Below are 71,159 nucleotides of genomic sequence, written 5' to 3'. Positions count from 1 at the left end.
GAGATACAGAGAGAGGCAGACACACAGGCAGAGGAAGAAGCAGGCTCCCTGCGGAAGTCTGTTGCAGGACTCGATCCCAGGATCCCGGGATCACGACCTGAGCTGAAGGCAGATGCTCAACCACTGAGCTACCCAGGTGTCCCTGATGGATGCTTTTAAGACAGGATGCTTAGAAACATTTACTTTTTTTAGTTTGGAGATGGAGGAGGGAGGTTGTTGTGCTTATTTCTGAAGAGGTGACAAGAGATTTGGATGAAGTTGAGAGAAGCCATGTGACTATCTGGTAGAACATTCCAATCTTAGTCTATAGAAAAGAGGTAATCAAGATGAGGCTAGAGAGGGATCCCTGGGTGGCGCAGTGGTTTGGCGCCTGCCTTTGGCACAGGGCGCGATCCTGGAGACCTGGGATCGAATCCTATGTCGGGCTCCCGGTGCATGGAGCCTGCTTCTCCCTCTGCCTGTGTCTCTGCCTCTCTCTCTGTGACTATCATAAATAAATAAAAATTAAAAAAAAAGTTAAAAAAAAAAAGATGAGGCTAGAGAACCTCACTAGGAAGTGCAGTGGATGGTACAATCTAAGGCAGAGTTTCTGAACCTTGTTACTACTGATACTTGGGGACTGAGGATTCTTTCTTGTGTGGGATTGGACTATGCTTTGGGAGATGTTAAGCATCATCCTTGGCTTCTAACCCACTAGATGGCAGTTGAATCCCCTGCTCCCTAGTTGTCACAACCAAACCTGTCTCCAGACATCACCAAAGGTCTACCTATCCAAGGACAAAATTTACCCTAGTCAAGAGCTTCTGGTCTAGGCAGCAGACAGTGTGATCTAATGGCATGTGTTTCAAATTCGCTGGCTCGTTTTTTTGTTTTTAAATATTTATTTATTTATTTATTTATTTATTTATTTATTTATTTATTTATTTATTTATTCATGAGAGGCACAGAGAGAGAGAGAGGCAGAGACACAGGCAGAGGGAGAAGTAGGCTCCATGCAGGGATCCCTGGGACTTGATCCCGGGTCTCCAGGATCACGCCCTTGGCTGAAGGCGGCGCTAAACCGCTGGGCCACCAGGGCTGCCCGCTGGCTCTGTTTAAGGATACAGGATGAACAATAGGCAGATTTCAGCACTGAAGAGCAGTGAATATATATCCCATCCACCAATGGGATGTGGATGGATAAATACCCTCCACTCACTTTGGAGGGAAAACAAAATCTTTGGAATTTTAGAGCAAAAGTGTGAAACATTAGTCAGAGAAGAGGGTTGAAAATGCCAATGGTGGTAGTTGAAGTCAAACCATTGATTCCAGCAGGCATGGGAAATGGTTTACAGGGAAAAATGGGCAGGGGATTCCCTCAGATTATAAAAGATTTGAGAGCAGTGATAAGATTAGAAACTGACCCAGGCACAGGTAAGAGATTAAGGCCCCTGATTTGGGGGAGTAGTGGCTAGCCTCCTTTCCTGGGACTGGTCCTCTAGGTAAGCAGTGAGTGTTAGCTGGAGGGCAATGCTGTTACAGGTTGTCTCAAGAACTCTGTGGCATACCTTGATTCCCCAGGCTTCAAGGTGAACTCCTGTGGACACCAGCTTAATCCTTCTAGAGATGTGACTGAACTGGCAATTTCCAACCCAACCTGAGCTCTAGAATCACTTGAGGACTCCATGCAAATCTTTATACTCAGGCCCCACCTGCAGAGATTTGAGTTGATTGACCTTGGGGTGGAGCCCCAGGCATTTTTCTAAAACTCTGCAGAGAATGACAATCTACAGCCACGGGTGAAAAACACCACTAACTCAATTTCACTGTCTTCCTATCTCTCCCTGAAGCTGCAGGTTTATTCTCAAGGTGTGCTTTTTTAGACTCAAGTAGAATTTCTGAAATCATTAAATTTTAAAATTTTAGGCCCTCTGCTCCTCCCACTCAACAGGCAGCCAAATCTTCTTGCGTGGTGCCAGTGGCATCTCTTGATATGTCTGACTCTCACAATGGTGAAGGTCAGAGTAAATGGATTGACTATATTGGGCGTTTGGTTACCAGGACTGTTTTTAACTATGGCAAGGTGGATATTGTCATCAATGACCCCCTCATTAGCCTCAGCTACCTACCTGTTGCAATAGGATTCCACCCATGCCAAATTCAATGGCACAGTCAAGATTTGCCATCAATGTAAAGCCCACTGCCATCTTCCAGGATCAAGAGCATCATATGGGGTGAATCTGGTGCCAAACTGTGGAGTCTGCCAGAGTCCTCACTGCCCTGGAGAAGGCTGAGGCTCACCTGAAGGGTGAAGCCAAGAGGATCATCATCTCTGCCCCATCTGCTGATGCTACAAGTTTGTGATGGGTGTGAACCATGAGAAGGAGGACAGCTCCCTGAAGATTGTCAGCAATGCCTCCTGAACCACCAACTGCTTGCTCCTCCAGGGCAAGGTCATCCACGACAACTCTGGCATCACGTAGGGACTCATGACCACAGTCTATGCCATCACTGCCACCCAAAAGACCATGGATGGCCCCTCTGGGAAGCTGTGGTGTATGAGTAAAGGGCTTCCCAGAATGTCATCTCTGCTTCTACCAGCACCGTCAAGATGTTGGCAAGGTCATCCCTGATCTGAATGGGAAGCTGGCTCATGGCCTTCCTGTGTCCCCACAGTCAACATGGGTCCTGGATCTGACCTGCCATCTGAAGGAAGTTGTTCAATATGGAGATATCAAGAAGGTGGTGGAGTCAGCATCAGAGAGCCCCCGCAGGGGCATTCTGGGTTTACATGGAGGGCCAGCTTGTCTCTTGGGTCTTTAACAGGGACACCCACTCTTCCACCTCTGCTATTGGTCTGGCTCCCATTAAACTCATTTCCTGGTATGACAATGAAATTGACTATCGGGTGGCCCCCAAGGCATAAGAGCCCCAGACGACTAGCCATATTTATAAAATAAATTAAATAAAAACAAAATATAGAATAATATAAAATATGAAGTGCAGTGAAATACAATAATATAAAAAATACAATAATATAAAACAAAGTGCAGTGAAACCTCTGAAGAGTGAAAATTGAATTAAACTAATTTTTTTAATAAAATAAAATCAGTGTGTTATGAAATTCTGAAATCTGTGTTCTGGCAAAATCTGACTACAAAAAGTGGGATAATTATCTGGAACTTTGTGAGTATTCAAAGAATCTTTATTCAAAATGGATGTTCCAGTTCCTAAATCTACTGAAATTTGGGAATGGAAAAGGAGTTCTTCTTGAAATAAATGTCTTAATCACTTTGTAAAAATCAATGAATTTTTTTAATTTTAAAAAAGAGTGAGCTACCTCAAGAAAGACTTGAATTATGAAGATGATCTTTTATCTTTAAGTTCACTTTTTTAAATAATCTTTACAGCCAACATGAGGCTCAAATTCACAACCCTGAGATCAAGAGCTGCACGGTCTTCTGACTGAGCCAGTCAGGTGCCCCTTTGCTTTTTTTTTTTTTTTTTTAAAGCAAGTATTCTACATTTAGCATTTAGGTTTTCCTGAGGTCAACCTACTACACCTGGTCTTTTCCTGAGAAAGAGGGAAAAGTGTATCAATAGAAACAGGCTATGGCATTAGCCCCTTTGACTGCATTAGGATGGGAGCAGCTTGGAAATCAGGCCTTTGTACCTTCCAGAACTGGACTTTATGTGACACATTTTTAGTGGTCTTTTTTATTGGGGTGAAGTGCATTTAATGTAAAATTAACCATTTTATTAATTTTTTTAAAAGATTTTATTTGTTTATTCATAAGAGACACACACAGAGAGGCAGACACAGGCAGAGGGAGAAGCAGGCTCCATGCAAGGAGCCTGATGTGGGACTCCATCCCTGGACCCCAGGATCACGCCCCAAGCCAAAGACAGACGCTCAACTGCTGAGCCACCCAGGCGTACCAAGCATTTTATTTTTAAATAATTTTTTAAAGATTTTATTTACTTGAGAGAGGGAAATCAAGCAGGGGAGCAGCAGGCAGAGGGGGAGGAAGAAGCAGACTCTGCTGAGCAGGGAGCCTGACATGGGGCTCGATCCCAGTACCTGAGATCATAATTTGAAGGCAGACACTTGACTAAGCCACCCAGGTACCCGCAGCTTAATCATTTTAAAGCCCATGATTCGGGCATCTGGGTGGCTTAGTGGTCGAGCATCTGCCTTCAGCTCAGGTCATGATCCCGGGGTCCTGGGATCAAGTCCCGCATTGAGCTGCCCACAGGGAGCCTGCTTCTCCCTCTACTTATGTCTCCGCCTCTCTCTGTGTTTCTCATGAATAAATAAAATCTTAAAAAAATAAAATAAAAATAGCTCGGAGAGCCTGGGCAGCTCAGTAGTTGAGTGTCCGCCTTCAGCTCGGCTCGAGGCGTGATCCTGGGGTCCAGGGATGGAGTCCCACATCAGGCTCCATGCAGAGAGCCTGCTTCTCCCTCTGCCTATGTCTCTGCCTCTCATTAATAAATAAATAAAACCTTTAAAAATAATAAAAATAAAATTGGTTTGACACCACCAGAAGATGTAATTATGGCTTATAAATCTTTGCTTGATGTGTCCGGTTCACTACTAAAGATGTATTTATTGCCTCCCAGACACATTATTTGTTAAGCTGGTTAGCAGATGAGGCTGATTATCTGATGACGATGATGTCATTTCTCACTGATTATCAGGTCTCCTTATGCAATTATTTTTTACTGACTTGAGATGATACTTGAATTGGCTGGATGCTTTCTGGCCCAAAACTCAAAACCTAAGACAAAGGGTAGGCAGACATCTAGTTATAAGTAGACTTATATGTGCTATTTCTAAAGACTCTTTAGCCCCTTTATTTGAGCATGTTTGTTTCTTCCTATGCAGTTATCCATGTTAAATCAGTTCTTTGCTTATCTGTGGATCCCCCAGCTCCCCCAACTCGATTTAGGGGCAATAGCACTTCTCTGGTTAAAGCAGAGCAAGCTCTGGTAACCAGAGCAAAATGGCCTGGTAAAAACACTGTCCCTGCCACTTACTCATTGTGGGACATTGGCCCAGTCAACTAAACTTCATTTTTTATCAGTTTCCTCATCTGTAGAATGAGATTACATGGGCTAAATAAATTAGTACACGTAGGTGCTTAGAACAATGTCAGGCATATACTAAGCACTCCACATGCTACCAGAGTGACTGTTATTGACAGTGACCTAACCATCACCTAATCATCACCTGGAAGCTCCCCTTATTTTTATTTATTTATTTATTTATTTATTTATTTATTTATTTATTTATTTATTTAGAGAGACTAAGAGGCAGAGACAGGAGCAGCCTCCCTGCACAGAGCCTGATGCAGGACTCAATCCCAGGGCCCCAGGATCATGCCCTGAGCTCCCCAAGTCCCCCCACCTGGGAGCTCCTTACGTAGGCTAATCCTCAGGCCCCAGCCCAGGCTTGCTATTTCAGAAACACTGGGGCTGGTACCAGCGCTTGTGTTCCAGCAAGCCCCCCAGGTGATCCTGAACTCCCTTCTGCTCAGAGGCACTGATCTGAGGCATGCCGATGCTCTCTCTACCACGCACTCGAATCACCTGGGGCTCTTGTGAAATAGACTCAGCAGTTCTGCAGAATCTCCATTTGTTTCTAGTTTCACTGAGATGTGATCTAACATGTGTAGGTTCCAAGTGAACAAGTTGCAACATGACTGTGGCCATAGTAGTAGCTAAGCCCTCCATCCCGTCACATACTTACCATTTGTTTTTTTGTGGTGGGAACATTTAAGATCTACTAAGTCAGCAACTATCAAGTCTCTAATATGTATTAGTAGCTCTAGTCACCATGCTGTATGTTAGATTACTAGAATGTGTTAATCTTAAAACTGAAGTTCACACCGTTTGAGCAATATGTGAAGATTTTGCATTTAGCAAGCTCCCAGGTGATGCTGATCGTGCTGGTGCGTGGACTTCACATCAAATGGCAGATAACCAGGGGCTGGAGGATCAAGGGATTAGATTAATGGCTGGGAGGAAAAAAGGAGGAGGGGTGGGACTGGGGTGTGGCTGCCAAGGGATGTATTTAAGTCGCGATGCCACTTTAACCAGCTCTTGATACAAGAGCTCCAGACAGAGCATGGGAACACGTCTAGATCTCGGGACATCAGGCACAGACCTTTCTAAAGGTAAGCCAGAAGTATGGGAACTGAAGGACATCATGTGAAGGAATCCTGAGCAGCTGACAAGGGTAGTGGAGACAAGGCTGTCCTCCCCTGGCAAACCCAACTAGAGGGAAACCCAATTCTTTCTTTGAATTCTAAATCTCCCCTTTGTTAGCTGTGTCAAAATTCCTCTGATCCTTTGGAAACGGGGCCATCTGATCCCTATTGGGATGATTAAGTCCTAGAAATGGAAGCTTAACCAAGAAATCTGGAAATCTACAAATCTCATCATTTCGCCAAGTATTTACTTGATTCCACGGCTTGTGCTAAACCACTTTCAGGCACAATCAACCATTAAATCTCTTAAAGTGGTTACAACAAGGGGCGCCAGGTTGGCTCAGTCCGTGGAGCATGCAACTCTTGATCTCAGGGTCATGAGTTCCAGTCCCACATTGGGTGTAGAGATGACTTACAAATAACATATTTTTAAAAATAACAAACCCAGTTACAGCCGGAAGTCTCAATTGTACAAGGAATGTGAGGGTGATATGCTTGCTCCAAACCCACAGGGCAGGTAAACAGGAATGCTAGGACTCTGTCATGAACACTGGAGCCCAGTTCAATAAACTACACTATTAAGTATGTGTTGGCTGCTGGTTCTCCAGAGGTGGAGCATAGCCTAGCCTCAAACCCATCATTTAATCTCCCGGTGACTGTTTACTCACCTGTACCAACCACATGGGGAATGAGAATTGAATCAGTTAATATTCACAAAGCACTTAGAAAAGTGCCTGGCATGCAGTGAGGCTTTAGATATGTTCTTGAGGACTAATGGACATACAACATTGTGAAAGTTTAAGGTGTGCAATGCATTGACTTGATACCTTTATATATTTGATAGGAATACCACCACCTACCGCTAGTTAACACCTCTATCACAACACATAATTACCCTACTTTGCTGTGGATGAGAACATTTAAGATCTAGTCACTTAGCAATTTTAAAGTTTATACTACAGTATTGTTGACTATAATCACTGTACTGGGCGTTCCAATCCCTAGGTCTTACCCATCTACTAATTGAATGTTTATAAGTTTGTATCCTATAACAAAATCTCCCCAACCCACCCACCACCCCCTGTGCCTGGCAGCCACCATTCTGTCTTTGCAAGCTTAGCTTTTTTAGACTCTACATATAAGTAAGATCATACAGTATTTGTCTTTCTCTGATTTGTTCCACTTAGCATAATTCTCAACATTCATCCATGTTGTTGCAAATGGTGGGATTTCCTTCTTTCTCTTGGATGAAAACTCCATTCCATTGATACATGTCTATAAATACTTATATTTATATACCTTCTGTATCCATTTATCTGCCAACAGATGCTTGGGTTGTTTCATGTCTTGGCCATTGTGAATAATGGCTGCAGTGTTCAGAGAGGGGTGCAGACATCTCTTTGACAGTATTTGTTTCCCTCAGATATATCCACAGAAGTGCAATAGCTGGGTCATATGGCAGCTTTTTGGTTTTTTTGAGGATCCTCCTGCCTTTTTAAAAGATTTTATTTATTCATTCATGAGAGATAGAGAGGCAGAGAAGCAGGCTCCATGCAGGGAGGCTGACATGGGACTCGATCCCAGGTCTCAAGGATCACACCCTGGGCTGAAGGCAGCGCTAAACCGCCGAGCCACCCGGGCTGCCCTCCTCCTGCCTTTCTGTCACCGATTCTTGTGGTTTTACTCACAAGACCAGAGCTAAGATAGCTTTGCTTGTTCTGCTTCTTACAAATACCTTCTTCCATTTTGTCTCACTCCCTTAAGGAAACTGAACAGCATTAGTTAATTAGGCCGTCAAATGAATCCTTTTTCCTTTCATGGTTTGCTCATGTGTCTAATTTCAAAATTTCCCTAGTGTCAGAGGTCATAAAGACATTCTCTTAAAAAAAAAAAAAAAAAAAGTCCTCAAATGGCTTTAAGTTGTGACTTTCTCACTGAAGCCCCTTCCAGGTCTTAAGTCCTCTTGGTTAATCTCATTTGTTTGTAGGTATCTTGGAGTTTGGGGTTGCTTTTGCAGTTAGATGTCTTCTTGTGCTTTACTTTTATTTCTAGTTGAATATGGCTTGAACAGAGAAATGTTATAGGTCTTCTAACTACCAAAACTGCTTAACTCACAGTAGTTCTAAAAGCCCATCTATTGATTCTGGTGGATTGTCTAGTAATTAATCATGTTATCTACAAAGAATCCATTTTATCCTCTTCCCTTTTGATCTTAACACATTTTTTTTTTCTTAGTGGAACTAAATTACCCTGCCTGTGTGCTTGTAAATATCCCTTTCATGCTCCTTACTCTAAAAGAAACGCACTTAATTTTTTTCCATTAAATATGTTTGCTATAATATGATGTTTGGTATATAACTTTCACAAAGTTGTGGTAAGATGGTTTACTCCTTGATTAGCTAAGATTTTGTCAGATTAAAAAAAAATCAACCCTGTTGATGTGCAACTTATAATAGTCTATTCATTTTAAGTGTACCCTTTAGTATGTTTTGACAAATGTATATGCCTAGGAATCGCCACCCCAATGGAAACCCAGAACATCTCGATCACCCTAAAAAAAGGTCACATCCCAAGTGTGGTCATCATCCCCCACCCCCATTCCAACACACAAAACAAGGTCTCTACCACTAGCCCCAGGCACCATCTGATCTGCTTTCTCACCCTACAGATTACTTTTGCCTGCCTGGGATTGCTTGTAAATCTTTGTGTCTGCCTTTTGTTCAGCATGTTTTGGGGATACATTTGTGTTATATGTACAGTGGCTCATTCTTAATAGGTGAGTGCTACTCCACTGTATGAATACAACATAATTTGGCTATCCATTCCTTGCTGATGAATATTGGGATTTTTTTCTCCCCAAACTTTTGGCTACTATGAATAAAACTGGTAGGAACATTCACATATAAGCCTTTGTATGGACATTTTTACTTCTCTCACCTACCTAGGCAGATATCTGAGAGTAGAATTGTAAGAACATTGGATTATTTGTATATTCTGGACACGAATTCGTCTGACACAGGTGTTATGATATTTTCTTTCATCCTGTGCTTGCCTTTTGAAGAACAAACATCTTAATTTTGAAAAACCCAGTTCATCAATTTTTGCTTTTATACTTTCTGGTCTTGACACCTTTGCCAACCCAAGGTCTCAAAGATTTTCTCTGTTTTCTTCCAGAAGCATTAGACTTTGTTTATGCCTGAAGTCTACCTGTAGTTCATTTTTGCATCTGATTCAAGATGAAGGTTGAGGTTCATTTTTGTTTCCCATATGGATATCCAGTTGATCCAACACCGTTGGATTTCTTCTTTGTCTCATGTTTGATTCAGAAATGTGTTTAATCTCCAGACACTGGGGGAGAAATGTTAATCATGGTGTTACCAACTTCTATCTTAACTCCACTATTTATGTTCAGATAAATATTTTGTATGATTTAAGTTATTTAAAAATTTTTGAGCCTTGGTCTGTGGCACAGCATACACTATCTGGATGAATGTTCCATATACAATGGAAATAATGTAACTTCTGCCATTGCTGGGCATAGTGTACTCTAATATAAATCAACCTGCTCGTAGTATTTTCATAAAATTTCCCTTATCTCAAGGATCACAGCCCCGCACATCTGAAAAGTTTCCTACATTTTGTCCAATTCTGTTCTTTAAAATCATAAATAGGTGGTGGATTTTCATAGAAAAAAATTTTGCATTGACCATGATATTTTTATGCCTTAATTTATTAGTGTGGTAAATTATTTTTTCTGATATAAATATCTTTTCCCTTCTGAGATAAAACTTACTTGCTCTTGTATATGTATTTTAAAAACAATCTTGGGTCAATTAACATATTTTAATGACTTTTGAAACTATTTTCATAAGTGAAATTGGCCTATATTCATCTGTTCCCTTTTTTTTCTGTTCTTTATTTTTTTACCTTTCCTTATTGTCCTTAACTGGTATGGAGTTAAGGCCACGTTGAACCTGGGAATCTGGTGGGTGACTTTGAAACGGATCAGAGGAACCTGGGGATAGATGGATATATGCATTGTCTTGAATGTGGATAGGACTTCATGGGGGTGTCAATATACATATAAAATGTATTGAGATTGCACACTTTAAAGGTCCTTGCCAAGAGGGCCTTGCCATAGGGGATGCTCAGTATGAGTTCCCCTGGAACAAGTGATCCAAAAGACCATGTCCAAGACAGAAAGCACAGAGACTTTTATAAACTCAGAAGTGGCATCCCATGGCATTTTCTGTACTTTACTGGCCATAAAGACCCGAGTTGGGTATCCTGTTGGATGGAAGTTTACAAAGGTGTTAACACCGAGAGGTGAGGATCGAGGGGTGCCATGGTGAAAGTACTGTGTGCCTGGGAGAATGATATACTGTGTGTGAGAGATTCAGTGCCTTCCTTGAAGACTATTTATGATAGACAACATACGCATTAGTGGAGAGTAGAGACAGGGAGAAGCAGGCTTCCCACTGAGAAGGAAGCCTGATGCAGGCTTGATCCCAGGACCCTGGGATCATGAACTGAGCCAAAGGCAGACACATCACCCACTGAGCCACCCAGGTGGCCCTACACTTGAAACTTCTGAATAGCCTGCTTCTCCCTCTATAGCTCCCCCTGCTTGTGCACTTGTGTCTCTCTCTGTCAAATAAAAACTTAAAATTTTGAGAGAAAGAGAACAGCCCCAGTGGCTCAGCGGTTTAGCGTCACCTTCGGCTCAGGACGTGATCCTAGGGACCGGGGATCCAGTCTCATGTCAGGCTCCCTGCCTGGAGCCTGCTTCTCCCTCTGCCTCTCTCTCTCTCTCTCTCTCTCTCTCTCTCTGTCTCTCATGAATAAATAAATAAATAAAAATTTTTTGAGAGAAAGAGTGAGAGTGATCACAAGCAGGAGGGAAGGGCGAGGGAGAAACAGACTCCTTGCTGAACAGGGAGCCTGCTTCTCCCTCTGCCTGCTGCTCCCCTGCTTTACTCCATCAAATAAAATCTTTAAAAATTAATTAAAAAATAAAAACTTTTCTAAAATTAAATACATGCATACATTAACTCTTTTCTATGCTGAATATATGGAAGAGCAACTATGACAAAATGAGGCTAAGGACACATGACAGAAGTTATCCAGGCCATGCCTAAGTATTGGGAATCTTAGTCACTCAATGGCCAAGCTTGACCTCGGTGGAGAGGGAGGGGAGGTCAGGTGTGGAGGATAAAATTGTCTTAGCTCCTCATCTGTGCCTTTTTCTCCTTCCCAGGAAAGCACCAGAAGCATTCACAAAGGAAACGAACAATGTTCACTGAAAAACAATTGGCAGATTTGGAATGCTTGTTCAGTAAGAACCCATATCCCAATCCCAGCCTTCAGAGAGAAATGGCCTCAAAACTGGAGATCCATCCCACAGTCCTGCAGGTTGGAAAATAAAGCCCCACCTTGCCAAGCCTCCTCCCTGGAAGACCCTTCACTCAGAGGCCCTAGGACAGTATCACTCCAGTCCCCGAGACTCCACCCAACTCCTCCCCTGAAACCCTCTCTCCCAATCCCTGGAGCAAAGATCAGGACACTTTCTGTAAAGGATCAGGCAGTAAATATTTTCAGCTTTGTGGCCCATATGGTCTCTGCCAAAATTATTCAACAGCATGAAAGCAGCCATCAACAATATGTAGACACATGGATGTGCCTTCTACATTCCTATAAAATTTTGTGGACACACATTTGAAGTTCTTATAATTTTCACATGTCAACAAATACTCTTATTGTGGGTTTTTGTTTATCTCTCAACCATTTAAAAATGTAAAGCCTGTTGTTTGGGGTACCTGGCTGGCTCAGTGGAAAGAGCACATGACTTAATCCTAGGGTCATGAGTTTGAGCCTTATATCAGGTGGGTGTAGAGATAACTTTAATATATAAAAACTTTAGGGGGAAAAAAATCTGTTCTTAGTTCATGGGCCATACAAAATCACAGCTGCAGGTCAGATTTGGCTATAAGCCTAAGTGTGTTGACCTGAGTCTCCTGTTCTGGGTGTTCTGATCCCTGCCTAACTTCTATCCCCACCACTTCTCATTTCTGTTCCCTCCTGGGCCCAGGCTGGGAGAGTTTCCAGCAACCGGATCTAATATGGAACTAGCTGTTCTCACCTAACAGTACCCATGGTATCAGGTAAAATGAAAACCTCTAGAATTTCATTTGGATTCATCAACCCATTGGTCCTCTCTTTGCTCCCTAGGTTTGGTTCAAGAACCACAGAGCAAAACTCAAGAAAGCAAAACAGCAATTATCTGCGATGGAGGTCAAGACCAGCTATTCCAAGAGAAATACAGATGCACCTACAGGATCCCCTCATGGTGTCTGCCCTGCTTCCCTGGTTTACACGGATCATCCGATACCTTCCTTCCAACTCAGCATATGCTCCAATTTTAAGGCTCTCGCAGACCATTCTGTTGGCCACAATATAGTCCATTTTGGCTGCTGCCAAGATCCTAACATCTACTCCCTTTGTCCCATTATGGAATCTCCTATTCTTTCCACAGGCTTCACTACTGATTCTTTTGGTTCTTCATCTCCACAAAGAAACTAATGAAAAAGTCCTATACTGTAATGATTTGCAATAATTCCCACACAAGAGACAAATACAAGATCTAGAGCATGGATGCATTTCAAAAACCTGCTCCGTGAAAGAAACAACACAAAAGTGGAATTGAGTGGAAGAGGTGCTAAACAAATTTGTTGAGATGGGGATGTTTTGTCGTAATTACGATGGCAGTCACCTGGATGTGTACATTTATCCAAAGACATGGAACCGTAATACACCACAAAAAACCAATGATGTGACAGGATGGAGGCGTCAGCCAATGCCATGACGGTAATTCGGCAATATATAATATATCAAAACAACACACTGTATACCTCACACTTGCACAATGTTGTCTGACAAATGTATCTCAGAAAAGCCAGAGAAAGATTTTAATCATATTTTTTAATTCAGTTATATCTATAAAAAGGGACTACTAAGGATATTTTTCCCCTGCTTCTTTGTCTTCATGTTTTCTCTTCATTGTTCAGCTAAAAAGACATAGTCAATGTCAGTAAGTGGCAGTTGGCTTATTTTTCAACTTTTTGTCACCTCCAACCATCATTTTATGTCTTGCTCACTCAAATATCTCCATTCCCCCAATCCTCCAATTTTTCTTTCCTTTTTTTTCCAGCTCCCTCTCTATTAATGACAATGGAAATACCCCAAGCCCTTCCAAAGAAGCCCTTCTGCTTCCTTCCAAACCCCCGTCTCCTTGTGCTGGTAGCATCTGAATGAGTCAAAGGTCATCAGTTAACCATGGGCTTTGTCAGGAACGTGGGACTGAGGCTGCCGGGCTATGTACTTGTTATACATCAGAGCTGGCCTTGGTGCTTACATGCAGGGAGATGCCCGGGAGGTGGCATACTCGTCCCACACAGGTATCCTGTGTATCCCCCAGCTGCCTGGCTGCAGTGCTGAGTTCCTGGCATCTCTAGTCCACCCTGAGCTTCAGAACCTGTGTGCCCTATGGTGAGCCAGAATTCAACCACTCCCCACTTCCCAACCTTTTTCTCAGTGTGTGCTCCCCACCAACTCGCCCCTGAAGAAACAACTGGCATGCTCCCAGGGTATAGCTTTAGGAGGATTAGTTTCTCTCCCTCTCCTCTTCCCCGCCAGAGACAACCATTCCGGCATGTGCCATGTGTCTCATCCTGTGGCATGTTTTTACACCGTATGCTCTCCTAAGACATCTAGGACACCCCCGCCCCGCAGCCTAGAAGGAACCACTGCTGCTTTGACTTTGATTCAATCATGTGAAATTTCTGAATGGCCATTCTGCAGGAACCCTTCTGTGTGGCTTCCATCACTTACATGTTCTAAATGAAATTCATGCATATTGTAAGCAGTCCGCTGTTAACATAAGGAGTACTGGTGTAACAGTGGTTCTCAAGCAGGGGTGGGTTTTGCACATCTGGTGACATCTGGCAGCACCAGGAGGCATTTTTGGTTGTGGCACTGGGGAGAGGAGGGTGCTGCTGGCATGTATCCAAATGGATGCTGAGCATCTCATAATTCTCAGGTCAGTCCCCCCACTACAAAGAGTTATCCAGCCCAAAGCATCAATGGTGCCAAGTTGAGAAACTCTAGTATAGCCTGACAGACTGGACATGCAAATGGACAGGAGCCAGAACATAGGTGAGAACTCTGACCCATAACCTCTGTAGCAGTCAGTTCAAAACAGCCCCAACTCTCCAGGACCACGTCAACGATGGAGAACTTCCCTAATGTTTGCCCCATCCTCACTTTCACCTAGAATGAACCAGAAAAAGCCAAATGTGTCCCCACAGCCAATCACATAGGGTGCCCGTAATTAATTAGGTGATTAGGGTGTTATTGCCTAAGTCTGCTACTCCCACCATCAGCAAAGAGTTACTTCTGCTTGGGGGACCTCAGCAATCATCAAATAAAATGACAGCTGATGGAGAGTTGGATCCATACAGAACCACAGGTTAAAAACTAATTCTTGGTCAGAGTGAAGAACTCTAGAGCACCTGGGTGGCTCAGTGGTTGAGCATCTGCCTTTGGCTCAGGGTATGGTCCTGGGGTCAAGTCCCACATCAGGCTCCCCACAAGGAGCCTGCTTTTCCCTCTACCTATGTCTCTGCCTTTCTCTCATGAATTAATAAAATCTTTTTTTAAAAAAAAGCATGAAGTCTACATTCTTGTTTATTCCAATAATGAAAAATGAGTTCAATTATTCTTTTTGGGGTTAATTTTTTTCTCAGTTTCACATGGAATCCATGGATTTTTATGCCTTCTTAGAGGGCAGGTATCCACTGATTTCCTGGGACCAGAGGGCAAGCTGAACATGAGTTTCTTCCTGCTTCCCACCCCACCCCAGGTGCCACCAAGTAGGTTTTCAAAATGTATTTGGAGGAAAGAAAACAGGAGAGAGAGATTGGTCAGGTCAACCAGAGGCTTTCTAGTGCCTTAGGATAAGAGCCCTGCCCTGCATCTAAGCCCCTCCTACCAGACCCTCGAGGCCAAAACCTGCAGATTCCATAGAGAACACCTGGGGAGCTTTCGAAGCCCAGGTTGCAGGAATGGAAGACAAGTGGTCCCAGAAGCAGCTGTGAATTAACCCAGGATTGTAGGTAAACGAGAGTCCAAGCTCCAGAGACACACCACAGCCTGAATGCTCCAGAGATGCACCTCTTGAGAAGACTCCAAGACATCCCCAGACGGAGGAAGTCCCTACGGTGAGGCGAAGGGGAGGGCTAGGGCGCAGGGTGGTGGAGGTTGAGGGCCGGCGCCCACCAGGCAGGTGTGACGGTGGGACCCCCCAGGCTGGGAGGGCTCGGTGCCCAACACCTTCTGCACCCCTAAGGGTGGGAACACTTGGAGACTCTGAAGCTGGGCTTGCATCCTGCCTTCTGACCCCTGGCAATGAGTGGAAGAGACCCATCTCCACAGTGGGGACTTGGTTCTCCTGTTGTGGGTGTTCACATAGAATGTGTGCTCAGATGGCCTCTCCATCACCCCAAATGGGGCCAATGTTCATCTCCACTTACTACTTAGCCTGTGGCTGAACTTCCAAAAAACCCAAACCACAGCATATGAACTCATGTGTGTCTGTGTGTGCATGGCTTCTTTCACTCACCATCTCACTGGTGAGACTAATTCATGTTAAAGGGAGTACAGCATTTAAAATTTTTTGAGGGGCACCGGGGTGACTCAGTCGGTTGTCTGACTTTGGCTCAGGTCATGATCCTAAGGTTCTGAGATCAAGCCCCCAGTTGGGATTCCAGCTCAGCAAGGGGTCAGCTTCTCCCTCTCTTCTGCCTTCCCCTTGCTTGTGCACAGTCTCTCTCAAATCAATAAATAAAATCTTTTTTAAAGATTTATTTGTTTGTGTGTTTATGATAGACACACACAGAGAGAGAGAGGCAGAGCCACAGCAGGAGAGAGAAGCAGGCTTCATGCCGGGAGCCCAACGTAGGACTCCAGGATCGCGCCCTGGGCCAAAGGCTAAACCGCTGAGCCACCCAGGGATCCCCTAAAATGTTTTTTTAAAATGAAATCAATTTAACAAAATTTTTAAATAATAAAATTAAAAAAAAATTTAAAAGACCCTTGGTAGGGGCTCCTGGCTGGCTCTGTCAGTAGAACATGGGATTCTTGATCTTGGAGTCATGAGTTTGAGCCCCCTGGGGTACAGAGTTTACTTTAAACATTTTTAAATCTTTAAAAAATAAAAAAAAATAAAAGAGAGCTCTTGGTAAACCTAATACTAGGTGATATTCAAATTTCCCTGATGGTCCCCAAAGCACCTTCTTAAAATTGATGTGGGGTTTGTGAAGTTTTTTGGGGGGATGTTTTTTTGGTGCAGAAAGGTGGTTTTATTAAAGAACAGGGATAGGGGGCACCTGGTGTCTCAGAGGTTGAGCACCTGCCTTCGGCTCAGGTCGTGATCTCAGAGTTCCGGATCAAGTCCTGCATCAGGCTCCCCACAGGAATCCTGCTTCTCCCTCTGCTTATGTCTCTGCCTCTCTGTGTATGTCTCATGAATAAATAAATAAAATCTTAAAGAAAAAAAAAAAGCACAGTGATAGGGCTCGTGGTCTGAAGAGCAGCCAAAGCCGATTGGTTTTTTGGTTTGGGCTTTTAAGATTTCATTTACTTACTGAGAGACAGCACGAGCAGGGCGAGGGGCAGAGGGAGAAGCAGACTCCCCACCAAGCAGAAAACCCGACTTGGGGTTCGATCCCAGGACCCCGGGATCATGACCTGAGCCAAAGGCAGGTGCCCCCAAAGCTAGTTGCTTAAATCAACATGCAAGTAATATTGTGTCAGGGCTTACAAATGCATGGAAACAACTTCCACCATTACTAGCTGGATAGCTTCCACTTGTACGAATGTTTCCTAGCCAAATGATCACTAATAGAATAGTAAAAATTGACAAGGCAATAGAATCTGTACAGGAAATATAATAATGGCTGTCACAAAGTAAGCTTTCAAGGAATATTCTAGAAAGGAAAGAATGGTTTCCTAGCATCTTCAGAATGAGAGCCTTTTTTTACATCAAATCCTGCTCCATCCCTTTCTACCACTTTCTAATTCTGTCTTTCCCCAAACTGTCTGATGATGAGAGCTGCTGCGGGAGAGCTTCTGCAACCAGACTCTAGGACGACTCCCCTGAGGAGGCTCTGAGTGTGTTACAGGTGTACATGTGTGTATACAGACACGTAGACATACACTAACACGTGCCCAGGAACTCTCAGAAGCTCTTGTCAAAATACGGCTACTCACTTTTTTCACTTAGTTTCACAAGTACACCGAGCTCTGTCCAGTCTTTTCCTATTGCCCCAAATTCTCTCCTCACCGACCGTTCCCTTCTGTCCTTTCAGAGCAACAGTGGCTCCAGAGGGAGCTTCCTTACCATTCTACGTGGATCATCTCCCCATTTCCAGACCCACCCTCACTTTTCTGATCACACCTGCCACCAGTAATTATTTCACTGGACCACTTGTCACATCAGATTCAGAGTCCACAGGCTCAGAGAGCGAGCCTGTTAGTTCTGGGGGCATCTCCAAACCTACCCAAAAAGCTGTGCTTGAGAGGAGAACCAGGGACCCCGGGGGAGCACTGAGTCATGGAGAGGGGGCATGAGTGAATGCAGGGCCCCTGGGGGAAACCACAAGGGGCTCCACAGAGGGGCTCTTCTTGGAGCACGTGGAGAGGAAATTCCAGAGCAAATCATCAGGGTGAGTAGGACTGGGGAGATTAGGGATGGAGAGGAGTCTGGGTAGGTGTGGGCCGTGACCCTGTGACTGGTGGACTCAGTCCTGAGTATCTGTGGCTCCCAGCAGACAGCTGTCATCATAGCCAGCAATGCCTGTGTCTGCGACCGGTGCCCCTAGCATAGGGTTTAAACCCTCTTTGCTGGACTTTTCTCACCTGATAAATGGGAATAATGATCCCCACTGAGAGGACAACAGGACAATGTGGAATCCCATGAGAAGCACTTAGGAACATCCCCACACCAAGAGGGGAACTGAAGCTCAGGGAAGTGACATTTATCAAGGACATGGAACTGGAGGGTGATGGGTTCCTCGGGCTCTTTCCCCGCTGCCCCTTCAAAGGAGCCACAAAGTCAACAGCCCCTCTGTCTGTCCCACAGGCCACTCAAGTGCCATGCAGCCCTTAAGGGCACCCGCCCTGCCCAAAGTCCACCGTGGTGGCTCCACGGACACCATTTGTTCTGTGGCTCCCGGGAAACCCCAACGTGAAAGCTCTCCCATCCTTCCAGTGAGTCTAAGCTGCCCTCGCTTCTGTAACCTCCCCTCTTCCCCCACCAGGTGGGGCTCCAGCTCTAACCTTGAGGGCGTCCAGAGCACCAGCTGGCAAAAATTCTACATAGTATATATTTTTTTAAGTTCTCTGCCATGTGCAATCTCTGTCCCATATTCTTGTCCTCTTCCATATCCTCCTCATCCCCCAATCTCTGTGCTCCCCCACCTTTGCCTTCACCTGTCTTCCCCCACCCTTCCCTCATCTCTCTCCTTCATCTCACCCTCACCTGTCCCCCCCACAATGTGCCCTCATCACCACCTCCACCCATTCCCCTACCCTCCCCCAGACTCCACCTTCATCTCCACCCTTACCCCACCCTCATCTATCCTCCCCTCCAGCCTTCTCTCTAGGCCCCACCCCACCCCGCCCTCATCATCCTTACCCTCCTTTCTTCTCTAAACCTTTACAAATTGCAAAAGCCAATCTTCACCCACCGGCCATAAAAACAGGCAAAGGAGAATTTGCCAACCTTTGGTCTAGAATCTGGGTGACTCACAGTCTCAGCCTCTTTGTGGCTGAGAGATTTTCCAGATGCAGCAAGAAGCACCTCCACCTCCGCTCCCGGGGAAATCGGGATGAGCTGGTTATCCTATCTAGAAGAGTTGAGGTCCCTTATCTTCCAAAAGGGCAGCTACTGAAGTAGAAATGAGATTGGGAAGAAATAATCTTATTATGTAATTTATCTGCCTCAACGTCCTAATCTGAAACTGGGAATTGGAATGGTGGCTGGCCTATAAACCTGTTGCAAGAGATTAAATGCAGTGATATGGGAAGGCAGTCGGATGGTGCCTAGATATGGCTAGCTAGTACTCCTCTTCCACTAGAATCAGAGGCAGACAGGATGCATGTTTTGGGCAAGGCTCCACCCTAATCCCAGGGCACCCACCAAGGGTATCCGTTCTAGGGTCTCCTGGTGTCCAGCCCCAGGAAGAAGGAAAGGCTGGTCATGAATCTGGCATGCCTACTCAGTGTCTCCTTCTTAGGACAGCAAGGGCACAGCCCAGCCAACAGCCTTTGTTTGCCTAAGACCAGCTAAGGAAAGCCTCAATACCTAACCAACTCTCAACTTAAGGAACTGTTGGTATTTTTCCCCAGGGAACACATTTAAATTATAAGTCTCTAAGGTGTACAGCATGGTGGTTTGGTATAAATACACACCGAAATGATCATAGTGGGGGTATCCGGTTGGCTCACAAGGCTAAGCCTCTTGGTTTCTGCTCAGGTTATGGTCTCTGGATCGTGAGATGGAGCCCCACCTCAGACTCCGTGCCGAGCAGGGAGCCCGTTTGGGGTTCTCTAAAAAAAAAAAAAAAAAAAAGAAAGAAAGAAAGAAAGAAAGAAAGAAAGAAAGAAAGAAAGAAAGAAAGAAAGAAAGAAAGAAAGAAAAAGAAATGGCCACCAATCTCAAGCTATCTAACCCGTCTACCACCCCACATAGTTTCCATTTGGATTTACTATCTTGTGGATTTCATCACTATGCTGTACCTCAGATCCCCAGAACTCCTTCATCTTCTAACTGAAGTCTGGACCCTTTGATATATGTCTCCCCCATTTCCCACACCTACCCTGGCAACCACCATTCTCTCTAGTTCCAAGAGTCCGGACATTTCTAGACTCCGTGTAGAAGTCAGATCACGGAGTAGGCCTTTGTCTCTCAGGTTTGTCTGTTAATAATACCCTCCATCATCCATGTCTACACGAAACGGCGGGATTTCCTTCTTTGAATAATATTTGAGGGAATCTTTTAAAACTCTTTCTGTCCATCCCTTAGAACTAAGGTTCGCAGAGTTTAGGTCATCCAGTCCAGATCTTTATTCCTATTCGTGTGTCTAGAAACCCCACCAGGGCAGCCCCGGTGGCTCAGCGGTTTAGCGACCCCTGCAGCCCGGGGCGTGATCCTGCAGACGTGGGTTCGAGCCCCATGTCGGGCTCCCTGAATGGAGCCTGCTTCTCCCTCTGCCTGTCTCTGCTTCTCTCTCTCTCTGAATGAAAAAAAAAAGAAAGAAAGAAAGAAAGAAAGAAAGAAAGAGAAGGAAGGAAGAGAAAGAAAGAAAGAAAGAGAAGGAAGGAAGAGAAAGAAAAAGAAAAAAGAAAGAGAAGGAAGGAAGAGAAAGAAAGAAAGAAAGAAAGAAAGAAAGAAAGAAAGAAAGAAAGAAAGAAAGAAAGAAAGAAGAAAGAAAGAAAGAAAAAAGAAAAAGAAAGGAAGGAAGGAGAGGAAAAGAAACCCCACCAGAAGAAGATAAAGGGCTCCAATGTCAATCACGTCCCGTTAGTCCCCAGTCAGGATCTTCGAGACTCACCCCATTTCCCTAACCACAGAGCCCCTTAGGGTGGCCTCTAGCCTTCGGATAGGTCCCCGCGCCCTGCCTTCCTCCGGCCACAAGCCCGAGGCTCGCGCCTCCTCCCCGCCTCCCTCCTGGAGCCCGGGCAACCGCAGGAGGCAGGAACGAGGCCCCGCTCTGGGTCGGAGAAAGAGGTGGGAGCTCCGGGAGTCCTTTGGAAGGCAGCTGTCCTGGCAGACGCGCGCCGGGCCCAGGACGCCTTCCCTGTCACTCACCCTGATTCACAGGCTCTGTCTCCTCCCCAGATGCGGTCTAAGAGCAAAAGAGCCAGAGCAGGAAAGTCCGCCGCGTGGAAGCGCATGGAAGCGAGGAGGCCGCGGGCCAGAGGGCCGGAGGCGGACGGACACGCCAACCCGTCCCCGCTGACGTCCGCCTGCACCTCCGTCCCCAGCCTCGCGCGCCCGCGGCCCCTGACGCAGCTGGGCCCTCGCCGGCCGCGGCGCCAGCGTCCCGGCCGCCCCCCGCCCCCCGCCCCCCGCGCCCCTCAGGCTCCGACGCCAGCCCCCGCCCGGCTCCTCAGCGCCCGCTCACCTGCCCGGCGCCGGCCTCCTCGCCCGGCTGCTCACCTGCGCCCTAGCGCGTCAGGTCCCCGCGCTGCTCCCGCCCATCCCCGCCCCACACACGCCCCCTTCGCCCGCGGCTTGCGTCCCTGTCGCCGTCCCCACGCCCCCCAGCGCCACTCCTCGTGCGTCTACCCGCCCCGGATGTGGGGACGCCCGGCGGGATCCAAGCGCTGCCCGCGACGCCCCGCCCCACCCAGGGACCCCTCACCTGCAACCCCAGTGGCCGGTGGCAGCTGCAGTGCAAACGTGCTCAGCAGCACCCCGCTGCCCCTCGCGCGTCCTCACGCATCTCTTCCACCGCCAGGCCCGCCCCCACCTGCCAGCCCCCGCCTACAGGCACCTGGCCCAGTCCCCCCACCACGTCCTCAAGGTCCTACCCCCCCACCCCCACCCCAGACTCGCCAACTCCAGGCCAGCCACTCTGGCCCCTGAAGCTAGCCCTTGTTGAGAGGTCGGAACTTGAGCAGTTGAAAGTTGGCTCAATTTGAATTCTGCTGCTGGTTTGCTCGGACCACGGAATGGGGAGTCTTCTGTGGCGTCTTCGGGCCCTCACTCCTGGATGGGCATCTTTGCCCCGCACTGCCCTCAGGCCCCTCCAAACCCCGCTGGTTGAGTGGGTCCCGGTGCACCGCTGCCTTGATATCTTCCACTCAGAGCTCTGCACCCTGCAGCCCTCCGTCCAAGCAGGAATTCAGGCGCCCGTAGGGCACACTAGGCCCCATGAACTGGTGGGATCAGAGCTCCCCCAGGACTAGCCCCACGCAAGGCTCCCCCTCCTGCTTGCTCCTCTCTTGTGCCTGCCACCACCCCACGTCTTCCACGGTCTTCCAACAGGGAGTCAGTAGGTCTCAAGGCACTTTGCTCTGTTTGTTCTAACCCAACAGGGTGTCGCCTCCAGGACCTCTCTCCCTAAGAAGATCATCTGAGTGTGAGGTAAATCCTCTATGGTGGAATCTGTCCTGTGTCATGTGTAACAGTGACCCGTGCCTGGGGTTAACATTGCATTGCATTCAGTTAGACACAAGCCACCTGTTGCCCCAGACCCTCCATAGAACCCCAGAATGTGGTTCTGCACAAAGGGACTAGGCATCGCTCCCACACGCAGACACGCAGGGGCTGGGGTGGAGATCTCCAGTATTGTCTGCTCCCCAGACAAATGCCCTCCACCTGCTGACATTCTGGGGGGCTGATTCCATCTGGGATGCTTAAGTTTCTCTCTCCCTCTGCTCCTCCCACCTCTCTCTTTCTCTAAAATAAATAAATCTATAAAACAAAAGTCTAGGGATCCCTGGGTGGCGCAGCGGTTTGGTGCCTGCCTTTGGCCCAGGGCGCGATCCTGGAGACCCGGGATCGAATCCCACGTCAGGCTCCCGGTGCATGGAGCCTGCTTCTCCCTCTGCCTGTGTCTCTGCCTCTCTCTCTCTCTGTAACTATCATAAATAAATAAAAATTAAAAAAAAAAAAGTCTATGCCCAACATGAGACTCGAACTCACAATCCTGAGATCAAGAGTCCTTCCCATGCTCTATTGATTCAGCCAGCCAGGCGCCGCTACTGGGGTGTGATGACATTATTTTCTTGGGCTAATCTAAGACAACGATAACTCTAACTTTGTCCCACTCATAAGCATGTTTTTAAATTTGATTGTTACATAGTATATATTTTATAAAGTCAAAGACTTTTTGGTAGTTTTATGGTTTTATTAACACAAATATGACACGCACATAAGCTGTCTATTCATTTTCTTCACTACGCAGCCTGGCATTGGGATTGGTGACTCTGATGGCCAGCTGGGCTGCTCTTTCCACAACGGCTTTGTGGTTCTCGGAGGATACATTGTGAGAATCTTTGCACAATAAGATTTGTTGCACATCAGCAGCACATCACGCTCCTTGAGTTGTGGACTAGGAACTTCTGGAAGCCACTGAGCAGCATGTGCTTTGTTTTCTTGTTGCCCCCGTAACCAGTGTTGGGCATCAAGATCTGGCCCTTGAATCTTCTGCGTACCCTATTGTCAATGCCTCTGGGTTTCCGCCAGTTGCACTTAATTTTGACATATCGGTCTGACTGGTGCCAGATGAACTTCTTGGTCCTCTTTTTAATGATCTTGGGCTTCACCAGAGGTCTGAGGGCAGCCATGATGCCCAGCAATCGATGGCTGCCAGCTCCGCAGGTGGCACCGAGGAAGAGAGGGCTAAAGTCAAATTTCTATCATCATTACGTAAGCATGCATTTTATAAAGAGTCCTTCTTCCTCTCATTTTGTGGATGTAGGTTGTTTCTGAGATGCTGGCTTCCTACCCTACCTCCATTCTGTTAACTCAGCAAAGGACAGTTTCTTTACTAGATTCTGTTTTGGGGGATGGGTTTCTGTATCCTCTGATGATTTTTGTATACTTCTGTTTGTTCTTTCTTTCTTTTTTTTTACTTCTGTTTGTTCTACAGGACCCTAACGCTTTCTCTCTACTTCTTTTTCCCTCCCAGACTTAATCTCAAAGAATTGGTCTCCCTTACTTTGCACCTGCTTCTCCCCTAGATGCCCGGAGTCCTGAGAAAGCCATCTGGATGCATGTTGATGTGTAAGTCTCTTCCTTAAACTACTCCAGGTTCTCAACTGCTGGGATACTTTCTGCATTTTTCACAATTAAGCTGGACTTTTTCTTTTATCTCTTCCATGCATTTTTTTTTCCCGGACCGTACTCACTTGCTACAAAGGCTCAGAAGGAATGTTTGGGGATTCAGATGTGTTCTTTTTTTTCCTCCTTCTTACCTATAATTTGTAGTTTGGCCATTCTATGCCTTCTAAGTAACCCAAGAGCATAATTTGTCTCTTATCTTTCCTAGATCTATCTCCAGTACATTAAACTTGCATTGGAGACATGTAATATTGCCCAGGTGTTATCGATATCAGTAACTTGTTCATTTAAATAGCAAGGAAAATACAGAGGGAAAAAAAGCTATTAGGAGGAACCAGACTTGGGGCACTTGAGTAGTTCAGTTGGTTAAGCATCTGCCTGTGGCTCAGCCCATGATCCCAGGGTCCTGGGATCGAGCCCATCGCTGGGCTCCCTGCTCAGTAGGGAGTCTGCTTCTCCCTTACCCTCTGTGTATGCTCTCTCTGTCTTAAATAAATAAATAAAATCTTTAAAAAGAAAGAAAGAAAAGGACCAACTTTCCAGAGAACACAGCATGATACTGGTGTGTGCAGAGGCAGAATAGAAACAGATGCAAGAAAAAAAAAAAAAAAAGAAACAGATGCAAGGATAATATATATATATATATTTATATAAAATTACAAAAAATATTTTTGCTTGTGATGAGAACTTTTAGGATTTATTCTCTTAGCAACTTTCAAATATACCATACAGCATTGTAAATTATAGTCACCATGCTATACATTATATCCCAGGATTTACTTTTATTTTTTAAGATTTTATCTATTGGGGTGGCTCAGTGGCTTAGTTGGTTAAGTATCTGCCTTTGGCTCAGGTCATGGTCCCAGGGTCCTGGGATTGAGCCCTGCTGCTTGACAGGGAGCCTGCTTCTCCCTCTCCCTTTGCTCACTCTCTCCTTCTCTCAGATAAATAAATAAACTCTTTTTAAAAGATTTTAGAGAGAGTATGGGAAGAAGGAACAGAGGGGGAGGAACAAGCAGACTCCTCGCTGAGTATAAAGGCTGATTGTGGGCTTGATCTCACAACCTTGAGATCATGACCTGAGCTGAAATCAAGTCAGACACTCACCTGACTGAACCACCCAGGCACCCCAGGACTTATTTACTTTATAGCTGAAAGTTTGTACCTTTTGACCATCTTCATCCAATTCCTTTCCACCCACTCCCCACTGCTTCTGTTAACCACTATTCTGTTCTTGGTATCCATGTGTTCATGGTTTCTTAGATGCTACATATGAGTAAAATCATATGCTATTCATTCATGACTTCTTTTATTTGGCATCAATCCCTCAAGGGGGATATTATCCTGCAAATGGCAGGATAACATACCATCGTGGATATGGACCACATTTTCTTTATCCATTTGTCCATCAGTGGACATGCAGGTGTTTCTGTGTCTCGGCTAATGTAGATAATGCTGCAGTGGACACGGGGGCACAGATAAGTTTATGACATCGTGTTTTCATTTCGTTCAAATTTATTCCCAGAAGTGGAATTGCTGGATCATAGGGTAGCTCTATTTTTAATTTCTTTTTTTTTTAAGAGATTTATGTATTCATGAGAGACACAGAGAGAGGCAGAGACATAGGCAGAGGGAGAAGCAAGCTCCCTGTGGGGAGCCTGATGTGGGATTTGATCCCAGGACCCTGGGATCATGACCTGAGCCAAAGGCAGACAGACGCTCAACTGCTGAGCCTTCCAGGTGCCCCTCTATCTTTAATTTCTTCAAGAACCTCCATACTGTTTTCCACAATGGCTGCACCAGTTTGCATTCCCACCAACAATGCACGAGGGTTCCTTTTTCTCTACATCCTTGCCAGTACTCCTTATTTCTTGTGTGATAACAGCCATTCACGCTGACAGGTGTGAGGTGCTATCTCGCTGTGGCTTTGACTTGTGCTTCCCCAATGATGAGTGATGCTGAGCACCTTTTCATATACCTATTGGCCAACTGTGTGTTTCTTTTGGAAAAATATCTCTTCAGACCCACTTCCCATTTTTTTAATTAAACTGGGTTTTGTTTTTTCTTTTTTTTCTTTTTCTCTTTAACTTTTTTTTTTTTTTTTTTTTTTTTTTTTTTTGCTATTGAGTTGTAAGAGTTCTTGAGAGGCTTTGGAATTATTTGCTCCCATTTGATAGGTCACCTTCTTATTCTATTGATGGTTCCCTTTGCTCGAGCAGCTTTTGATTTGATGTAGTTTTACTTGTTTGTTTTTGCTTTTGTTGCCTTTGCTCTTGGCATCAAATCCAAAAAAATTATTGACAAAACAATGTCAAGTAGCTGACCCTCTGCTTTCTAATAGGAGTTTTATGGTTTCAGGTCATTAATCCATTTTTTGAAATATTTTATTTATTTATTCGAGAGACACCCAGAGAGAGGCAGAGGTAGAAACAGGCTCCCCTAGAGGAACACGATAGGGGTCTTGATCCCAGGATGCTGAGATCACGACCTGAGCCAAAGGCAGATGCTCAACCACTGAGCCACCCAGTGCCCCCATTAATCCATTTTGAGTTCATTTTTTTATATGGTGTAAAGTAGTGATCCAATTTCATTATTTTGCATGTATCTGTCTAGTTTAGCCACACCCAGATGTGAGCTTTTAAACAAATGATGCTTGGACAGCTGGTTAGCCATTTGAAAAAATAGCATTAGTCCTTTACACTATACACAAGATATAAATTCCAAATAGATCAGGGATCTAAATGTAAAATAAGAAAACCACAAATGGGGGATCCCGGGTGGCTCAGCGGTTTAGTGCCTGCCTTTGGCCCCCTGGGGTCGCAGGATCCAGTCCCATATCGGGCTCCCTGCAGGGAGCTTGCTTCTCTCTGCCTGTGTATCTGCCTCTCTGTGTCTCTCATGAACAAAATAAATTTAAAAAAAAAAGAAAAAAGAAAACTACAAATGCACAAGAAGAAAACATAGGCAAAAGGCAAATTCCTGTATTTACTGGAGGTAGGTGAAGTTTCTAAGTATGACTCAACAGGCCACAAAAACTTAAAAAGGAAGGAAATTGTGACACATATTATAACAGGGATGAATCCTGTGGAAAGGCTCAGTGGTATAAGCCATTCACAAAAGAACAAGGACTTTATGATTCTACTTCTGCGTGGTACCTAGAGTCGTCATCCATGGAGGCAAAGTAGAATGGTGGGCACCAGGGGCTGGGCTGGGGAAGGAGAAATGGGGGTTGCTTTTTAATGCATAGGTTTAGTTTTGCAAGATTAAAAGAGGTTTGAAAGCAGGCTGCCTAACGATGTGAAGTACTTAACACACTGAACTGTACACTTAGAAGTGGTTTAAGATGGGGGGGTGCCTGTCTGGCTCAGTCTGTAGAGCATCCAATTCCTGATCTCAAGGTCATAAGTTGGAGCCCCACAGCAGGTGTAAAGATGATGTTTTAAAAATTAATTTAAAAAATAAAATAAATAAAAATTAATTTTAAAAATGGCTAAGAACTTTGCGCAGTGGCAATATCGTAGCCAATGAGGTTTATCTGAGGCGCGATTATTGCTAATTAAAAATGGCTAAAAATAAAAAATAAAAATGGCTAAGATGGTTTTATATATTTTACCATAATTAATAAGTAAATTTTTTAAATTTTTGCATGCCTTGGAATGTAAACAAAGTGCCAGCTCGCAATCTGGTAGAAAATGCTGGCAATACACACTATAGACAAAGTGTAATATACTTGATAGAGGAGGAGCCCTCTTAGGAAGGAACACAGTCTGAAGTCTGACAGGCCTCTCCCAACAACCTTCTGTGACAGGGTTCATTACATCCCCACGTTACAGAGAAGAAAACCAACTCAGAGAATCAGTGGCAAAAGCCAATTTTATTTGCAAATGTGCTACCCTGATATGCAGACAGTTTCTTCTTATAGGAAAATAAGTATGACAGATTGGATCTAAAGGGCTCTGATTGGCCCGTCTGGGTGGCTCAGCGGTTGAGTGTTTGCCTTTGGCTCATCAAGTGACCCCAGAGGCCTAGATCAAGTCCCATATCAGGTTCCCTGCATGGGGCCTGCTTCTCCTCTTGCTTTGTCTCTGCCTCTCTCTCTCTGTCTCTCTCATGAATAAATAAATAAAATATTTAGAAAATAAAAAATAAAGGGTTCTGATTTCAGCAGTGTTTTCCCTACTATGAAAAATAGAAAAATGACTGTCTCTAACCTATAACCTTAGACATGGAAGCATACCTGTAGCAAAACAGGAGTGAGAGAAGAAAAGGTGGAGAGATCCCCCTGGAAATTCTGGTACGACCCAAAACCATATTTTTATTTTATTTTATTTTTTGAGTTGGAAAGCATGAGCAGGAGTGAGGGACAGAGACAGAGGGAGAATCAGACTCTGCAGCTGAGCAGGGAGCCCCACATGAGGCTCAATCCCAGGACCCAGGGATCATGATCTGAGCCAAAGGCAGATGCTTAACCAACTAAACCACCCAGGTGTCCCTAAAACCGTAACTTTCGAAATCTACGGGCTTAACCATCTGGTAGCTCTTTGGAATTTCAGCTTGGTCCTGTGCTATAAGGATCATTAGCCTTAGGGAGGCAGAGCAACTAGGACCGGACCAGTTAGTGGGTACTCTGGCTCCAGCTAGCTGTCAGATGGGGAGAGGTATTGATAAAGACAAGTAAACGTGTTAGAACTCTCCTCCTCTTCCAGACACCCATAGGCTTCCATGACCTGGCTTATGTCATAAGGCACAGTGGACAAAGCAGGCACTGTGGCCACCAGCTTGTCTAGCTCAGGGTCACATTGTTGAGAAGCCCCATCTGGGTTTCCAGGGCCTGCCTCTGGGGGGTGGGAAAGTCTGGGGAGAATGGGCCTGCTGTTGACAAGGTGTCTGTGTTCTAGGGCTCTCTTCCTCTTGGCCGCAGGGGCCAGGGCTGGAAGCCCTGCTTCTTGTTCTTTCTGGATGCTCTTTCTCCATTTAACTCGACGGTTCTTAAACCAGACCTGTGGAGTGAAGAGGGGAGATTAGGGGGCGGGGGTGTGAGCCCATAAAGTGAAAAGGACCTGGGATGGCGGCCATTCATCTTCCTTGAGAACCAGGCTTCCTTGGGGAGGCAAAGAGGCTTCTGTCTATTGTACCCGAGGCAGGGAAGGAGCTGTTTCTCACCCATGGCCAGGGGTTCCAGGAAACTGAAGGTGGCCAGGATAGAAAAAGAAGAAAGGGATGAGGTAGGGCCTGGACCCCAGAGCAGGAGTGGGGAGGTCTCGGCCAAATGCCATGAGCTCTCTGTAGGATAAAGGGTCAGGGCTCCATAGGACAGAATAGAGTATGGAGTCTGGCCAAGGAGGTCCTTGAGAAGTTATCTTTGGTAGCCTCTCTGATGGATCCAGATGGGATCTGAAATGGCCTCGGTATGATTCTAGCCAGAGGCCTCTGGCTGGCCTAGTGCCCTCACTGCCCGGGAATGAGCTTCAGCAACCAATGGCGTGTCCAACTCTAAAGGATGGTCCTTCTTGTCTTTGGGGTTTTGTATAAAAGACATGGTTTAGGGCAGCCCCGGTGGCGCAGCAGTTTAGCACCGCCTGCAGCCCACGGTGTGATCCTGGAGACCCTGGATCGAGTCCCATGTCGGGCTTCCTGCATGGGGCCTGCATCTTCCTCTGCCTGTGTCTCTGCCTCTCTCTCTCGCTCTGTATCTCTCATGAGTAAATAAAATAAAATCTTAAAAAAAAAAAAAAAGACATGGTTTAAGACAAGTGCTCCACATGCAGAAGATTTCCATCTTGACAACTTAGTGGGCTTGAAACCCTGGGGAAGTTACCATGCCATTATGTGCCTTGGTTTATCTACTGTGTAAAATGAGAGTCTAGCACAAGCATCAGGTTATTGACACTTTATGCTCCATTAAGGCGGATTAGTCATGATTATTTGGTCATGAGGCAAAGGGAAGGGTGAGGGAGAAGGATCTGGGGAGCACAGGACAAGCTTGGCACACCCCCAGGGAGTCTGACCTGTACTACGGTGTATTGTAAATGGATTTTTGATGCCAGCAACTCCTGGGTGACATAATCCGGAAACTGAGTCAGATTAAATAGAGCTTCCAGCTCTGCCTTCTGATAGGAGGTGAATGAAGTACGCTCCCGGCTTCTCTTCTTTGGTTTGGCTGAGGAGAGGGGGACACATGGTTAGCCTGAACCCGCCATCTCTCCATACCTGAGTCCCAGGGGCCCTCTCTCTGTCACGCTGGCACTTTGTCTTCCGCTCAGCTCTGACTCGTACTACCTAGAAAATCTGTTCTAAGCAAGCAGAGACCATTTTCTTCAGCACTGTGTCTACCTTCTCCCACTGCTGAAAACTGATGTCCCTTCCACAGTTTGTTCTTCATTTTTGACTCAAGGAAACCATGTGCCTCTGGGTGTCATTCTATCCCCCACTTAATCTGGGATGCCAACAGTCCCAGCTAGGAACTGGAATCGTTACCAGTCTCCTAGATCATTGAGTCCACACAGAAGGAAGTGCGATTTGGTAATCAGGAGAAGAGCTCTTTGTTCTAAGAGAATGTACATTTACCAAATTCAGCCAAACAGTATGACTCTGAGGCTTTATTAACCTCAAAAGAAAAACAGAGGTGCTCAGGTGACTCAGTTAAGCATCTGCCTTCAGCTTAAGTCATGATCTCAGGGTTCTGGGATCGAGCCCCATGTTGGGCTCCTTGCTCAGCAGAGAGCCTGCTTCTCCCTCTCCCCCTGTTTGTGCACATGCACATACTCACTCTCTTTCTCACTGTCAAATAAGTAAATAAAATCTTGTTTTTTTAAGATTTAATTTTTTTAGTCATGAGAGACACAGAGAGAGAGAGGCAGAGACACAGACAGAGGGAGAAGCAGGCTCCATGCAGGGAGCCCGACACGGGACTCAATCCTGGGACTCCAGGATCACATCCTGGGCCGAAGGCAGGCACTAAACCAGTGAACCACCCAGGGATCCCCCAATAAATAAAATCTTAATACAGTTCCACCCAAAATATTACATGGGGAGATAAAATGGGTAAGGTCTACTAATGTTTAAGGAATGATAATTCCATGATATAATAAACTATTCCAGATGGAAAAAAAGTGATAGCTTCCCAACCAATGCTGAGAACCCATTACCTTTGAGTGATAGGCTCAAGTCAACTTATTATTTTTTTAATTATTTTTTATTATTTTTTATTTTTTTTATTTTTATTTTTTTTTAATTTTTTTTAAATTTTTATTTTTTTATGATAGTCACAGAGAGAGAGAGAGGGGCAGAGACATAGACAGAGGGAGAAGCAGGCTCCATGCACCGGGAGCCTGACGTGGGATTCGATCTCGGGTCTCCAGGATCGCGCCCTGGGCCAAAGGCAGGCGCTAAACCGCTGCGCCACCCAGGGATCCCTCAAGTCAACTTATACTGGCTTGCAATTATTAAATTTTCACGTGCTTTGCAAATCTCAGTGCATTGGGCAGCCTACAATCCACTACTTTGGGAGTGTTTCCATCACTGTAATTGGCAAACAATAGGAATTAGGGCCCTTTGTGTCCACCCCCACCTTACCTGCTTGTTGGTCCGCCATTTCTGCTTGGGTTGTATGGAATCTTTCCTTAGTCCTGCTGTTGTCCTCTTATGTTCCCTGAGTGGGAATACAAAGGATATAAATCCCACCTTGTTCTGCATCTCCCCAGATCTCCCCCCCCCCCCCCCCCGCCCTTTCTGAAAGGCCACGCCCCAGCATCTACCTTCCATCCACTCAATAAAAGCTTCCAGAGCCCTGGCCCCATAAAGAATACTAGAGTACAGTGTAGCCCCAGCCAATGGCCACATTAGTAGTGCCCCAGTACAGTAGAGAACAGTATTTACTAAGAGTAGAGTATTTACTAATACATGTATAAATGAAAGGCCAGTTTGGCTGGATTTCCTCATGATGCTAGCACAAGATGAGATGGTTTTACAGGAGTAACTCTAGAGACGTTTTTGGTTGTTATAACTGAGTGGGGAGAAAGAGAAATCCTACAAATGTAGAAGGCAGAAGCCAGAGATGCTACTAAGCATGCAGAGGACTATCCCCTACAACAGAAGATTATCCAACCCCCAATGCACTAATACCTGAGCTGGGAAACTCTCATCTAATCTGATATTTGTGCTAATATTTGATTTTGAAGTATTTCAAAAATATCTCTGAATCTATTGTTAAGTCCTGCCTTATTGTTAGCAATTACCTTGTTCTGTCATTGAGGACATATATATATTTAATACAAAACCAGTCTTAGGCTGCTAATGTGCCCCTTAACAGTTATTAGGTTAAAAAAAAAAACAGTTATTAGGTTAAATGTTATATTGTAACTTTTGTTAATCATCACTGGCCTGAAGCAAAATTTTATTGAATTTACTTTGTATTCAAAATGTGTCTGCCCATAATCTTTTTCATATGTTTAAAAATTTGATATCCAGGTAACCTCAAGCTCATGAGGTTTGGCCTGATTTTTCTCTTTTTTGAGTCAATGATACTATCTAGCCATCATGAGGATTAGGAAAGGGGTAGATAGGTTGAGGGGAGGCTTTGTTGTACTGTGTGGCCTCAATTATTCTTAAAAATGCAAGGTTTGAGTTCAGTTAAGAACTTGGAAGGACTGACAGCCTACAGCCCATTGGCCAAAGTTTACATTCTTCTTCTTCTTTTTTTTATTCATGAGAGATACAGAGAGAGAGGCAGAGACGCAGGCAGAGGGAGAAGCAGGTTCCATGCAGGGAGCCCAATGTGGGACTTGATCCCAGGTCTCCAGGATGACACCCTGGGCCCAAGGCAGACGTTCAACGGCTGAGCCACCCAGGGATCCCCCAAAAGTTTACATTCTGTAGATAGTCCTGGTCCATAAAATGGAAAATACTACCTGCCTCCTTATAGAGAAAGTTTGTTGACACCCTGGTCATTCATTATAGGTCAGTCAATGTGGTCATTGGTATTTTTCCTCCTTTTGTGTGTGTGGTCATTAATATTTTTTATAGAAAGTTGTCTAATTTTTCTATTTTTTGCATGCAGCCAAAGGAGATCTCTTTTTATTTCTAATATGTTTTTTGGTGCCTTTTTCTATGCTCTTATTCAGTAACTGTAGATCTTTGTCTTTTTCTTTTCAGTGTGAGCATTCTCACATTTAAAACACTTTTAAAATAAGCATCACTATGTTTTAAAAGTTTCCAAAATTAATCCATAAAGGTAATATAAATTAAAAATATATAAACTTAAATTTAATGTTAGCTATGGTATTAGTAATGCTAAACACAGTGAATCATTACCTGTGAGTTGTTAAAATGCCTTTAAACAGGAGGGCAAAAATAAATAAATAAATAAATAAATAAATAAATAAATAAACAAACAAACAAACAAACAAACAGGAGGGCAGTATCTTACCAGCACATTAGAAACCATGATTCTCAGACTTGTGTGATCCACACCTGATACTGTGTTGGCCGTTACGTTCTTCAGTGGGCAGTAAAATGCTAGGATTTCCAGAATTAAGTTCCCGAGTCTTTTCAATAGATCTTAACTTCTTTTCATGCTTAGTGTTGAACACATTGCTCTTCTCAAATGAATGAGGCAAAAAGTGCATCTGCTTTAGAGATCCCCTTTGCACAGGTTCATTGGACTGAAGCAGTCTCTGGCAGGTGACCTTGCATGACTAAGGAATCTGTTTCAGAGGCTGTGAGAACCCCTTTAAGGCAATGATAGTTTCTCTTCATGTCCCTTTTTTACTACTTATGATCTGGCTCAGTCAAGCTATTGTTTGTTTTACTTTTTTTTTTTTTTTTTTTTTACTTTTTTTATGTAAGCTCTACACCCAACATGGAGCTTGAACTCAACCCCAAGATCAAGAGTTGCATGCCCTACCAACTGAACCAGCCCGTTTTTTTCTTAAGGCATCTTCGTGCCTTTTAGCAAAATCTTCAAAGCAGGTTCATAGTTTTGTTTTGTTTTTTTAAGATTCCACCTATCTATTTTAGAGAGAGAGAGCACAATCGAGGTGAGCAGCAGAGGGAGAAGGAGAAGCAAGACTCCCTCCCCACGGGCAGGGAACCCAATGCAGGGCTCATGCATGACCTGAGCTGAAGACAACTGTGTAACAGACAGAGCCACTCAGGTACTCCAGATTCATAGTGTATTATGAAGTCTGAAGAGTTTGGGGTCACTGGCTAGTTCAGATAGAAAACACCTAGGTAACTTCCAAAGGCCTGCTGATTTCCTGTGGTACGTACAGATCCCTAGAGTGCCTTTGGTGTCTGCTGGAACCCAAAGGGTTGCAAATGCCAACCGCTGGATCTTCTGCATATTTTCAACACAAGCTTCAGTTGGGTTTAGGTGATCTCTTTGTGAGTGACGCTGACTCTTGTCTTAACATAAGCGAAGGCTGAATTGTTCATGAAACTCCCCATGGCCATGACCATCTGAACTGAAGGGTATGCAGTACATGAGATAGCAAAGATCATAATCTTGGGATCCCTGGGTGGCTCAGAGGTTCAGCGCCTGCTTTGGGCTCAGGGCGTGATCCTGGAGTCTCGGGATCGAATCCCACGTCGGGCTCCCTGCATGGAGCCTGCTTCTCCCTCTGCCTATGTCTCTGCCTCTCTCTCTCTATGTGTGTGACTATCACTAAATAAATAAATAAATAAATAAATAAATAAATAAATAAATAATAAAATAAAATAAAAATCATAACCTTGGTCAAGGGATCCCTGGGTGGCGCAGCGGTTTAGCGCCTGCCTTCAGCTCAGGGCGTGATCCTGGAGACCCGGGATCGACTCCCACGTCGGGCTCCCGGTGCATGGAGCCTGCATATCCCTCTGCCTGTGTCTCTACCTCTCTCTCTCTGTGTATGTGTCTCTCATGAATAAATAAATAAAATCTTAAAAAAAAAAAAGAAAATTAAGCAAACAAAAGGATGGTTAACTTCAGAGAAAACAATAATGTTGTGCTCTCAAAATGAAAGTAATCATAGGGTGCAAAGTTCCTTAGCAGTGATTAAAGTTTGCATAGGTAGACAATAAATGTTAATCCAGACAAATTATACTCCCAGGAGGACAGAGAGGAAATGTGAGTGCAGGTGGGGGGAGATTCATTAAGGTTTGGGAAGAAGGCATGAGAAATCAATAGAAAATGAAGAAATAGAAATAGAAGCATACTACAGAGAAACTAAAAAGTTGTAAGGATTTGCTTTATAATAAAAAATGAGGGGATCCCTGGGTGGCGCAGCGGTTTGGCGCCTGCCTTTGGCCCAGGGCGCGATCCTGGAGACCCGGGATCGAATCCCATGTCGGGCTCCCGGTGCATGGAGCCTGCTTCTCCCTCTGCCTATGTCTCTGCCTCTCTCTCTCTCTCTGTGACTATCATAAATAAATAAAAATTTTTTAAAAATGGGATAAATGTTGGTGGGAAACTGCACACTTTCATAATAATGATGTGGTTTTCATAATAGTGATAATTATACTTAATGATGCTGGTTCTATATTATAATGCATTTAACTTGATGAAAGGAGAAATTCATTTATTTTTTAAAATATGTTATTTATTTATTTATTCATGAGAGACACGAGAGAGAGAGAAAGAGGCAGAGACATAGGCAGAGGGAGAAGCAGGCTCCATGTAGGAAGCCGGATGTGGAACTCGATCCCAGGACTCTGGGATCATGCCCTGAGCCAAAGGCAAATGCTCAACCGCTGAGCCACCCAGCCATCCAGAAAGGAGAAATTTAATCGTAGAAATCCACTGCTCATATCTCTTTGCATGTATACATAATACAAATATACATTTGGTGGACATGAGATTCACTTGTTTATATAATGATATTATTTAATTTTTTATACATTGACTATGTCTAAAGGGGCTAGTTTTATTTGCCTATCACAAAGTAAGGACCAAAATCTTTTGTGGCTACATGTCACCCACTGAGTTCTGTTCACTGCCAAGTCCTCCCCCTGCTCTTTAAAAATATGCATGTACCTTCTGTACTCCCTGCCAGCTCCCGCCCCTGTATTGATGCACATGTGTAGAAGAGCATGTTCACAGTAATAAAACATCTGTTTGTAGTAACAAAACATCAGAAGCACCTGGCTGGCTCACTCAGTGGAGCATGCAACTGTTAATCTCTGGATTGTTGGTTCAAGCCATGTTGGGGGTAGGGCTTACTTAAAAAAAAAAAAAAAAAAAAAAAGGAAAAGAAAGAAACTACTCTAAGTGCTTACCTCTAAGAAGTGTTTCTAAAATATGGCACATTCATTCTAAGGTGCTCTAGGCTGCCGAAGAATGAAGAAAGCTCAACTGGATTTTCTGGTGAAAAAGAAAAGAAAAAAAATTCAAATCAACAACACAAATATTCTTTTTACATAGAAAAACAAGACATTGTAAATGTTCAGAGAAAGATCTGGCAAATTCTTCTGTGCCACGTTACCTTAAAAGAAATATCTTTTAAAAAGTGTCTATATGAGTTTCAAGAAGTAATTTTGAATTTATTTAAGTACGTTTCCATTCTTGAATGCCACTATATATTCATGTTTCCTTTAAACTATTAAATATATATATATAAGTTTGAATGGAAAGGAAGCCTTTTTTTTTTATTTTTATTCTTTAGATCTTAATTTAAAATGGGAATAGAAGGGGGCACCTGGATGGCTCAGCCAGAAGAACATACAACTCTTGATCTCAAGGTCATGAGTTTAAGCCCCACATTGGGTGTGGTGATAACTTAAAAAACTTAAAAAAAGAAGTGAAAGTAGAATCCCTATCTCAAGGATGCTTATTCCTTACAGAAGATTCCAGTGAATAAATATAAAGAGAATGAGGGAAATACAAATCACCATAGGAATGATTTTTGTGAACAAGATTCATCAATAAATATTACACTCAATGAGCAAATGTTTGAGGAGAAGCAAGATGTTCACAGTCTCACAGCATATCCTCTAACAAATGTTTTTCATTGAAAAGGAAAAGTAGGGGGGATCCCTGGGTGGCTCAGCGGTTTAGCGCCCTGCCTTTGGCCCAGGGTGTGATCCTGGAGTTCCAGGATTGAGTCCCACATTGGGCTTCCTCCTGCATGGAGCCTGCTTCTCCCTCTGCCTGTGTCTCTGCCTCTCTCTCTCTCTGTATCTCTCATGAATAAATAAATATAGTCTTAAAAAAAAATATAGTCTTTTTTATAGTCTAAAAAAAAAAAGAAGAAAGAAAGAAAAGTAGTAATGATCAGTGGAAAAGCTCAGTAGCCACCACCTTAGCCAAGAGATCACCAGTAGTAAGATTTATCAACATCACATACCCTTGGCGATTATGCCCTGAAAAGGACGCACACCATTTCTGTGCCTTCTTACCAAGAAAGGAGAATGACATTATTGGGAAAACTGTCAAATTAAAAGAAAGTCTGTACCTTAGTTAATAGTATTGATCCAAAAAAAAAAAAAAAATAGTATTGATCCAGTGTGAAATTTCTAGTTTGATAATTGTACTATATTTATAAAAGATAGTGGGGCACGTGGCTAGCTCAGTTGCTAATCATGTGACTCTTGATATCAAGGATATGAGTCTGAGCCCCACTCTGGGTGTAGAGATTACGTAAAAATAAAATCTTAGGGCAGGTGGCTCAGTGGTTTAGCACCACCTTTGGCCCAGGGTGTGGTCCTGGAGACCCAGGATCGAGTCCCATGTGGGGTTTCCTGCATGGAGCCTGCTTCTTCCTCTGCCCGTGTCTCTGCCTCTTTCTCTGTGTCTCTCATGAATAAATAAATAAAATCTTTTAAAATAAAAATAAATAAAATCTTAGGGACACCTGGGTGGCTCAGTGGTTGAGCATCTGCTTTTGGCTCAGGGCATGATCCCAGGGGCCTGGGAGCGAGCCCCCCATTGGGCTCCTTGCAGGGAGCCTGCTTCTCCCTCTGCCTATGTCTCTGCCTCCCTCTCTGTGTCTCTCATGAATAAATAAATAAAATCTCGAAAAAATAAAATAAAATCTTTTTAAAAATTTAAAAATTAGGGATCCCTGGGTGGCGCAGCGGTTTGGCGCCTGCCTTTGGCCCAGGGCGCGATCCTGGAGACCCGGGATCGAATCCCACGTCGGGCTCCCGGTGCATGGAGCCTGCTTCTCCCTCTGCCTGTGTCTCTGCCTCTCTCTCTCTCACTGTGTGCCTATCATAAATAAATAAAAAAAATTAAAAAAAAATAAAAATAAAAATAAAAATTTAAAAATTAAAAGATCATAATATCAGGAAGAGCTGAAAGAGGAGTCTACAACAAGTCTGATACTATTTTTGCAACTGTTGAATAATCTAAAATCCTCAAACAAAAATTTTTAACAAAGCAAACTTAAGTACAAATTTTATCATGCTCTACATCTTGTTTAGCAACTAATATTCTTCTTAAAAATAAATCTGGAGCACCAGACTTTAAGAGCCACATCTACTCCACAATAGAAATATGCCATGAAAAAAAAAGAAATATGCCATGATATAAGTTACCAAAACTCTACACATGGACATTTAGGTTATTGCCACAAATCTGCTTACATGGATCCTCATGTGAACTTAAATTTATGTGACTCTTTGTAAATATGAGCATGTATTTCTCAAAAGTAGATTGCTAAGAATTGCTTGGGAATTAAAAATATAAAGACCTGCTCCCCCTGCCAAAAAAAGACCCACCTATCATACTGTTGGTAGACATTTGGAACTCTGCACCTATTATGGAAAACAGTATGCAGGTTCCTCAAAAATGAAAATCATGAAAATCATAGAAACAGAAACTAGAAGATTGGTTGCCAAGAGTTGGGGGAAGGAAGGAGTTCATGTGTAATGGGTATAGAATCAGTTTTAAGAGATAAAAGTTCTGGAGATCTGCTGCACAACCATGTGAATGAGCTGAACACCAGTGAGCTGTACACTTAAAAGTGGTTAAGATGGCAATTTAAAGTTGTGTGTTTTTCACCACACTAAAAAAAAAAGGCTCTGGACCTTGACCAGTTGAAGTTCCATTTCTGGAATGGACCAGAACGCGAAGGTCAACTTATTTTAGCTTCTCTGTGACTCCTCAGCAAAATGGAAACAATTGTTAAACCTCACAGGGTTCTTGTGAAGATTAAATAAATTGACATAATAAGAATAAGAATAGTGCCCTGTGCATTTGGAGGGCTCTGTAAGCAACAGGTGTTGTGATTACTGGCAGAAAAGATAAGAATCTATACATTTTAAATAGATAAAGATGAAGGGATAAGCAAAGACAAAAATACCCAATGTCTTGTATACAAAGGTGAGAGTTTGTTATTGCCCTGAGCCATGAGAAAGGCTAGCCGGGTAGAAAGGTAGCTAAATCTACTTAAAGATAAAATCTTTCATTCTGCACTCAAACATGCCACTCACACAATCTCAATGTAATGTTAAAGGATTATGAGATAAGTTTTCTTTTTTTTAAGGAATTTCTATGCCCAATGTGGGACTTGAACTCACAACCTTGAGATCAAGAGTCACATACTTGACTAACTGAACCAGCCAGGTGCCCCAAGAAAAGGATTTTTAACTGGACTTCATCAAAATTAACAACTCCTCTTCGAAATACACTTTAAAACAATTTTATTTGAGAGAGTGCAAAAGCTGGGGGAGGGGCAGAGGGAGAAGGGGAAGCGGACTTCCCACTGAGCAGGGAGCCTGATGCCGGGATTGATCCCAGGACCCTGAGATCATGACCTGAGCCAAAAGCAGATACTTAACTGTGCCACCCATGCACCCCTTCAAAATACACTCTCAAAATAATGAAAAGGAAACCCATAAAACCAGATAACAATGTTTACAAATCACATTTCTGATAAAAGACTTAAACCTGGGATATAGGAAAGAATTCCCCTAATTCAATAATAGGAAAGCAAATAACCCAATTGCAAAAATGGACAAACGATATACGCAGACAATATCAAGATACACAGAGGCACCTGGGTGGCTTAGTGGTTAAGCATCTGCCTTCCACTCAAGACATGGTCCTGGGGTCCTGGGATTGAGTCCCGCATCAGGGTCCCTGCAGGGAGCCTGCTTCTCCCTCTGCCTTGTCTCTGCCTGTCTATCTCTCATGACTAAAGAAAATCTTTAAAAAACAAACAATGGAAATGTATCCATATGCTATTACATGAACAAAATGGGATTGGCCTCTTCATCTCCCAACGTAGAAATTTTCTTCCAGGTCCTATTTATCATTCACAGAAAATAGATGCCTATTCTTTCTCTGATACTCAGTCCACCCCTTGGAAAGCAAAACCTTCTCCTAAACCTTCTTGCCCTCCCCACACCGTCCCTACCTCCCACTTAGTCTCAGCTCAGCCCAGTTCGTGCATTTTATCCTAACACTGTGACCCAAGGGTTCTAAATACCCGAGCTGGGGGGGGGGGGGGGTCTCAGGGCTGAAAAATTGCTTGTTTTGGGGAACCTTCCTGTTCATTGTCCCCTGAGTCAGGGGAAGGAGAGGAAGCAAGGGTGAGAACCCCTGGCATAGCCCCCCATCTTCCTAGAATTAGGGACAGAAGGCCCCCTAGGAAACAGGTCCAGACTTCAATTCCTACACTGTGGTTTATATATTTTTCAGATCACTTAAGTGACAGCCGGCCAGGCTAGTCATAGCAGGTCTAGCAAAGCCCCAACCACCAGCGATCCCCCAGCCTCATGCCCTGGCAGGGCCACAGGGCCGCAAGCACCTCGACCCACCTTACCCAGAAAGCCTCCCAGGGCCCTGGACTCCGCCCCTCTGGCTCCGAGTGCCTGTCCCAAATGCTGGTTCAGCATCCCTTAAATAATGAGACACACCCTTTATTCTTCTCTCTCCCAACCAGATCTCTGACCCTTCCCTGTGCAAATCCTCTCACGGTGAGAAATGAATAGAAATTGCAAGAAACTTTTGTTTGTATTAGGAAGTTTTGGAAGAGCACAACTGAATGCCGAGATAGAAGAAGACCTGGAGCTTCTGGATAGGCTGGGAGTATCTCCAGGGCTTGGGAGCTGGGCTGGACCCTTCCGGAGCCACATGGGGCAAAGCCGAAGGACGTTGAGGTGGACACATACATCAGCAAGTGCAAAAAGCCAGGCACAGGACACCTGGGTGGCTCAGTGGTTGAGCATCTGCCTTTGGCTCAGGTCATGATCCTGGGGTCCTGGGATCAAGTCCCGCAGGGAGCCTGCTTCTCCCTCTGCCTGTGTCTCTGCCTCTCTCAATGAATAAATAAATAAAATCTTAAAAAAAAAAAAAAAAAAACAGGCACAAAAGACTGCATGTCGCATGATTCCATCTCCATGAGATGTCCAAAAGAGGCAAATCTGAGGAGACAGAGTTGGTGGGTGGTTGTCTGGGGTTACAGAGTGGCCGCAGGGGTCACGAGCATAAACGAGCTAGAGGTGATGAAAAAAGTACTTCATGTTGATAGTTGCACAACTGGATTTGCTAAAAATCTGAATTGTGCACTTGGGGTGAGTGAATTTTGGGGTCCACCAGGCATACATTAATACAGCCGCTAAAAGTAGAAAAGGGGTATCTAAGAAATACAAGCTAAACTTTTTAAGTATGATTTTTTTTTTAACCTAATATTTTGGCCAAAAAAATTGTTTTGAGGCACGCCTGGGTGGGTCAGTCGGTAAGCATCTGTTTTCTGCTCCGGTCATGATCTCAGGGTCTGGGATTGAGTCCTGTGTGCGTCTGGCTTCCTGCTCAGTGGGGGAGTCTCTTTCTCCCTCTGCCTCTCCCTCCAGCTCATACTCTGTCTCTCAAATAAAAATCTTTTATTTAATTTTTTAAAGGTTTATTTGAGAGAGAGAGAGAACAAGTGGGAGGAGGAGCAGCAGAGGCAGAGGGAGAAGCAGGCTCGCCGCTGAGCAGGGAGACCGAATGGGGCTGGATCCCACGATGTGGGATCATGACCCGGGCTGAAGGCAGATGCCCAGCCAACTGAGCCACCCGGGTGCCCCCCAAATCTTTTAAATTAAAAAAAAATTTGTTTTGAATATTAGTAAGTCACTGTTGCAATGATGGAAGGAATGGATACCCATAACCTACTGAAAGATTTCCTTGAGTGCCTGGCTCGGAAATGTGGGGGCTCCAGGTTCAAATGCTACTGTGTCAGTCCTTGGTACCACTAAGTTCTTAATCTGTCCAATCGGCTTCCTGCTCTGTAAAGCAGGAACCGTAGGTACCCCCATAGCACACATACTCTCATACATGTTTGATGCTTTTTGTTTTTATTTCTGAAACAATTTCAGCAATTTTATTTCAACAATTTTCAGACTTGTGAGATGTGATCGGCATACAAAAGGCTGTGCAGGGGCAGCCCGGGTGGCTTCGTGGTACAGCGCCACCTTCAGCCCAGGGCCTGATCCTGGAGACTCAGGATCGAGTCCCACGTTGGGCTCCCTGCATGGAGCCTGCTTCTCCCTCTGCCTCTCTCTCTCTCTTTCTCTCTCTCTCATGAATAAAAAAATAAAATCTTAAAAAAAAAAAAACAGGCTGTGCATATTTGGCATGTACAGCTTGATGAATTCAGGAACAATTTAAGCCATCAACGTCTTCTCCTCCCTGCATTTATCATACATGTGTATGATCACAGCATTGGACAGAAAAGGTACTGCTGTAGTGGGTTTTTCAGAACCTGTTCTAGAAGCCCTCCCCTGGCACCAGCATCTCCCGCTGCCCCTCAAAACCCCATTCCCCTCTGCTTCCAGGGGTGTGGCGACTACCTCCTGGAGATTCCTGACACAGTGGGCTCATGTGGCCTCTTCCTTCTGCATCTGGCTCATCTCACTGAGTAGTGTCCTCTGGGTTCATCCTTCATCCATGCTGTGGGGAGTGGAGGGATATCCTTATTTTTTAAGGCTGAATGATCGCCCTGTTTCCTTTCATAGGGAGCATACACCACATTTAAGACATAAGGAGACAGTGGCGCTCTGAGGTTCAGCCCTAACCTGCCAGAGCTCAAGAAAAAGAGAGAGGTCAGAGAGCCAAAGAGGAGGCAAGAGGTGCTGGGGACTTCATCTCGGGGCCTTCTCAGATGGGGTGGAGGATTTCTGGACTCTCAATTCCAACTTTCCCACCCAAAAAGGTATGTGAACTTGAGAGGATTACCTCCAGCCTCTGAGCTACAGGAATAAACAAACACCAGCCAAATAAGGAGAGGCAAAGGTGGTGTCTTCAGAGCTTACTGTGACAAAGGAGCCAGCTGCTGTCACTTGTGTCTTAGAGGCCAAGGAGGGGCAAAGCTTTGGGGGCAGGGGGTTGGAAACAAGCCTCAGGCTGTTGGCACAGAGCCTGGAGGCAGGCTAGCCTGGAGGCAGACATCCTGTGTAATCTGCTGGGGATCCAATTTGGCTCTCTCTGGGTCAGCCTAAATTGGAAGCCAGGACAAATGTTAGGGAAACTCTCAGTTGTTTAACTCCTGGTCATTCCTGGCTGACTGCTGGAGGGGTTATTGTCTGGCTTCCTGGGCTGGTCGCTGAAAGTAGCGGGTTGGTCTCCTGGGCTACTCACTGTAGATCACGGGTCAGAGTTGTGTTCTATAATATGGCCTGGCCACTATCCGTTTGTACATCTACAAAGACACTAGACATAGCCTTGTTCTTACATGTGTCATAGATAATGTTACCCATCTCTGGACGGGATCCGCAAGAGGCGGGCACTTTATACTAGGATGGTGATTCCTGCCTCAGGGCCTTGGCACTTAAACCATTCCCTCCACCTGGAGAGCTCTTTCCTCAAATGTTGCCATGGCTTATTCCTTTTCCTCAGCCTCACCTCAGCTAGAATATCGCTTCTTCAGAAAGGATTCTCTAGTCACTCCATACAGCATGGTGATTATCATTAGCAACACTGTATTCTATGCTTGCACATTGCTAAGAGGGTAGATCTTAAATCTCCTCACCACCAAAAATAAGTAAGTAACTCTGCGAGGTGAGAGATGTGTCAACTAATCTTATTGTGGTCATGAATTCTTAGCACATAGGACATCAGATCATCACCTTACACATTAGACATATACCGTGTTAAGTGTCAGTTGTATCTCAGCAAAACTGGAGAAACATACCTATATATACACGTGTGTGTGTGTGTGTGTGTGTGTGTATAAATATTTCCTTCCAAGAAGTTCCACATGCCCCTTTGTGGTCAGTGCTGTCACCTGCCTAGAGTCCCTAGCCATTTCTGTTTCCCGGATTTTGTATAATGAACTAAGTCTTGAAAGGGGGACCACGCTTGGGAGAGAATAAAGTGATGGAGTTGGTGAGGAAAGGAGCCAAGTCAGATGAAGAAATCTGGGACAAATCCCCAAACAGGGGACTTTTAGGCAGAGATCTGAAGGGTAGGTTGGAGTTTGCCAAATTAAAAGAGAAGCAGGGATGGCGGTTGGGGAGGATCGATGGGAGCCTTCTCAGCCCAGAGACCAGCACATGCAGGGCCTAGAGAAGCCGAGGACTTACTGGGACCTGACTTTCATTAAATATAATCATGCCTTTGTCCTGAGAGCCTGGGAGCCTTTGAACCACTGTTGAAATTTTTTAAAATTTTTTGAAGATTTTATTTATTTATTTGAGAGAGAGAGAGAGAGAGAGAGAGCACAAGCAGGGTGAGGGGTAGAGGGAAAAGCAGACTCTCCCCTGAGCAGGGAGCCCCATGCAGGAGGATCATGATGCAAGCCAAAGGCATACACTCAACCAACAGAGCCATCAAGGCACCCCACAGCTGTTGGATTTTGTTCAGTTTCCTAAGATTTTAATATCACCCGTGCTTTTGAAAAGGTAAACCATGCATGAAAGGATGAAAAAATAAGAACTAAAAGGTAAATCATTCCACCCCCCGAGTATAGACTCAACAAAAACTTGAAAACAGGTACTCAGAGCAAATATGAAACATAACATGTACACCCATGTTCGTAGCAGCCCAGAGGTGGAAATGGCCCAGATGCTCATCGGCAGGTGTGTGGCTGAATGGGATGTGGTCCATCCATACAGTGGGATACATAAGAGGAGCTGGAGCTCAGAAGTGGTTATTGCAAGTACCAGAGATCGGGGGGCCTCACATGGAGGGGTGGTACTTCCTGCTGTAAGATTCAGGAAAGTGCTGTCACCACTGAGTCTTAGTGACAGAGGAAAGCCTCCTTGGTCACAGTGTTCAGGGCACCAGGACTTCCAGGTAACTCAACACTCCTGCATGCATGGATACCTCCATTTTCCCAGATGTTTATCCTCCAGGATTTCCTGCCCTGGACGTTCTCAAATTCAAGACAGCAAAAATCTGAAAGGTTTGCTACAACAAACTGCTGGTCCCACCCACAGAATTGTCTGGTACAGTAGGTCTGGGTTGGATCCTGAAATGCGAATGTCTTCCTCATGGCTGCTGAACCCCACTATCAGTATAAACATCCAGACTGCATATTCGGATGGCTGGCTCTGCTAGCACCCAGATTTTCCAGGGGGTTCTACAGACAAAAGAACAGACTAGAGGATGGCGTAGAAATAATCCTCCAATACCTATGAGTTTGTAAATTGAAAGCAAGCTCAGGAAGATCCCTGTTGGTCAGGCATGAGATCTCTTTTGGAAAGAGCATCCTTGGGAAACCTGGATCAATTGTTTAAGTGTCTGCTTTAGGTTCCGGTCATGATTCTGGAGTCCCAGGATTGAGCTCCAGGTCATGTCAGGCTCCCTGCTCAGCAGGGAGTCTGCTTCTCCTTCTCCCTCTGCGCCCCCCCCCCCACTTGTGTTCTCTCTCCCAAATAAATAAAATGTGTTCTCTCAAATAAATAAAATGTGTTTTTTTAAAAAAAGGAAAGAAATTTATTAAACCTAATTTAAGGGCAGTTCTGGTGGCTCAGTGGTTTAGCGCCGCTTTCAGCCCGGGGTGTGATCCTGGAGACCCGAGATCGAGTCCGGCTTCGGGCTCCTTGCATGGACCCTTCTTCTCCCTCTGCTTGTGTCTCTGCCTCTCTCTTTCTTTCTGTGTCTCTCATGAATAAATAAATAAAATCTTTAACAAAAAAAAAAAAAAAAACTATTTTAACCCTGAAATCCCTGAAAAACATTTTCACATTTGAAATTTTTTTTTTCAAAATAGAGAGGAGATAAGATACTAGTATATAATTTTAAAATTGTAAATGTTTTACGTTTGCTTACTTAGATAGGATCACCTCAAGCATTCAACTCCAGCTGTGATTTCAAGCTGTGCAGTGCTTTCTGTGTTTCTAAAAGCTAAGCACCCCCAGGGACACTTGGGTGGCTCACCCAGGGCTGAGCCACTTGAGTGAGTGGAGCTTACTCCACTTGATCCTGGAGTCCCACATTGGATTCCCTGCATGGAGCCTGCTTCTCCTCTGTCTCTGCCTCTCTCTCTGTGTGTCTCTCATGAATAAATAAATAAAATCTTAAAAAAAAAAAAAAAAAAGGGTAAGCACCTCCAAGGCTTGAACTTTGCAGTCTGAGGTGAGCAGTCCAGGGAGCTGGGTTGCAGTCCTAGAGGGCTGCCTGGAGACTGGATCCCTGGGTCTGTGTACCCCTTGATCTTGGTCAATGACCTTAATCCCTCCACCTGGACTTCTGTTACATACCCATCCTCAGTGAGCAAACTGACTAAGAATCCCCAACACGGAACATCTTCAGTGCTATGTTAATTCCCACCTATTTGGCTTTTCCAAATTTACTGATCTCTAATGTAATTTCTTTGTGGTTGGAGAACATGCTTTTATATTTCTCTTGTTTTCAGTGTGTTGGATCAATGGCCCAGCATGGGCTCCGTGCCGGAGAATGTTCCCGTGTGTACTCGAACCTATATTCTTTTTTAAAAAAATATTATAACCTTTTTTTCTAAGATTTTATTTATTCATGAGAGACACAGGCAGACACAGGCAGAGGAAGAAGCAGGCTCCCTATGGGGAGCCCGATGCAGGACTTGATCCTGGAACCCCGGGATCATGACCTGAGCAGAAGGCAGATGCTCAACCACTGATCCACCCAGGTGCCCCTCGAACCTATATTCTTAACCATCCCAGACTCCATTCTGAGTGCTCCCACCTGGAGACTACAAATTATATACCACGTCATCACTAAGCCCTGTTTCCAACCCGCTCCTGTGAAATGCAGCCTAGTTCTTAGACACAAACCATGTGACATTGCTGTTTCTGGAACTAAAAATAAGCAGGGTTTTTCCTTCAGGAAGATCATGGAATTCTGGAGTCCCGCTTCCCACAGCAGCTTTGAGGACCTGTTGACAGAGAAAGCTGAAATATTCCCTTTGCGGGCTCCGTCAGTGAAGCATCTCCCTTTGGCTCAGGTCATGATCTCAGGGTCCTGGGATCCAGTACTGCATTGGGCTTCCTGCTCAACGGGGAGTCTGCTTCTCCCTCCCCTCCTCCCCCTGCTTGTACTCTCTCTCTGCCAAATAAATAAATAAAGTCTTTAAAAAATAAAATACAAAATCTTGGGGAAAAAAAAAGAATCCAATTGACAAGAGACAGATTAACGGGAGAAAATGAAATTTAATAGTGTACTTATAGGGAATCTACACACACACGGAAATCCCAAAGACAGGCAAGATGAGGTGTATATGTCACCCTGATCTAAGGAGAAGAGGTAGAAGTTGGGGATTTCAGAGGGAAGGAATGCACCTCACAGAGCAATAAGAAAAACACATGTTTGCTAATTAGAGGTTTGCCTGCCATACAAATGGATCACTCAGATAAAATTTATCTCTAGAAAAAAAAAAAAAACCCTTATTTGGAGAAAGACCTCCAATTTAGATTCTTCTGTGTGGTTAAGGGAGGGACAAATATTTTTCCTGAGGCTGCAGGGCCTCAAGTGCCTTCAGCTCAGCATAACCCACAGGCCAAACTGGCACATTCATGTAGGACTGGGGTATGTCCCAAATCCCTTTTGTTCCAAGCTGGACAACACCCAGACCCCAGCAGCAAAAAGGCCCGGTCGTGCTGCAACCTTCAAGCGGGAAGCATTTTCTGTTTATTTTCTGTTCTCTCTTTTTTCTTTTTTTAATATTTATTTGACAGAGAGAGCATAAGCAGGGGAAGTGGCAGGCAGAGGGAGAGGGAGAAGCAGAGGGAGGAGAAGCAGACTCCTGCTGAGCAGGGAGCCACATGCAGCTTGATCCCAGGACTCAGATCATGACCTGAGCTGAAAGCAGCCACTTAACTGATTGAGCCACCCAGGCGCCCCTGCACACATTTTCTCAATGAAACACACTGCTTGGGTAATACAGTCGGCAAATTCTGAGTTTCATTTCAAAGCCTTGGGTGCTGGCTGTACTTATGTTCGCTCCGTGTCTTTCACAGCATCCTAATGATGTAGATGCAGCCAAGAGCCTCTTTATGGACCTCGAGCGTGGTCCCGGGGCCAGCCTGCTCCACACTGGCCTCAGGCTTGTTAGGAATACAAATCTCCAGACTCCACCAGAGAACAGTACTTTTACCAAGCCCTCCTGGGGATACTGACCCAGCCTGTGGAATCTGGGGAAGCAGAGGTCACAGTGAAGGGAACAGGATGTGCCACCCCAAATCGTGCCACTCTGGCATATTGATCACTTCTAATTCAAGGTACTGAAGAAACTACAAGGACAGTCTGACCTTCCTTTGCCCCCTGAAAGCATCAGGTGGGCCCTCCACATGAAGGGTCCCCTCCCTGTAGCAGGAGGGAAGGCATCCTTATCACCGGAGTGAGAATTCAGAGCCAGGAAAGCTGGAAGAACCTTATTACTTCTGCATTGTGTTACTCCCTTGCCAAGCCCCTTTGTCTCATCACTTCTTCCCAAAATCCCCATTAGAAAAGCAGCCTGCATCAGCCACTTCTCTGAGTCTCCTATTTGTATGGGGCCCACGTACCTACAAAATTATGTTTATTTTTCTCCTGTTAATCTGTCTTCTGTCAATTTCTTATTCGACCTAGAAGGAATGAAGGGGGAAAGATTTTCAGCTCCTACAAACAGGAATGAAGGGCGGTCTGCAACAGATCAACACCCAGACCTGGGATCCCTGGGTGGCTCAGTGGTTGAGCGGCTGGCTTGGGCCCAGGGTGAGATCCCGGAGTTCCGGGATCGAGTCCCATGTCAGGCTTTCTGCATGGAGCCTGCTTCTCCCACTGCCTGTGTCTCTGCCTCTCTCTGTGTCACCCATAAATAAATAAATAAAATATTAAAAAAAAAAACACACCTAGATCTGCAGAGGGAGGAGTCAGGAAAGTAAAACCTGGCTGGAGAGTCAGGCATCAGAAGCAAACATGTAAATGAACTGAGTGTAAATGACTTAGTTGGGGGGAGGGGCCTGGGCGGCTCCGTGGTTGAGCATCTGCCTTTGGCTCAGGTCATGATCCTGGGGTCCTGGGATTGAGTCCTGCATCAGGCTCCTGCTCAGCGGCTCAGCGGGAAGTCTGCTTCTCCTTCTCCCTCTGCTCCTCCCTCCTGCTCATTCTCTCTCTCTCTCTCTCTCTCTCAAATGAATACAATCTTTAAAAAAAACGACTCAGTTGGGGACCTGAGAAGGACATCCCACGGTGCACGGTCCAGGCAGTAAACTGGTGGCACACCTGGGGCTTAGAGAGGCAGAGCCCTTTGTCCTAAAGGGAAATCATGAGCTCTCAAGAGGTGGAAGGGATTTCGTGACGGGACCGAGAGCCAGAACTGGAGTGCCAGGCCCAGTGTCTTGGGCAGGTTTGTCTCCCCACTCCAGCCTGCACAGCCTCCTTACCAGCCAGCCCCTCACTGTGTTTTCGAGCTGTTTGGGGCAAGGCTTTCTGCACAGTGTCTTCTCCGCCTCGCTGTGGCTTCCACATGGTTCCTGATTGCCCGAGTCAGATGAAGAGTCCATGGAGAGCTGGGCTCACTGGGACTCTGACGTCCCCACCTGAGCTGTGGTGGACAGGAAAGACTCCACAGGGTTCAGAATGATTCTCAGGAAGAGAGAAGCCAGCCAAGAAGGGAAAAAAAAAAGAATCAACAGGTTTGGTTTATCCTTCTGCTCTTTATGGTTCTGGTTATTTTTCATAGTCTCCATGGAGAACAGATTCACCATAACATACACCATTTTAAGAGTATTCAATTCCGTGGGTATTTTAGTATACTCAGGAGGTCCTGTGATAACACTGCTCTCTAATTCTGGAATGCTTTCATCCCCCCAAACAGAAACCCATACCCATGGGGATCCCTGGGTGGCTCAACGGTTTAGCGCCTGCCTTCGGCCCAGGGTGTGACCCTGGAGACCCCGGATCGAGTCCCACATCCGGCTCCCTGCATGGAGCCTGCTTCTCCTTCTCCCTCTGCCTGTGTCTCTGTTTCTCTCTGTATCTCTCGTGAATAAATAAATAAAATCTTTAAAAAAAAAAATACCCATCAGCGGCCACTGTCCATTCCCCCTTGCCCCCAGCCCTGGGCAACCACTGGTCTGCTCTAGGTCAGTATAGATTCACTTCTTCTGGACATTTCATAGAAGTGAAATCCATACCACAATATGTGGCATTTTGTGTCTGGCTTGTTTCATCTGGCATAATGTGATTTCATTTGCTTTAGTTTGTCTGTTAATGAGACTCATAATTGGGGAGTGACCCCAGGCACATGGAGTGGAATAAACTCCCCTGCCTCCAGGAGGTTGAGGGGTATAGGCAGACCCTGATGATGGGAAAGCCAGACCTGGGATGGTCATGAGGGTGGAAACCCCATTCTGGTCACTGGGATCAGTGAAGTGTCGCCCTCCATGGGGTGTGGGGATGGGAAGTGGAAGGTAGCAAATGACCCAGGCTTGGATGATGCGGGCATTGCCCTCCTGCACAGTGTGTAGTGAGGAGGTGGGGAGGAGGGCTGCAGGATGTCTGTCAAGAGGCAATTTGTGGTTTGTGGTTTGCTCTGAACTGAATGGGTGTTTATCCTGGAAGAGCAAGCCACCTGGATTCCCCATCTGTCCTCCTGGACGTCTCTCCCCATCCATGGCTGCAGAACCTGGTGACAAAAACTTCTGGCCAAGACCTAGCCCAGAATTTCTCCAGCCCATCCATCTTTCTCACTCAGATTCCCACTCTCACAGGACAACCTTGTAGGGTTCTAAAGAGTGATGGAGACCCTGCTGGCCCCATCCCATAGCTGGGATCTTGCATCCCTCGTTTCTGCTCAAGGCACAAACCATCTGGAGAGATGCCTCACTGCCTTCCTGAAGGGAGCTTCCAGGATAGAGTGCCAGCTGGAGAAAGTAAATTACTGGGTGCCTGGTAAGATTTGAAATTCAGATAAACAACATTTTAGTATAAATATGTCCCATATATATGGCATGCATGGGACATACACGGAAAAAGGATTTGTCGTTGAGGTGTGGAAATTATCTGAGATGTGTTTCTGACTACAAGATGATTCCTCAATCACTTGAAATCCAAATGTAACTGGGCATCTCGTATTTTCTGAGCCTTGTTCACTGCCTGGTGGTACGCAGGTGCCCTTTTCTGGCAGAACCGCTCCCCGCCTTCGTTGATGTGGCCAGATGGTGCTTGTCATTCAGTCTCTAGTGAACTGATTGACGGAAGTGTTTTTGAACAATACGCCTAGCCAAACACTGTCCCCACTGTTTGGATGGCAGACTCAAAACTCTTTTAACAGCTGTCCTCGGGATCCCTGGGTGGCGCAGCGGTTTGGCGCCTGCCTTTGGCCCAGGGCGCGATCCTGGAGACCCGGGATCGAATCCCACATCGGGCTCCCGGTGCATGGAGCCTGCTTCTCCCTCTGCCTGTGTCTCTGCGTCTCTCTCTCTCTCTGTGACTATCATAAATAAATAAAAATTAAGGGATCCCTGGGTGGCGCAGTGGTTTGGCGCCTGCCTTTGGCCCAGGGCGCGATCCTGGAGACCCGGGATCGAATCCCACGTCGGGCTCCCGGTGCATGGAGCCTGCTTCTCCCTCTGCCTGTGTCTCTGCCTCTCTCTCTCTGTGTGACTATCATAAATAAATAAAAATTAAAAAAAAAAAAAAAAACCAATTGACCATATATGCATGGGTCTATTTCTAAAAAAAAAAAAAATAAATAAATAAATAAATAAATAAATAAATAAAAATTAAAAAAAAAAAAAAAAAAAAAAACAGCTGTCCTCAAGAACCTTGCTGTCCCAGCAGGATACACCATCAAAATAGAGATGGTGAGCACTACAATAAAGCCTTCATTGAGAAGTAACATTGCCTTCTTTTTTGATGCTTTTCCACCAGCCAGACCATCCTGAGACCAGATCCCCTTTGTTACTGTGTGTCCAGGGGAGCCTGAGCCCTCTGACTCTAAGGATGTCCCAGGGTCTGCACACCCTCTGTTGTGCCCAAGATTGCGAATCCGAGAAACCACCAAGGAGCCGACACCGATGCAAGCGCACGAGGGTTTTTTAGCAAGCTCGAGCTTGGGTCCAAGTATACCCGACACAGTGGAGCAGGGACTTGGACCCCGAGGGAGGTTACAGCTGGGTTTTTATGGGCTGGTCTAGGGGACCTCCAGAAGGGGTGGAGGAATTTCTTAAGCTCTGTTCTCATTCCATTATGGGGCTTTCAAGGGCATTCTGTGTTTTTTTCCTGTAACTGAAGTAGGATATAAAGTTCAGCTCTTAGTCACAGGGGCCTGAGATGGCTGTACTTGTGCTAAAGCTGAACTTGAGGTGAAATGGCCTTAATTTTCTCGGCCTCCACATTTCCCCCTCTCAGAGGAACCTAAGGAAGGACCCAATAATGGGTCCAGGTTAGTCTCAGAGTGAGCCAGTGGGAATAATTAAACCAGGATTCGAACCAACCTTGTTGCTGTTCTCATTCCTGTTTACGTTTAGCCAAACCTTTTCTGACTTTTGCCATAGATTCCTGGACTGTTCCTGAGTGGTCCTCAGGAAGCAACATTCCTCGTTTAAGGCAGCACATAACCCCCCTTGTTGTAAGACTAAGTCTAATCCCCTTCTGTTTTGAAGGACAACCTCAGGCTAGGGAGTCTTGGAGGTGGGAAATAAGTGAGAACGGCGCAGTCTTAGCTTTAGGGGATTGTCCTTGTCTGGTTGGCTTTTCCATTCTGGAACAAAGTCCTTGAGAACGGCATGTGGGTCAGCTGGCCAGACATGGGTGTAGTGGACCCAGGGAGTAATCCCGTTGACCTTGAGAGCAGTGGGAGTGGTCAGGATCTCGATGTAGGGTCCCTTCCAGCGAGGTTGAAGTGTCCGGTGTTGGTATCTCCGCACATACGCCCAGTCACCTGGCTGACATCAGTGGGGTCCCGGGGGTGGCCCAGTCTCATAGAGGGCCCTCAGCTTAGGCCACACCTGCTCATGAGTTCGTTGTAACATTTGGAGGGAGAAAAGGAGTTGGTGATCATCAAACTCAGCAAACACCTCAGGTTTTAAATTTGGGATAATAGGTGGAGAAGACCGAACATGATCTTGTAGGGAGTCAGTCCCATCTTATATGGGGAGTTCCTCACCCTATATAGGGTGAAGGAGAGGAGAGTCACCCAGTCCCCGCCAGTCTCCAGGGCTAATTTAGTTAAGGTAATTTAGTCAATGTTCTGTTCATCCTCTCTACCTGTCCTGAGCTTTGGGGCCTATATGCACAATGTAATTTCCAATCTGCCCCAAGTACTAGTGCCACTCCCTGTGTTACCTTAGAGACGAATCCTGAGCTATTGTTTGAACCAATCTTAACAGGAAAACCATACCTCAGTAAAATGTCTTCCAACAGTTTCCTGGTCACGGTCTGTGCTGTTTCATGTTTGGTAGGAAATGCTTCTGTCCATCCTGAAAAAGTATCTACAAACACTAGTAAATACTTGTACTCATGTTTTCCAGGTTTTACCTCAGTGAAGTCCACTTCCCAGTAGACTCCTGGGCTGTCCCCCGGAACCAGGTGCCCGAGTTAGATCCATGGGCGGTGGCATTAGTTAACCGGTATGCGTGGCAGCTTGCCACAATCTGCTCCATCTTTGCTCAAGAGTCTTTAATAGTGATCTTTGCATGTTGTATGAGGTCTTCCATCTTCCTTGTTCCCATGTGAGTTCCCCGATGCATTTTGGTAGGACTCGCCATCCTAGTTCCTCTGGCAGGATGATGCTGGAGTCTGCGGCCCTCTACCAGCCACGCAAGCACAGGGTCATAGGCAAGCGTTTGATCCAGTGTAAGTCAGCGTCAGTATAGTTGGGGATGTCAGGCAGGGTCGGTGCCCCTGGATCGGGTAATGTGGTTGTTAAAACCTGGGTCACCATAAGGGCCGCCTCCTTAGCTTTTGAGTCGGCTAGCCGGTTTCCCCTGGCTACTGGTGTGTCTGCTCTCTGGTGTCCCAGACAATGGGCGATAGTTAGTACCTTGGGCAGCCAGAGGGCCCTCAGGAGTTCAAGGATCTCTCTTTTGTTCTTAGTAGTTTTTCCCTCTGCTGTCAGAAGCCTTCTCTCTCTGTAAGGGGCTCCGTGGATGTGAGCGGTGGCGAAGGTGTACCTGCTGTCGGTGTAGATGTTTATTCGTTTACCTTCTCCCCCGGTCAGTGCCTTGGCCAGTGCGATCAGTTCTGCCTGTTGAGCCGACCTTCTGGCTGCCAAAGGCTCTGCCCAGCTGGTCTCCGTTTCCGTGGTTACAGCTGCCCCCGCGTAGCTGACTCCTTCTCGGACAAAACTGCTGCCATCTGTGTCCCAGGTGGCATCTGCATTCGGCAGTGGCTAGTCCTGGAGATCAGCTCTGATTCCGTGCACCTGTGCCAAAATTTCTTGACAGTCATGCAAAGGGGGCGGTCCCAGTCTGGCTAGGGAGTAGCGTTGCCGGATTCAGAGTTTTTGGTGGCTTAAATAAAATTCTAGTGGGCTTTAGCAGTAGGCTCTGATAATGGGTCAGATGGGCAATTCTGATCCAGCGGTCTGGGGGCTGTTGAAGTACCCCTTCAATAGCATGTGGGGTGGTAACATGCAGTTCTTGCCCCATGGCCAGCTTGTCTGCGTCCTTGACCATAGTGGCCACTGCGGCAATTATTTTTAAACATGGGGGCCATCCAGCGGCCACCGTGTCCAGCTTTTTGGAGAGATAGGCTATGGGTCTCTTCCAGGGACCTATGTACTGGACAAGGACCCCTTTTGCCACCCCGTCTTTCTCATCCACATACAGGTAGAAGGGCTTGGTTAGGTCAGGCAACCTGAGAGCCGGGACAGACAGCAAGGCCTGTTTAAGGTCACTAAAGGCTTTGTTCATGGCCTCTGTCCATTCAAAATTTTGCTGGTGCCTGGTGGCCTCAAAGAGGGGTCTGGCCATCTCGGCAAAACCCAGAATCCATAATCGACAGAACCCTGCTGACCCCAGAAATTCACGTATCTGGTGGACGGTTTGCAGCTATGGGATCCTTAGGACGGTTTCCTTCCATGCATCCGTAGGGCGCTCCTGACGGGGACCAGGGCCATCCTCCTTACCTGTCCCTGAAGCCAGCTTCTTGAGGTGCCTCCGTCTTTCCTGTGGGTCATTCATGGTTGTAGCCAGCAGGATCTTGGCCAGGTTTTGGGTCTGCCGGTCACTTAGTTTGGTTTGTTGCTGTTCCGGACTTTATAGACTCTTTCTGCTACTATTACTAAGTCCTGCAAGCTCTTCTCTCCCAATCTCTCTACTCTTTGCAATTTATTTTTAATGCCCAGAGCAGCCTGGTTAACAAAAGCCATGATATTGTGGCCTTTGTTTCCGGGGCTTTTGGGTTCCTAGGGGTGTACTGCCTAAAAGCCTCCATGACTCTAAGAAGGCTGCTAGACTCTTGTCCTTGCCCTGTCTCACACCATATACCTTGGCCAGATTGGTAGGCTTGCACGCGGCAGCCTGGAGACCTGCCCCTAGAGTCTGGCGGTAGACCCGGAGTCTCTCCTTTCCTTCAGCCGAGTTGTGGTCCCAGGTAGGGCAGGATAAGAGGAAGGCAGCGTTTATGAGGTCTGGGTTTTGAGTTGGTTGTCTGTCCTCTCCCAGGACAGACTTCCAGGCCTCCACCTGAATTCATTCTCTCTCTTCGGTGGTGAAGAGAACCTGCAAGAGCTGTTGGCAGTCATCCCAAGTAGGCTGGTGGGTAGAGAACAGTATCTAAAAGCCCGATTAGATCTTTTGGATTATCAGAGAACTTTGCATTCTGGGTTTTCCAATTATATAAATCACTGGTGGAGAATGGCCAATATAACATTGGTCTCTCACCTCTCCGGTCTCATCGGGAGGCCCCATAGTGCCCATAGTACGGAGAGGAAGGGTGGTGGAGTCAGCCAGCCCTGCATTTGGAGGTGGGGCCACCCGGTGGGTCTGACCACCTGTCCCTGCTGCTGGCCCGTGCACAGGGACTCCCTCATCAGGGAAGGGGGCACCCCTTCTGCAGCCCCTGGTGCCTCCAATGGAGGAGCGGAAGGGGGAGGGTGTGCCCGGTATGGCGGTGGGAAAATCAGGTCCTCTGGAGAGGAATCCTGCAAGACCAGATAAAGAGGTGCTTTGTCTTAGAGTTGGTCTCCTTCTCGGCCTTTCACAGGGCTAGAATCTCGGTGGGTCCTGCTTTGGGGGGTAAAAATGGTTTTAGCCAAGGAGGGGGATTCTCGATCATGTCCTGCCAGGTCAGGGTGTAGGGCACCTGGTCAGGGTGGCCGTCCGGTTTGTCCCTGAAGATCACGGCCTTAACCTGTAAGATAATAGGTAGGTGGAAAGTTCCTTCTCAGGGCCATCTCAAGTCAAAGGTTGGCCATTCTGACATGCAGTAAATTTGAAATTTCCCTCTCCATATATCTGTGTTCAGATTATGAGCTCTTTCCCTAATGTCCAAGAAGTGGGAGAGCATAAAAGACAGGGGGGTGGTTTGTGTCTGCCCCATTATGTCCCCAGCCCACACCAAGACACAGACAAATATGACAATTAACAAGGACACAGTAACACAAACATGCCAGTGCAGCCGCAGAGACAAGACAGAAAGTAACCCGAAGGGCTGGCAGCCGGTCCTCCTTACAGATGAGGACCCCATCCTCCCGGTGGGGGCAAGGGACGTCTCCCAAGACCCCCGGGCGATGGCCAGCCAGCATGTCCGCCTAAGCCAACGTCAACCTAATACAGATTGGAATTCCTACAGGTAAAAGTACAGTATAGGGCTCTCAGAGAATATGCACGCAAAAGGTAGAAAAAGTTGAGTGCGCTCACCAGGCATGAGACCCTCCGGATGGGGTCCTGGGGGTCTCTCGGATCCCAGATGAGCCCCCAAATGTTGTGCCCAAGATTGCGAATCCGAGAAACCACCAGGAGCCAACACTGATGCAAGTGCACGATGGTTTATTAGCAAGCTCGAGCTTGGATCCAAGTATACCCAACACAGTGGAGCAGGGGCTTGGACCCCGAGGTGGGCTACAGCTGGGTTTTTATGGGCTGGTCTAGGGGATTTCCAGAAGGGGTGGAGGAATTTCTTAAGCTCTGTTCTCATTCCAGTATGGGGCTTTCAAGGGCATTCTGTGGTTTTTTCCTGTAACTGAAGTAGGGTATAAAGTTCAGCTCTTAAATTTTTTTTTAATGTTTATTTATTTATGATAGTCACAGAGAGAGAGAGAGAGAGAGAGAGGCAGAGACATAGGCAGAGGGAGAAGCAGGCTCCATGCACCGGGAGCCCGATGTGGGATTCGATCCCGGGTCTCCAGGATTGCGCCCTGGGCCAAAGGCAGGCGCCAAACCGCTGCGCCACCCAGGGATCCCAAAGTTCAGCTCTTATTCACAGGGGCCTGAGATGGCTGTACTTGTGCTAACGCTGAACTTGAGATGGAATGGCCTTAATTTTCTCGGCCTCCACACCTCTGAGTGGTTCACCATGCGTCCTGTCTTCTCAATTTCCTGCCAAGCAACAGCAAGATCAGTATACCCAGTCTGTCTATGTCCCTATTCATTACCCAGTATGTCTATGTCCCTATTCATTTTGCACCATTTTGTCTAAAATAAAAATGATAGAAATAATGAAGCAGAGCTATAATAGAAGCTGCTGAGAATTTAAAAAGATCAAAAAGACTGATCTGTTTTGCAAAAGAAAAGACTGGGAGGGGATCCCTGGGTGGCTCAGCGGTTGGGTGGCCCAGCGGTTTCCAGCCTGCCTTTGGCCCAGGGCGTGATCCTGGAGGCCCAGGATGGAGTCCCATGTCGGGCTCCCTGCATGGAGCCTGCTTCTCCCTCTGCCTGTGTCTCTGCCTCTCTCTCTCTCTATGTCTATCATAAATAAATTAATTAAAAAAAAAAAAAAGACTGGGAGCCTTTGGTTCTGTCAGGAGCAGTTTTTCTAAGGAAATCACATTGCTTTTGGGTTTAAGAGGATGCACAGAGGTTGGTCTGGTGACGGGCTAGGGAAAATGCTAGGCTGCCGGCCATGGGTCAGAAAGGAGAGGAAGGACAGCTAACTTGGCTGAAACGTAATGAGGGGCGAGAGGGAGAGAGAGGGAGTAATTATGTTGAAGAAAGGATCAGGGACGAGGTTATTGAGGTCCCTGCGAGCGCTGGTTAGAATGCGGTCTTCCAAGGACACCTGGGGACTGGTAAAGGTCTTTGGCTGGTTTCATGTCAGGATAGTTATTTGCGTTTGGAGAAGAACATTCTGGTCCAGCTGGAGCACGCTATCCCGGGGAGGCCTGCGTGGATGTAGGGCGAGCGCCGCGCGCTGACTGGGAGGCCGCAGGGGTGCTGGGGGGTTGGGGTTAGCAGGGTGGGCTTACGGAGAGGTGCTCATAGGCACTGTGCATTTGAACTCGCCACCATCCCCCCAGCCCCTGCCAGACGCTAGGGGAGATGGGAGTGCTCCATAGCAGGGGGAGCCTGTGCACAAGGCATTACGGATGCAGATCAGTAAACCGAAGGTGCCCTGCACGCACGTCGCCGTGAGCACTTGGCAAGCACCGGAGCCGAGATGTGCTTTCCCAGCCCGGCCACCAGGGGGCGCGCGGAGACAGGCCACCCGGCAAAGCCGAGGCCGCGGGCACTTCCTTCTCCGGCCAATAGGGGGAGAGCACGAGCCAGGCCAGGCCCGCCCTGCTGCGCAAGCGTCCTTTCCGAGCCTGGTCCTGGGTTCAAGACCCATGCACACACTCCCACCCCATCCCCCACCACCTCACCCCACTCCATCCGTCACCCCCTACCCCCCCTCCACCCCTCACCCCCACCCCGGCCAGCTACTGACTTCTCTAATATCTACCTCTGTGCTTCATTTCCTCCTCTTATAAAAACGAGTCCGTGTTAAGCGGTGGGCAAATGTTAGCCCCCTGTCCTGGCCCCCAGGTGACCACATGACCTCCTGTCCCCAAACCGGTGACCCTAGAATGCACAGTGGCCCCCAAGGAAGACAAAACCCAGAGTATCCCTGAAAATAACTTGGAAAACGAATCACTCAGGTTTGATTTGGGGGGTTTGGGCGGGGGTGGGTGGTGGGTGGTGGGGGCTCTTACATTCTCAGCCCCGGTAGCTGTGACTTTCCAAAAGGGAGAATATAGGATTCAGCACCTCTGCCATCTGTTTTCTTGTTCTCTGCGTTTTAAGAAAAATAAGAGGATATCTTGAATTAAATTTATGTGGTTCCACGTTTTTAAAATGGTTTGTAAAAGATACAAATTCACAGGTGTCTCTCCCACCCATCCTTGTTTCTCTGCTCAGAGTCAAGCACCCTCATCGCCATACAAATCTAAGCCCAACAGGTGCCTACACCTTTAATTTTTTTTAAATAAAAAAAATTAATTCAGCAGTGTGTCCTGCAGAAAGTTCCAAATCAAAGAGCGTCCTTGCTTTTTTGCAAACCAGTTGCATCTTCCAATGTGTGTGTGTATATCATCATTTTTATTTAGTCCCGTACTGACAGATTGTTTCCAAGATTTTATTTTTTTAAGTAATCTCCACACCCAAGGTGGGGCTCAAACTCACAACCCCAAGATTAAGAGTAGCACGCTTGACAGACCGGAGCGCCCCAGGTGCCCTGACAGATCATTTCTCATATTTTGCCGCCACACACAATGCTGCAGTTAATAACCTTGTACTCATTTAATTCTGAACATGTGCTGTTATACCTGCAGGCTAATTAGCAAGAAATGGTAAAAGGGCAAATGCTTTTGTCATTTTAATTCCCAGCTGGCTATTACAGGGTCTTGCCTTTTTGCGCTCCAGCCTCCGTGTCTGAGCAACTGTTTCTCCACTTTTTTCCCAACAGAATGAGTTTATTTCCACAGACGATTTGTTCATATTCTTTGTGCCCAATGGGGACACAGAGTTCCAAATATTTGACCATCTGTTTTGGGGTGCAATCATCTCTGTTAATAGGACACTGATCTGAAAGCCTGACACCTCCTTATCTCATTTCACTCCTGCTCGCTCTCACTGTTAACACCATGAAATCATAATCTTTCGATCACCATCAGGAGATGTACAAAATGAGGCTATGCATGGGGGGAAGCATCTCTGTAGCCTGCTTGGCATCTTGTCTTGTAATAAATTAGTTCTCATTGACCACGAGACGATACAGTATTACTATATTGTCACAGTGTTACTATTATTATTATTTTTTTTTTTATGATAGTCACACAGAGAGAGAGAGAGAGGCAGAGACATAGGCAGAGGGAGAAGCAGGCTCCATGCACCGGGAGCCCGATGTGGGATTCGATCCCGGGTCTCCAGGATCGCGCCCTGGGCCAAAGGCAGGCGCTAAACCGCTGCGCCACCCAGGGTTCCCCAGTGTTACTATTATTATAGTAATAAATATTACCATTATCACTTATTATAGCATTTAAATGACTATTATTCCTTATAAGTGTTGCTATTTTTCTATTAACATAGATTATTACTGTCACCATTGCTTTTATTATGATGTAGAATAAATAAATATCTATTATTTTCTGAATTCCAGGCTCCCGGGCCTTGGAGGAAGACTCTGCCAACCACTCTCTGCCCTGCCCGCCTTCTCCTGCCAGAGGACAGTCCCCAGGCAAACTCTCCACAGCCATTCGCTCTGAGCTGGGAAGGGAGGGAGGTTTTCCTACGTTTCTTTGACTATACCCTGAGGTACCAGGCTTGCTCTTGGCCAAGAACTGTAGGCAGTCTCCACCTGCCATGACCTTGAGCAAGTGGCTTGAGTTCCCTGAGTCTCAAAGACCGCCATGCCTTCCTCATTGCAGGGACAGAAACAGGAAAGAATGTGCCTCAGGCGCTGGGTGTGCCGATTGACACACACTCCCTACTAGTAGATGGAGCCGTCGTTAACGGAGCCACCCAGCCAAGTCCTGCCGGGATCTGCTGTATCAGGGCTTCTTGACTCATCCGTCCATCCATCCGTCTACCTGTCCACATCCAGTCAGCTTTCTGCAGGCCAGCACCAAAGCTGAATGACACCAGGGATGTGTCTGACTCACACTTTGCCCTGAGATGCTCCCAGACTGAGGGGAAGGCAGCCACAGCCCAGGGTGGCCTGAGTGGTGGACCTTCCATGGAGAGTCACAAATGTCGTTACTAAACAGAAGTCCTGGGATGCCTGGGTGGCTCAGGGCATGATCCCAGGATCTGGGATCAAGTCCCACAATCTGGCTCCTTGCAAGGAGCCTGCTTCTCCCCCTACCTGTGTCTCTGCCTCTCTGTGTGTCTCTCATGAATAAATAAATGAAATCTTAAAATACATAAACAAGTCCTCACCCCAAAAGGAACTGTATCTGCAGATGTGCATCTTCTTAGGGGCTTACATCTAGTCTCCACTGTCCTCTTCCCCACGTGCACCCAGATGAGCTCCCTTGTCCATTAGCTGAGCTGACAGGTGGGACCTCACGCCGTCCTTGCTGGGATCTCAGTTTGCTATCTGGAAAATGGGAACAGCAACTCCCCAAACAGGAACACAGTTTCTTGAATTCCAGTTGACACACAATTAAAAAAAAAAAAAAGCCTGAGGATGATATTTATAGATGACTCATCAAGTATTGATCACACATGCACCCACCCTGGAAAGACACCACAGATCAATCCAGGCCTAATCTCTGCTCCTATGGGGCTTCTGTTTCAGAGACCAGGTTCCTAATCATGAAGCTTCAGCCCTCCCCAAGGGCCCCACTACTCCATCCCCGGCCTCCGGAATTAGCCTCAATCACCATACGTAGGTGGAATTGTGTTTTCCTTGTTTTTTAAGATTCTATTTATTTATTCTTTTTTTTTTTTTCTCATGATGAAAACTTTCAGGGGCCCCTGGGTGGCTCAGTGCTTGAGCATCTGCCTTCGGCTCAGGCTGTGATCCCGGGGTCCTGGGATCGGAGTTCCCCATTAGTCTCCCAGCAGGGAACCTGCTTCTCCCTCTGCCTGTTTCTCTGCCTCTGTCTCTGATGAGTAAATAAAAATCTTTTTAAAAGAAAACCTCCAAATATACAATAGAGTATTATTAACTATAGTCCTGCTGCTGTACATTACATCCTCATGACTAACTTCATAGCTGTGAGCTTGTATTTTTTAACACCTTCTTAATCTTTAAAAAAAAAATTCTCCTGTTCCCACCCCACCCCCACTCCATAGCCTCAAATCTGTTCTCTGTATTGATGCATTTGGGTTGTTTCTATTTTTAAAAAAATTTTTTTAGATTCCACATATAAGTGAGACCATATGATATTTGTCTTTCTCTGTCGTATTTTGCTTAGCATAATGCCCTGAGAAAACACTCGAGTCTTTCAGAACCAGCCCTTTATCCTGCTAACGCAGATGCTAGCAGCGTCCCCTGCAAACCGCCCACGCGCATGGTGCTGCCTGTCTCACCAGGCTGTGAAGCAAGGACCCACGTGGAGCCCCAGAGTGGGCATAAAGATGACGGCATCTTTATCCCAAAGTGAAAACATCTGAGCTACAGAAGATGCAGAAAGAAATCTTAAACGCATTTCCCCTCCCGAGGAAAAAACCTGCTGCCTTCAACCCCCCCTGGGAGGGAGTTTCCGGCAAAGTCAGCTGCCAGGACCCCCTGGTCTGCCCTTTTCCTTAGCATCAAAAAGCCCAAAAGAATCTTCCATCCTCTCCCACAGAAGCCCTCACATCCCTCCTTTTGTTAAGTTGATATATATCAACTTGTCTCCTGGCCCTTCCCCCCGCTTACTGGGAGGTCCCTCAGGCACAGGTAAACAAACCTGTCTTTTCTCCTGCTAATTCTGATCATTGTCAGGTAATTGCCAGGCCAGCGCTGGACTCAGGCGAGACGAGAGCTTTCCCTCCAAACCTTCGCTCCGGAACCCCTTCCAGGCCGGCCTCTCCCCCTCCCCCACACCTGCCTCGGTTCCCAGCCTCCTCTAATTCTGAGCTCTTGACGACAGGCCCCAAGTACCAAGGGATTCCATCTCCCTTCGTTCTGGCCCAATTAGGACGGGGAAAGTGCAGGGTGCCAAGGAATCCTTGCTGAATAACCAAGTGCATCACAGGAATCTTTAGGAGCGGGCTCTGGAAACTTGCGCCTAGCAAGTCCCCAAGAGTCGGGAGATTTCTGCCCCACTCAGTGCTCTGTAGGATTCTGCAGTGATCTGAAAGGAATTTCCTGTGGTAAACAGCTATCACTGATCTGTGTCACTTAAAAAAAAAAAAAAATTGCATCAAGATCATCAGAAACGATTCTTTGAAGGGAGCAGCACCTGAAATCGCTTTTTTTCCAGAAGCTGCAAATGTGCCTTGGCTTCTCATCCCATTTCCTAAACCGTCCCCAAACCTGCCCGCCCTTCAGGCTTCGTCCCCTCGGCCCTGTCCCTCAACATCTGCACATGACCACGTCCCTGCCACCCATTTTGCACATTGCTGCCCTGCTGAAGCTCCGGTGAATATGCAGAACTGCATCTGTGCTGTCCTGCACCCGGCGCGAGACTAAATGGGGCTGCTGCACCTGAAGAGGGCTTCAGGGCACACGAATGCAGAGCACCCAGTTAAATGGGCACCTCAGACAGACTTGCCTTCCTTGGAAGATCTGTGTACTAAAAACTCACACCAGGGGACCACCTGGGTGGGTCAGTGGTTGAGCAACTGCCTTCTGCTCAGGTCGTGATCCCGGGTCCTGGGATTGAGTCCAACGTCGGGCTCCCTGCATGGAGCCTGCTTCTCCCTCTGCCTGTGTCTCTGCCTCTCTCTCTCTCTGCATCTCTCATGAATAAATAAATTAAAAAAAAATTTTTTTTAATGTGTGAAGGGTAGCCCAGGGGGCTAAGTGGTTTAGCGCTGCCTTCCGCCCAGGGCGTGATCCTGAAGACCCAGGATCGAGTCCCACGTCGGGCTCCCTGCGTGGAGCCTGCTTCTCCCTCTGCCTGTGTCTCTGCCTCTGTGTGTGTGTGTGTGTCTCATGAATAAATAAAATCTTTTTTTAAAAAATAGGTGAAGAATTGAGGAGAGAAAGGGGTTCGGGCTCAGGGTGGTTAACAGGACTGTTTAAACAGCCTTAGGCCCTGGGTTCCCCTCTCTGGTGAGGGTGGTGACCCTCTGCCTCCCTGGTGCTGGAACTTATCTCCTGCTCTCAGGAGGACAAAAGAAGTCCAGGTGGCCTTCTGCCAAATGAAGTCTCTTGTGTACCTTTAATTCAAAATAAGCAACATGCCAAAGTGGCATATTTCAGAGTGACGCACTCTGAACCCTGACAGGGTCATGACTATTACAATACAGGGGTAGATATCAGGTGCAAGTCCATAAGGACAGTTGGGAGGTACAGCTCAGAAGCAGAGTGAGGGGGTCAGTAGGTGGAAAGTTACTGAGGTAGAGGGTCACGGGGAGGGGGATTCCTACTGGAGTGGCTTCACAGGCTTCTTGCTGAGGGCTGGCAAGGGTGCAGACTTCAAGAGTGGAGGATGAGAAACTTGATCAGATATCAGTGGTCATCAGATACCAGGGGTGTGTGTGTGTGGGGGGGGATATGACAGCAGGATTTTTTGCTGAGGCGGTGGAGTAGGCTCCCCAGGACAGGTCAGGGCAAAGGTCAAGGCCTAGTGAGGAGGGCTGGGGGAGCCTTACCACAGTTTGTTCAAGGAGAGAGTCTTGGGGATGTCCCCTTGAAGTGTGATGAAAAATACATGTGCATCCAAGATCTTTCTCCCCACAAGCCACCATCCCAGGCTAATCAGGAACCCCCCCCAAAAAAAAATCAGACAAATCCCAGTTGAAGCACTTTCTACAAAGTCTGACCATTATGCCTCAACACAGACATCATCATCAAAGATAAAGTCTGAGGAGCCGTCACAGACACGTGGAGCCTGAAAAGCTGTGAAGACGAAACAATATTGTCTCCTGGGTAGGAGCCAGGACTTGAGGGTAAGAGCCGCAGAACAAATAAAAACCCTAAGGAAATCTGAATAAATTATGCCCTGTGGTCGTTAATAATAATAATACTGGCTCTGTAGCAAATACGAATACACTTCCGACAGGGAGAAACTGGGTATACGGGTTATGCTGGGAACTCTCGTGCTGTCTTTCCAGTTTTCCAGTAAATCTAAACTTGTTCTAAAATCAAAAGTTTTGTTTTTAAAAAAGAAAGAAAGAAAAAGTCTGAGGATCAGCCTGGCCGGCTCTGTTGGCAGAGCGTGAGACGCGGGGTTTCAGAGTTGTGAATTCGAGCTCCACATTGGGTGTGCAGATTACTTAAAGATAAAAATCTTTAGATTAAAAAAAAAAAAGTCTTCTGGTTTGGCAAATTCTTAGAAATCCAATGACTGGGAGTGTGTTCCGTGCCCCACTGTCACCTCCCCCCAACCTCAACCCGCAGGGCTTCCATCATAAACAGAACTGAATTTGCCATTATTAAGTGATGCATTCCTAGGCTTTGTGTTCCCTGGTATTCAAAATATTCCCCCAAACAGCTCATCAAGTCTCCTTGTTTGCAAGGGATGAGAGTCTGACTGTCTTTCCTGAATCTTGTGGAGGGAGGAAGTCCAGTCTGGTCCCCATCACCCCCGCCCTGCCCCCATCACCCGCGGCCAAACAGATGGGACTTTGTGGGTGAGGAAGGAAGTGGCCAGTCACAGACAGTCCTCGAGGCTCAGCACGGGGGTGTTTTCACCCATTTTGCTTCCAACTCAAGTTCTCGGATCTTTTCCTCCCTTGGGATTAATGTACTTAGAGCATCAGACTCTGTCCCAGACCAAACTGCAGCCGGGCTCCCTGACTTTGACCTTGGCGTCTGACCTTTTGGGCCTGCCTAGCCTGGTCTGGATAAAGAATCCTGCTGCCCACCCCCTTCCTTGATAGCCCAGCTCTGGGATGTCCCCTCTTCGGCCTGAAGCCTGTGAGGCCAGGTCAGTAAGAATCCCCCTATCCGTGGACTCCCTCTTATTAATTTCCATTCACTGACCCCCTCCCTCTGCTCTTCGGTTGCAAATCCCCATTTCTCCTTGATATATTGGGGGTTGAATTCAATCTGTCTCCCCCACTGAGAAAGGACCCTGAAGGAGGTCAGAACACACAACCCCAAACTATGCTGTTCTGACATATTGGCTATTTTGAGTGAAAGATGCCTGAAACAGTAAATTCACAAAAAGCACTTTTTTTTTTTTTTCTGAGAATGTGGGAGATGGAATTTCCAGATGAAAGATGTCCTCTCTCTCCAGAAGAAAAGCCACACCGTGGTCTAGCTCGAGAAGCTTGGACTGCCCCTATTTCAGGAATGGGGAAGTGCAGGAAGAGGCATGTGATTTCACTCCCAAACTCCCCACAGGTAGTCAAGACCAGAGCTGGGGTGCTAAAGCCGACAGTTTCCCCCCTACCCCAGCCCCTGCTTACAGCGTCTCAAATCTTAGGGTTTCAGGTGCAAACACCTGCCCCCCACGCCCTCCTCTCTGTGGCCAGCACCACCCCTCTAGTGAGCTGGATCCAGCAGTCCATGAAGTGGCACATGTGTTTGTGGGCAATTTGACAAAACACAGCCTTGTGTTGTCCACGAGGTAAATACAATGCGAGCCGCATATAAAAACTGAAAAAGTTTAAAGATTTTTTTTTTTTTAATACTTTCTACACCCAACGTAGGGCTTGAACTCAGAACCCTGAGATCAAGAGTGATCTGCTCTACCTGCTGAGCCCACCAGGTGCCCCAAAAGGTGAAAAATTTTAATAGGCACATTGAAAGAAAAGAAAAAGTCACAAGTGAAGTTAATTTTAATAATATACTTTATATATCGGGACGCCTGGGTGGCTCAGTGGTTGAGTGTCTGCCTTTGGCTCAGGGCCTGCCTAATCCCGGATTCCTGTTTCAGGCTCCTTGCATGGAGCCTGCTTCTCCCTCTGCCTGTGTCTCTGCCTCTCTTTCTGTGTCTCTCATGAATAAATAAATAAAATCTTTATATAGATATATATCTATCTATATATATATATTTTATATAACCCGGTAAGTCCTAAATAGGACCACTGCTAATTGAGAATCATTATGACAAAATGACTGAGACTGTATACACTGGTTTCTGTTTGTTCTTACCAAGTCTTTGAAATCTTGGGTGAATTTGACCCTGGGACCAGCCACCTGCCCAGTGATGAGCAGACACAGGGAGGTTCAAGGGAATCCATGGAGAAAGTGTGTTTTCCTCTTCTTTCCTTCTAGCAAGACTGGAAGAGTTAACTGGTTTGTCATCTCATTAAAAAAAATTTTTTTTTGATGCTCTGTTCTGTCATTTTTGGTACATCACTTCAGAGGGATTTGAAAACAACTCAAGTTGACAACCTTTTTTTTAGATTTTTAAAATGTTGTATATTAGAACATCATTTAAAAAGAATTAAAAGATATTGAGGAATATTTCACTATGCCAAAAGTCTTCTATTTATGTATTTATCACAAAAATGAAAAATAAGAATGAAATACGGAATTCCCTTTTATTCTAGCTACATAATCTATTTGGGAGATAACTATTCATCTCATTATCATGTCCTTTAGAAATTCGATTCTATTCTTCACTTAAGGTGGAACATATGTGGCTTGTCAGGTCAACTGTGAAGCAACACTTGTAATGACAACCCAGGCCAGGAATCTCTGATTTCACACTTAGAACAATGGTCATATGGGCAGCCTGGGTGGCTCAGCGGTTTGGTACTGTCTTCTGCCCAGGGTGTGATCCTGGAGACTCGGGATCTGAGTCCCATGTCAGGCTCGTTGCATGGAGCCTGCTTTCTTCCTCTACCTGTGTCTGTGCCTCTCTGTCTGTGTGTCTCTCATGAATAAATAAATAAAATCTTAAAAAAAAAAAAAAAGAACAAGGGTCATAGAAAAATTAGAGGCACCTGGGGGGGCTTAGTCACTTGAGCATCTGCCTTTGGTTCAGGTCATGATCCCTGGGCCCTGAGATGGAGTCCTGAGTCAGACTCTGATCAGCAGGGAGCCTGCTTCTCCCTTTCTCTCTGCCCCTCACCTCTGCTTTCATCTCATGTTCTCTCTCATGTGCACACTCTGATCTCCCTCTCTCAAATAAATAAATAAAATATTTTTAAAATAAAAACTGAAAAAATAAAATAAAATAAAATAAAATAAAATAAAATAAAATAAAATAAAATAAAAACTGTTACATAAATTGCAATGGATGAGCACTTCTTTTGCAGATGACAATGATAGAGTGTGGCTGTATTTTGGGCTGTGTGTATGTTTAATTTAAGTAATCTCTGTGCCCGAGGTGGGGCTTGAACTCATGACCCCAAGATCAAGAGTCATGCCCTCCACTGGGAATGCCAGCCAGGTGCCCCTTCATAACTGAAAAAGCTTTTAAATCAACTATAAATTTGTGTGAGGATATAGAGATCCATTCTTCCAGATAATAAATAACTTAAAATAAAGCTCATGCAAACTGAGATGTGCTGTTAGTATGAAATAGGTCTTGGGATTTCAAAAACCTAGTACCCAAAAGACAAAAAAATCATATAAAATCTCATTAATATATGTTTGATTCTTATTACCTGTTGAAATGATGATATTTTGGATGTATATATCTATATCTATAATATTTATTTATTTATTTATTTGAAAGGAGAGAGAGAGAGCAGAAGGGCAGAGGAGAGGATGAAGAAAAGCAGATTTCCTGCTGAGCATGGAACTGGACATGGGTGGGGCTCAATCCCAGGACCCTGAGATCATGACCTGAGCCGAAACCAAGAACTGGTTTGCTTAACCGACTGAGCCATCCAGGTGCCCCTCTGTATATATATATTTAAAGATCTTATTTATTCATTTATTTGTCAGAGAGAGTGCACAAGCAGGCAGAAGAGCAGAGGGAGAGGGAGAAGCAGCCTCTTCATTAAGAAGGGAGCCTGATGCAGCACTTGATACCAGGATCCCAGTCTGAGCTGAAGGCAGATGCTTAACCGACTCAGCCACCCAGGCACCCCAATATTTTGGTTATATTAAACTTAATAAGGCATTATTAAAATGAATTTCATGGATCTCTTTTTACTTCTATTAATAGGGATCCTTGTGCGGGGGTCACCTGAGCATATACAGAAGAGCACTGGTTTGCAGAAAGTCTTTTCCCTGGACACAGAAGAGTCTGGAAGGGGCTTCTTAACCATCCCTGCTCTCAGGACACTGGGAAAGCCCAACACTGGCAAACAGAAACAGAAATGTACAGTTTGTCCAGCAATCATGAGGGTTTTTTTTTTTTAAGATTTTATTTATTCATGAGAGACACACAGAGAGAGGCAGAGACACAGGCAGAGGGAGAAGCAGGCTCCATGCAGGGAGCCCGATGTGGGATGCGGGACTCGATCCCGGAACTCCGGGATCATGCCCTGAGCCAAAGGCAGACGCTCAACCGCTGAGCCACCCAGGCATCCCATGTTTTTTTTAACTTTAACTTTAGTCTTGGAGAGCGACATTGGGGTCAGGAGGTGCACAGCACGCAGGCTTGACATTATAAATCTCTGAAATAGGGGCACCTGGCTGGCTCAGTCGGGAGAGCATGTGACTCTTGATCTCAGGGTTGTAATTTCAAAGCCCCCCAGCCATCGGCCCCACATTGGGCATAGTGCCTACAAAAGACAAATAATAAAGCCTCAGAAAATGTTCCAAACTAAGGCTGTTTCACTCTAAATCCTGTACTTGTGATGAATATCTGCAGCTTTCTGCTGGTTGCTCAGCTGGTGTTCCTAAAAGTAGAAGTTTGCTTTTGTTTTTCGAATACAAGATTATCATAACACAGCGCATTCACCTGGTTTCCTTCTGCTTCTGAAAGTGTCCCCCCAAAGTTGATTTTTTTTTTCAATTGACAGTTTCCTTTACTCGGTAAATATTTTTGAATTACCTATGACATCCCAGGCACTGGGAAATACCGCTCTGAGCCAAACAGGAGAACGTTCTACCCTCAGCAAGCTTGTGGGCTAGTTGTGGAGACAAATTAGCAAGTGGGTTTATGATGCCTGTGTAGTAATTACACATCTGTAGACACAGTGTGGGTAAGGGCATCAGAACCTGTTACTGTAGGAGAGCCAACTGGAAGAAGCTTCCAGGAGACATGATTAGATCCAAGGCCTTGTCTTGTATGGAGCCAAGCAAGTAAAATACAGACACCAGGACCCTTAGGTATTTCCAGTCCTCTCAATTTGGTTTCCATGGGGTGTGACGCCTAACATAAGGGCATGCTTTTTTTTCTTTTTTATTTATTCGTGAGAGACACAGAGAGAGACGCAGAGACAAGCAGAGGGAGAAGCAGGCTCCCTGCAGGGATCCTGATGCAGAACTTGATCCCAGGACCCCGGGATCATGACCTGAGCCAAAGGCAGATGCTCAACCACTGAGCCACCCAGGTATCTTTGTTGATTTGTGATGCTTTTTGCCAACTCTGTTCTTCCCTGCCCAAATATAAACTCCAGGCAGGTGAGAACTTTTTGTATTTCTTAGATAACATTATTATCGCCAGCGCTCAGGCCTGAGGGCAGCACCCCAAAATCTCAGGGTGCACTAAGTGACATGTCCTGAGTCTTGGAGGTGTCGGGCATACAGGTAAACACAATAGGTACCAGTGATGTCCTGGGTGCCCTTGAGAAGCACCTTGGCCAGTCAGGAAAGAATCCTTCCCCACGTTGTCTCCAAAGCCTTGTCCCAAAGCAGTAAAATTAGATAAAATGGCAGGATT

At 45.9% G+C, this 71,159-nt stretch overlaps 1 protein-coding gene, 2 long non-coding RNA genes and 3 pseudogenes across 3 annotated transcripts; 1 reads left to right on the top strand and 5 right to left on the bottom strand.

Annotated features, from left to right (window-relative positions):
* Nucleotides 1-13,150: 13,150 nt before the first annotated feature.
* LOC140600285 (uncharacterized) lies at nucleotides 13,151-21,316 on the bottom strand. The gene is made up of 5 exons (XR_012003530.1): nucleotides 21,118-21,316; nucleotides 20,126-20,542; nucleotides 19,719-19,854; nucleotides 19,030-19,194; nucleotides 13,151-13,255 (listed from the first exon to the last, which is right to left on the bottom strand). It is a non-coding gene; the product is annotated as an uncharacterized lncRNA (long non-coding RNA).
* A 1,827-nt stretch (nucleotides 21,317-23,143) lies between these two features.
* Nucleotides 23,144-23,636, bottom strand: LOC140623708 (large ribosomal subunit protein eL32-like; annotated as a pseudogene).
* Nucleotides 23,637-27,594: 3,958 nt separating this feature from the next.
* Nucleotides 27,595-27,727, top strand: LOC140609064 (U4 spliceosomal RNA; annotated as a pseudogene).
* An 879-nt stretch (nucleotides 27,728-28,606) lies between these two features.
* Nucleotides 28,607-31,693, bottom strand: LOC140607579 (arginine-fifty homeobox-like). The gene is made up of 3 exons (XM_072782248.1): nucleotides 31,675-31,693; nucleotides 30,108-30,259; nucleotides 28,607-29,099 (listed from the first exon to the last, which is right to left on the bottom strand). Exons 1-3 carry the CDS (start codon nucleotides 31,691-31,693, stop codon nucleotides 28,737-28,739), a joined length of 534 nt encoding a protein of 177 aa, XP_072638349.1. The 3' UTR covers nucleotides 28,607-28,736.
* A 22,293-nt stretch (nucleotides 31,694-53,986) lies between these two features.
* Nucleotides 53,987-56,319, bottom strand: LOC140607361 (uncharacterized; annotated as a pseudogene).
* A 3,187-nt stretch (nucleotides 56,320-59,506) lies between these two features.
* On the bottom strand, nucleotides 59,507-63,343 carry LOC140623672 (uncharacterized). Its single transcript, XR_012023245.1, has 3 exons — nucleotides 63,225-63,343; nucleotides 61,765-61,924; nucleotides 59,507-59,619 (listed from the first exon to the last, which is right to left on the bottom strand). It is a non-coding gene; the product is annotated as an uncharacterized lncRNA (long non-coding RNA).
* Between the last annotated feature and the right edge of the window lie 7,816 nt (nucleotides 63,344-71,159).

The sequence above is a fragment of the Canis lupus genome, chromosome 1 (genome assembly GCF_048164855.1).
Source record: "Canis lupus baileyi chromosome 1, mCanLup2.hap1, whole genome shotgun sequence".
Taxonomy (NCBI): Eukaryota; Metazoa; Chordata; class Mammalia; order Carnivora; family Canidae; genus Canis; species Canis lupus.
Note: the sequence above shows the minus strand (reverse complement) of the source record. Positions and strands in the feature narration are given on the sequence as shown.

Excerpts from the sequence above, each read along its gene's own strand:
- LOC140607579 (XM_072782248.1), bottom strand. Across the intron at positions 29,100-30,107 it reads TACAATACACCGTAGTACAG|GTCTGGTTTAAGAACCGTCG; the intron begins GTCAGACTCCCT and ends TTCACTCCACAG.